The 72,089-nt window shown below is 37.2% G+C and overlaps 1 long non-coding RNA gene and 1 pseudogene across 2 annotated transcripts; one reads left to right on the top strand and one right to left on the bottom strand.

Moving 5' to 3' along the window:
• Nucleotides 1-8,882: 8,882 nt before the first annotated feature.
• On the bottom strand, nt 8,883-13,887 carry LOC113357682. 2 transcript variants are annotated; one of them, XR_003363824.1, is made up of 7 exons: nt 13,718-13,887; nt 13,474-13,544; nt 11,970-12,038; nt 11,166-11,211; nt 9,872-10,352; nt 9,734-9,788; nt 8,883-9,144 (listed from the first exon to the last, which is right to left on the bottom strand). It is a non-coding gene; the product is annotated as an uncharacterized LOC113357682 (long non-coding RNA). The 2 variants fall into 2 exon arrangements; XR_003363823.1 differs by having other exon boundaries at nt 9,734-10,352.
• A 4,485-nt stretch (nt 13,888-18,372) lies between these two features.
• On the top strand, nt 18,373-61,158 carry LOC113360114 (annotated as a pseudogene).
• Nucleotides 61,159-72,089: the final 10,931 nt, after the last annotated feature.

The raw sequence follows: 72,089 nt of genomic DNA, 5'->3' as shown, positions 1-72,089 counted from the left end.
ATGCAAGTTAGGACGAACTAATGATGCGTAGAGAATAAGGACAAAGTAGTGGTGATGCATAAAGATGGCATGTGTCCATTATTGAAGAAATCTTCATGAAAGCTAAAGCAACATGATGGCATCAGTTTGAAGGAGTATTCAACTAATTGTCAATTATAGTGTGCTTCGTTCTAAGCTTTGGCCAAGGCTTGGACAATGCATATGCAACAATGGCGGGCCTGTAATGACCCGTCCCTCCACCAATACTGTCCCCACTTAGCCACTGCGCATATCCCACAGTGTGGGGTTTTCAACGGGCATCACTGCGGTTATCCAGCTGAAACTTCCTGGATGGTCACCCATCCCTGGATTGCTACCGCCCGAGCACGCTTAACTGCAGAGTTTTCTGCCAACTCTGGAGCCAATTGTGCTGAAAAGGCCTCGGTGTTAGGAAATGACAAACCATTACTTTTATTCCATTCGGCTAACCACTGCCGAATATCGGAGCATTACAATACCACCACCTTAAATTGGAGTCGTCCTCGGATCCGGAATACATTCAAGCCCAGATCTCCGACGTTCCCTACCCCTCATGAGATATAAGTACCTGAACCAAACCATCCAGCGTACCTTCCCACCCTCGGGAGGTGAACCGTCATCGGCTCTGATACCATTTGTAATGACCCATCCCTCCACCGATATTGTCCCCACTTAGCCACTGCGCATATCCGGAAGTATGGGGTTTTCAACGGGCATCGCTGCGGTTATCCAGCAGAAACTTCCTGGATGGTAACCCATCCATGGATTGCTCCCGCCCGAGCACGCTTAACTGCAGAGTTTTCTGCCAACTCTGGAGCCAATTATGCTGAAAAGGCCTCGGTGTTAGGAAAGGACAAACCATTACTTATATTTCATTCGGCCAACTACTGCCGAATATTGGAGCATTACAGGGCCAAACACGCCATTGGTATCAATTGCTCAGGCAAAAGGAATGCAAGTGATGCATATGAAGTATGAAGTTGAACTAAGTAAGTCAAGACTCAATTGGCAGGGTATTTGGATGTTGGCATCCAAATAAGCCAAGTGCAAGTTGAGTAAAGCGCAACCATTGCCGAACGTTGGAAGGGCCAAGTTGCGAAGTGCAATGATTGTCGAATTTGAGTGCAAGCTGTCAGTTTCGAGTGTGTGTGCATCACACGCATGCCAAAGTGAAAGAGCAAGTTGGAGACGATTATAAAGGAGCTTTGTAACCGAGTTTGGCATGTCCTAACCGTCCAAGACAAGTGTGGCGCAATTTCTGCAAGCCAGCACTAAAGTTGGAAGTTAAAAAATAAGCTTGGCGGTTAGGGGAACTGCCTATGGACAAATGGTTGTTCATAGGCGTGCAACTGTGTTGCATACGGATTGGCCGTAGTTCTTGGCATTATAAATAGCCAGAGGACCCTTGTAAATGAGTGTTGTTCAATTGAGAGAAGAACCACTAATGTAGAAAGTGTTTTAGGCATTCACCAAGAGGGTGAATGGCCTGTTTTGTTCCATGTGATGGACGAGTTTTGTAATCTTCCTTTAGTGCAATAAAATGGGTTTGTTGCAGTAATATTTGTGTTCATTGTGTTGCTGCTTTATGTGAGAATTAGTTAAGTACATGGAAGAACCTCTTATGCTTATGGGGGCACGAAGAGTTAGAGAGAAAGAAGAAAAGACTTCTGTTATGCAAAGCCTTTAAAGTGAAGGCAGATGTGTAATTTGATGCGAGTATGCAAGGATGAGTGATTGTGGGTAAAGTTGATTCACTGAACCACAATCATTGCCGGTCATGTCCCATGAAAATTTTAGGTGATTAAATGGGCATGTCACACCGCCCCACATGGCTGGCCAGTTCGCCCTAGCAGGCACCACCTGTAGCCGGATGGCTACGCTCCATGTTGCTCTTGCCAGCCCCCCTTTCTCGTCGACCAATCAGGTCACTTTAAATGCGCTACATGCATTTCGAATGAGGCCGGCCCCATGCTGCTTGTCGTCCCCCTTTTCCATTGACCAATCAGGTCGCTCTAAATGCGTCACACGCACTTAGAATGAGGCCGGCCCATGCTGCTTGTCGGACCCCTTTCCATCGACCAATCAGGTCGCGCTAAATACGCCACATGCATTTAGAATGAGGTCGGCCCCATGCTGCATGTCGGCTCCCTTTCCATCGACCAATCAGGTCGCCTTAAATGCGCGACATGCATTTAGTATGAGGTCGGCCCCATGCTGCTTGCCGACCCCCTTTTCCATCGACCAATCAGGTCGCTCTAAATGCGCCACATGCATTTAGAATGAGGCCAACCCCATGCTGCTTTCCGTACCTCTTTCCATCGGCCAATCAGATCGCTCTGAATGCGCTACACACACTTAGAATGAGGCTTTCCCCATGCCGCTTGTCGGCCCCCTTTCCATCGACCAATCAGGTCGCACTAAACCCGCCACGCACTTTAAATAAAGACAAACCGCGCCAACACCTAGTGGTCCTCGCGTCAACATAGCCGCACACACTAATTAGGGCTTTTACATACCAAACCCTAATTTGGTTAAGACCGTTATGTCGTCCCATGCCAAATAATGCCACGTAAGGCATTAAGTTTGGTACATCAACTAGAGCCAATGTTGTTGGGTCATATTTGGATCTAACACCAACATGCCAAGATATAGTGGCCGCACCATTACGTTATTATGCCACTGGCAGGCGCTAACGAGATTAAATCTCGGCCGTCCAACTTCGCTAGCCGAATTTATGAAACTAGATTAAATCTCAGGCGACCAACCAAAACTAACTTAATAGCGTCACACGCAATTTTTGCAGCAAGTCTCATGACTTAGCTCGCCACACATGATCACCCGTCGCCTAGTTTGTGCGCGATTGGTCAGAATAACTAGGTCTTGCCCACAAGACCCACTCAGCAATCTGTTGCATATTTTCCACTAAAATATTCGAGACATCAAACATGTCACAAACTGGGGGATGCTCACTAGGGTATTGGTCTGGCGGTTTACAGCGTGCGACGTGCAACGCGCCCATTATGAGAAAGTGTTAGGAAAAGGCGGACGGTTAATGAGCAGTAAGTGAGTAGTGGGTGTAAGGCTGACAGTCTTCACTTCCTATGAGATCAGGTGTGCTCAATATGACTTGTATAAATAGGTTTTCGACCTATTTCGACAAGAGGGACAAGTGTTATCAACACAAGTATTCAGAAAAATACAAAAGAACTGATGGCTTACATTCTGAAAGCTATCTACAGCCACACCTACAAAATCCAATATTTTTTATCTCAACACCTTCTTTGCTTCCCTCCCTAAGATCAACCCTTCTCCTTCACTTTGTGACCAAAGCAAGTCTGGAACGTTCATTTCTTGGTTTAGGCCAGAATTGTACAGATTGATCCCTCGAATCTAAAGTACTCCCGTGCAGTGCATTTATTTAGGGTTTAGATTCGTTTCTCGGCGGCACACCCAAGTTTACCATTTCCAGCAGAATCAGTTTTTACCCAAAACAACTGGCGACCACAGTGGGAGATTAATCTCTCGGTTGCAAAATCAATTTTCAATTTTCTAAATTTCTCAAGATGGTTGATCTTAGGAATGGTTCAGAAACCCTCAATCCCAACTTTACTTCCCCTAGCACTGACAATACTTCACATGTTATTACTGAAACCGTTCTTCCATTTAAATCCCTTGTTGAGGCTATAAAGTCTCAATATTTAACAACTATTCACGATTTGATGAAAATCCTGAATGATATTGTCTGGGATCAAGCTATTATTATCAAGACGCAAGACGAAGTATTAAACTTTTGAAAGACCTCACGGATCAACTATCGAAGGGACCAACACGTATTCATTCTGGAGGAAACGCTATCAACAATTCATTTTGGACCAATACTGATGATCAAGAGATGTTTTCTCAAGCTCGGAAAGAAGACTCATGGGATTTGTCACGTTCCCATCAGAGTCCTCGCAATGAAAAGATGATTTCATTATGTGCGTCCTTGCTGGAAAGTATCAATTCCCATATTGCATTAAAAGCTGCTAAGAGATCCGCTGCTGCTTTACTCAGTCGATCCGGACCGTCCCAGAATGAGGAAGCTCGTAAAGATGTTTAGGAAAGCAGGCGTCCTTCCACTAAAATATCCAACCTCCAGTCAATCGCTAGTGAAAGAGGAAAGAGAAAATCTCTAGCAGCGGAACAACAACTCAAACGTGCGGCACCAGCGCAACAACAAGAAACTGGAGATGCTGCTCCAAACTTCTCGTTCCCGATCGAGGAAGTAATTGAACTCCTGGAAATATGGATTCAAGATGATTCCATCAAACTACCTCCTATCAGGCGCCCACCAACTGAGGAAGAAATGACAAATCCTAAATATTGTCATTATCACAGGTTCGTCAGTCATCCAACTAATGAATGCAACAAATTGAAGCGCATTTGCAAAGAAAAGGTAGATGCATGGGAAATTCAATTACGCCCTGAAGGACTTCGCAGAGACCCTCTTCCCGTCAGGAGTTGCATGATTTCTGGGGACTCCTTCCACAAAACCGTACAGTCTATGATGGAACATTTATGTGAAATTCTGTATTTATCCAAGGCGCATCGTCAAGACATATTTGCAGCCCTCAACCGTATTGTATCAGGCAAGCGTTTGTTTCCAGTCAGGGAAGTCGTTCCCAAACCCCAATCTTTCTTGGAAAGCGCGACCGATAGATGTAACCGGTGACTCCTAACCACCGCTCACGTGAAGGATGTCGAGTTTAACATCATATTGATTGACGCGACATCTGATTTCAATATTGTCACCATCAAGACGTTGAGATCTGCAAAGATTTCAAAACAGGAAGTTTTCCATCGCCCAACCATAATCAAAAACTCAGAAGGAGAACCCAGAGACGCTTACGGGTACATCAATATCGAATCAAGGTGGTAGATGCTCTAACACACACCAAATTTCATGTGGTTAAAGAGTACCCGAATTATGATATGATCCTGGGGCGCCCATGGATACACTATAACAAAGCAATGCTAGGACTATGCCCTTTTCCAGTGTCTATACCTGAAAGGGTCTCCAACAGACCGTTCAATCCTAAAGACTATTTGTTGCCGTATCAACAACTTGCGAATGTGACACAGCTGCCTGGAGAGAGCGCATCCGCATTTGTTCGCAGATTCCGGAAACAAGTAAGTCTTATTGAACAACCCTTTTTGCAACCAGTAACTCCTCCTTCTGCCAAGGCTTGGGGACTCGATCCGACTATCAACCCAGCCGTCATTAGGAGATGTGAATGAGATGTTGGTCCTTTCAAGTATTTTACCTAGAGTTTAGAAGTTGTCACAGTTAAAGATAAGGAATCTAGAAAAGTAATGGCGAAGCCTAAACCCATTCCAAATTGGAGATATAGTAGTTGTGGCTCAGCCTGCTCCTTCCGACTCCATAGGAAAGAAAGACGAGCCGTACCTAGTGGCACAAATTATTTTGGGAGGTTACTGCAGGCTCATCAATACTAACAAGCTAGAAGGCGTAGTAATACACGTCCGGTGGCTCAAACCCTTCAATACCTAAGATGTCACGCCGCCCTCTCCTCCAATATTCCTTTTAGTATTTCCTTTAGCAATTTCCCTTTTCATGCAATATTTTTAATTCCTCCAAAATGATTGCACTACTTGCATTCATAATTAGGGTTTCAATTTGTCAGTTAATCAAGTATCATTTCCATTTTATAAATCTCTTTACTCCTGAATCATCTCAAGGAAAATTCGAGTAAACCCAAACCCTCACAAAATCATTACCCACTAATTCGAAACCAGAAAAAATCGAACCATGCAAGAGATGTCTCATATATTTCAAAATACTGAAGAGGGGAATATGTAAAGGAAAAGAAAGCACAAGATCATCAAGCAGCGACACATTCTTTCTGGAGAAAGCATCTTCCGCATCCGAAGAGCAGCCTGCTTCAACCTTCGCCTGAAGAGATTCCTAGAAGAAGTTTTGTTGTCGGCAGTTTTCCGGATTTTGGGAATCCCCTTCACAGAACCAAGAAGCAATGAATTTGAAGTCAGCACACATAACACTCCCGGGTTGGAACTACTTCTTCATAAACGGCGCATCGAATCACATTACACGTGTCATTAATTGGAGATGAAGCCTCCTCACCTAACAAGCATGGATTTTAGATTTCTTAGTCCGTGGAAATGCATCAATGCTTCTAAACACCTAGCTTTTAGATTTCTTAATTTGTGACAATGCGTCCATGCTTCTACATGCCTAGCCGGCACGCCAAAAATATTCAAGAAGCATATAGTTTGCATCGGGGATTATCAAACATAAGAATGAGCAGAACTCGTTTTTCGAGATCAAGGGTTAATGGCGCCCTCACTGGAGTTCTATCCAGAATCCGCTTCAATGTTCTCTCTAGAAGCTGCTTCGATGTTCTCTCCAGAAGTGGCTTCAACGTTCTCTCCAAAAGCCGCTTCAACGTTCTCTCCAGAAATCGCTTCAACGTTCTCCCTAGAAGCTGCTTCAATATCCTGAACAGAACGCCTCTCAGCCTGTTTACTTCACTCAAAGACTCCGGAAGATTTTTCCCATATAAGCATTCCGAGCATTTCATCATCGCAATCATATGGGAAAGAATGAGCCGATGAGATAAAGAGTCAGGATGAAAGAAATTCCATTCCAGTCAATGCTCAAGAGTTTAAAAAACATTTTAGTTGTGACTCAGCAGTCCAGACTCCAAGTAACATAAAGTCAAGGCCTCTCGCAATCGAGCGCAATGAAGTTTAGCAAACTTTGAAATCTACCTGGAGGAAATTGACGTATGATAGGAGGACGATCACTGCGTGTTTTGATACTTCGTTAAACATATCTTGCTCAAAGACCTAGCCGGACTTTATCCTGGTAGCATCTGTCTACCTTGCCTCATAAGTTTTATCTTTATTTGTCACCAAATAGTGCTTACCCCGCAACAATGTCACTGTTACGTACTAAGCAGGGGACTTAATGTTGATGGTGGTTATTAGTTCAGGGATAAATTGTAAAACCCTGTATTTAATGCGTCGTCATTCTACAAAGAATATTGAGCCATTTAAAAGTGATGAGTGTCCAAGCCTCTTTACTTACATATGTATTGAGCAATTCAGCACATTTGAAATTTATTCAGAATGGTGCGTGTAGCAACAACCCCAAATATTTTGTAAATTTATGAGTATTTATTCTATGCCATGTTCCCCAGTTGAACTCTTAATACTGACATGACATGACGATTAATGCTCTCTCCCAGCTGAGTAGCACGAATCTCCCGAAGTGTCAGGATTAAGATGCGTATGGAAGTACTCAATCAGAGGCACCCAAAGTTATGCTTCCCTTTGATACTCAAAATTAGTGATTTTTTGTATAAGTATGCAAATTCACCCAAAATTGATTGATTTTGCGGCAACCCGCAAAATTCAGTTCTTTAACCTAATTTATCAATTCACAAAAAAATAGGTTTTTGCGCCCTGCGCAATATCTCGAACCCTATTGGTCGACACAAAACCTAGGTAAGCTAGAAAATTAATCCTCCATGGACTAGTAGGAGCAAAATCCTACCAAAAATCAGAAAACAACAAATAAAAGAGGATCTGCGACAAATAGGAGCAGCAACAAGAGGAGGCGTGGTTGCGCCACATGGATGGACGGTTCGCCCTAGCAGGCACCACCTGTAGCCGGATGGCCATGCTCCATGTTGCCCTTGTCGGGCCCCCTTTCCCGTCGACCAATCAGGTCGCTCTAAATGCGCCACATGCATTTAGAATGAGGTCGTCCCCATGCTGCTTGCCGTCCCCCTTTTCAATCGACCAATCAGGTCGCTCTAAATGCGCCACACGCACTTAGAATGAGGCCGGCCCCATGCTGCTTGCCGGCCCCCTTTCCATCGACCAATCAGGTCGCTGTAAATGCACCACATGCATTTAGAATGAGGCCGTCCCCATGCTGCTTGCCGGCCCCCTTTTCCATCAACCAATCAGGTCGCTCTAAGTGCGCCACACATTTAGAATGAGGTCGGCCTCATGCTTCTTTCCGGCCCTCTTTCCATCGACCAATCAGGTCGCTCTAGATGTGCCACACACACTTATAATGAGGCTGGCCCCATGTCGCTTGCCGACCCCCTTTCCATCGACCAATCAGGTCGCTCTAAATCCGCCACACGCATTAAATAATGCCAAACCGCGCCAAAACCTAGTGGTTGTCGCGTCAACATAGTCGCACACACTAATTAGGGCTTTTACATGTCAAGCCCTAATTTTGGTTAAGACCGCTATGCCGTCCCATGCCAAATAATGCCACGCAAGCCATTAAGTTTGATATGGCAACTAGAGCCAATACTGTTGGGTCATATTTGGATCTAACACCAACATGCCAAGGTATAGTAGCCCCGCCATTACGTCACTATGGCACTGGCAGGCGCTAACGAGATGTGGCCATAATCAACGACCACCCTCACTACAAAAATACTGAGTTTTAGCCACGCTGAAGAATCGTGGCAATTGCTCAAAAATCCGTGGCAAAAGATAACTTGCCACGCTTGAAGTGCCGTAACAAATAGTCCAGTGGATAATACTATTTGCCACGATGATAGCCACGATTTTCTTTGCGTGGCTAATAATGCAACAACACTTACCACGGGTACCAACGTGGCTAATAATTAGTCGGATGACACATGTGTGTGGCTATTAGCCACGCTGTCCATGCGTGGGTGCTGCTTTAGGATCATTTTCTGAAGCTAGATTTCACTCTAGTTGTTTACTGATACAGTTATTTTTTGCTGCCACTAAAATAACAAGACAACATTTACTTACAGTACAACAATTTCAAGAAGACAATCTAGTCATTGAAAGGAAAAAAAACACAAGTACTACATGGTTGTCTGATTGATTACATTCAATAAAAGCAAATAAAATTGTCTGATTGATTACATTCAACAAAAGCAAATAAAAACTTAATACTAAACCATTCAGAGTCGGATACAAGCAGAATTTAAAGTGAATATGCGAAAACAAAATACTTCAATTATGACAGATGGATTTCTTACTTCCGAAGTTAATTATCATACATCTTCCAACACTGCCTAGAACATAATATCTTTCAATGAAATTAACCTGCAAAATGTAGACATCAAATATGATATCAATGACAAATAACATAAGAAAATATACTTGTATGCAACATTCAAATAGGCCTAATTCCTTATTCCTTCAAATATAACATGTGGTCTAAACCATCAATTCAGCCAACTATATTTTCTCACGTACACCTATGGATTTAAACAAGTACAAACATCCATCAATACATTCAAGCGGATACATCTAGTTACCCATAAATTCAATCCATGGCAGAAAAAAACAAGAAATTCAGAATAGTCCGTAACAAGTACACCCATTTCAACAATTCGTTATAATTCAATATGAATATATATCATACACTGTTGTATGCAAACTTTAAGATGGTTGGCAAGCTATGTGGCCAACGATAACGCAAATGTGTGTCGTGACAGCTAAAGAAAGTATGTTCTGCAAATATCACTATAGTCCATGATGTTAATCCAGAGTCTAACTTATAATTATGCCATCGTGTTTCTAATATGTTGCAGCAAGGGGAACATGTTTAGTGGTATGAGCAATTGTAATCTTACGAATAGAGGTATTGAACCACGCACAACCATTTGTACTTATAAAGCAGAAAAATTACCTTGGATTCGTGTAGTAAGATCATATTTCTATGGCTCTGAATGTGGGAGGTCGCTCTACAAAACAAAATGCAATAAAGAAAGCTTATGATTCTAGATAATACACTGCAAAACCTATTTATGGATATGCTCATACATACCCGACCAGCAAATAGTAGCAATAGGGCATCTATTTTTCGGTTATTCCTCGTTAGCCTTTTTCATATGCTCTACAGTTTTCTCCATATGAAGACGTTCTTCTTTCATGTCGTTCAGCATATCAACCTGATCCTCCTTCAGTTTCTTAATTCCATCTCTTAATGCAGCATTTTCCTCGTCGTTTTGGCCAACATTTGAAGAAGATCCCCCCTAAGCTTGGTTCCTCTAATTGCTGAACCAACAGAACGAATCCGACCTGGATTCTCAGCTCCCGTGATCTTAGAATACTTGTCTCCTTTCAGCTGGTCATATGAAGTGACCTCCAAGATTGAAACATCATTATCTGGACCATTCTCTTCTAAATATAAGGCTTCCATTTGAGCCTGCAATTAATAATATGCAAATTTAAAGTAAGAAAGTTCAACTTAGCGTCGCCTGTATAGTTTCTTTTTTGCCGGAGGTTGTGGGTTGTCATCCATATTCCTGCAAGAACCACAAACAATAAGTAAGCACATGATAACAAAACGAAACGATAACACGACGTGTAGATAAAACACACATGATAAGAAATTAATGAAAAGTTCTTGACGGCATCGAATTTCGGATGAAGCTGTGGTTTAATTCGCATTTCTTTCAAGTCTTGCCTTGCTTTCAAACACCATCCTTGCACTTTTTGTCGAGCTCGAGAAGAGTACCACGTATATTTTCGCAGACATTTTCCTCAATATGCATGACAGCACAATGTGCTTCAGTAGATTATCTGCAACTTTCTAAAATTAATATTAACATCCCCCGTTCCATCCTGCATATTCTCCATGTTATCAACTTCACTAGGAAAAGCATTTCCCAACAAACCACCAAGATCGTCCCTAGTACGGATACCATCAGCATCAACATGAGTATCAACCTCAGCATCTTCATTTCCTAATTTCTGCTGCTGGTGTTGATACACTTCTTTCTTCATGATGAATCCAATTCGTATAACTTGGAAACATCTCATAGCAGACTACATCATCAACAATTCTACTTCGCTCTTGCCACTTAAAATTTTTACAATCAGTACAAGGACACTTCAATTTTCCTTCCCTGTTAAGCTTTCCATGGATGTAAGCGTAATCTAGGAATGCATTCAATCCTTACTCATACTCTGAAGAAGCAGGGTCCTTATCAACCCAGCTCTTATCCATGTTCTCTTAATTATGAAACAGCTACAATGATATGCTCAACTATTGTGATGACAATCTAATAAAAACACAGAATCAATAACATCTAATACTAAAAAAATAAAAACCAGACCTTGTAGAGAATGTTATAATTCAGAACCGAGAAACCAAAACTATCCCTGCATCATTGAAAAAACTAGAATTAGTACCAATCACTAGATTTCTTTGCAGAAATTTATAAAGATTTAATTTGATGAGAAGGAAAAGATATAAGTTGTCAGCGAGCATGTGCATTGATAAAATATGTCCATAGGAAACTCAAATAATTTCAAAATCCATCTTCATCCTTATTTCTCAATATTAACCACTGACCTGATCCTACCTAACAAAATAATCAAATAAGATTATAACATAGTAGCTGGTCAAAAATAAGATGCTTTTTTAGTAAATAAAGATTGATTCCATAACATTCGTACTAGTATAGAGCATAAAAGGTAAGTACTAGTCATGCATTCAAGCTACTAACCTTGCACAATGTTAATTGATAGAATTGACTAGTGCTGAGAAATGAAAGTCTGAAAAGTGAAAACCTTATTAGTTCTGTGTTTTGCAAGTACAGAGCATCAAGACCACATGTATTGATCAAGGAAGGCAGAGTAAAATGCAATTATGAGCTAAGGGTTGATTCGAAATTCTAAAACTGCCATATAATACTATTATATTCACTCTCTAACCTATGACCTAACAAATTAATAAAAAGATCATTAATTGTTTCACCCTCCATTCTGCCAAAAAAAAAAAACTGAAGAATTGTGAAAAACCAAAAGTTAACTTGTCAAAAACTTCTAAACTACCATTAAGCCGTCCTGCACTAGTTTTCGAGCTCATACAAAAAACCACAATCGCAAAACAAATTTTATTGTTGTGTAGCATTTACCTTGAATGTACAGCAACAAAGTAGCAGCAACCACAACCACTTAAAAGAATGAGTGGAATCCAAGAAGACCTGAAATTTGCAGCTGAAACTCAAAACCTTATATGGAGTAAATTTTGGAACAAATGCACAAATAAAAATTAATACTAATGAGATCATATAATCGAAGCACAATTGTCAGGTCACAACCACTTCTGTGAGCTTAAAAACCATAAGTATAAGATCAATCTTTTAAGATAAGAACAAAGAACCAGGCTCAGAAATTGCAAACCATGACAAAAAATAAACACCACAAGCCAAAAGTTAAGGATGACTCAACAAGCGACAAGGAGTATTAGGTCTCACTATCTTCCACCTTGAAACCCCGCAAATAGTGCACTTTTCCATGGTTTTTACTTCTTTCTAGAGGGAGAATACCAAACAGAAAAGCAATAATCATAACTCCTGATATTTAAGCCAACAATCTACCTTCAAACAACATGTTTCATAAGGATGGAGAACAACATTTTCTTGCAGATATAAAGAAATATGACATTGAATTCGTACGGATATTGGTGCTCACAAAAAAGTAAAAAGCTCTTATTGTGTTTTATCTAGTTGATGCTGAGATGACCAGTTAATATGTAACATGTCACATTCATTTCTAGACAAACTTGTTACTGCTGGGGTGTTACAGTAAAACCTAATGAAATGGGATAAGTTGAGGCTCTTGAGGGTGCGCCTCGAATGATAATACCAAATTGTAGGAACACAATACTACCTCAAACAATCTTTATTTACACAGTAAGACTCGGAAAACTCTCTGTCAGGATATAGAAAACAAGTCAATCATGTGAGAGACCCGGTCAAGTGCTGAACTTCATATAATGTGATAACCACAAAACATTTGGTGTAAATGTATTGTAATACCAGTTGGTGTTATCCCATATGAAATTATGAACTACTAATCACATAACTACAAATTTATAGGAGTAGTAAAACTATAAAAGTCTCCTATTTGACCCACTAATTCAAAAACCATTGCTTCATCAAACAGTACTTAGAAATTACTACACCATGTCTTTAATAGAATACTTCTGACGTGTGCTATTCAGAAATTTTGATTGTACCATCTACATTTGATTTGACAGTTTAATGGAGTCATGGAGATAAAGCTGATAGATGAAAGACATTATTCCAAAAAGGTAAACTTCATGCTGAGGTTAGAATAGAGGCTGCATACAACAAATTCGATGTTTAAACAAGCGTACAGAGTAAAAAATATAACAAAGAAGAGTAAGGATGCAACAACATTCTCAAGGAATAACCAAAAATAGTATTTGACAAACCTAGAAAGACATGCATACTGGGTTTTGAAATTACACTTGAAATAGAATTTCAATGCTAAACAAAAACCAAGAACAATAGCTGGAATTTCAAAACAAAAATTGAACTTTGACCTAAATGAAACTCAAAATGTATGACAATCGCAGCAGGAAATCAAGGAGAAAGAAATTAAATTTCTTACCAACTTGTGCAGATAAAATCGATGATGTCTTGCAGAGAACGAAGACATTGATGGATTTCCTTCTTCCAAATCTGACCCAATATCATAGATAGGTTCAAATTAAAGAAGATGCATTCTAAAGCAGTAAAAAGATTAAAGCCTGGATGAAATTAGGTTGATTAATACATAACTAATTAATACTTAAAAACCCCTATTTTCAGAAAAACAAAATCAGAAGATCTAATTTTAGCAAATCTCATCTTACTTGAAATATTGTCTTTTCTGTGTATACGGTTTCAAAGCATCGATTGTTGTTATAGCAACCGTAATCGAAGAAAGAGGAGAGTTAAGGGAGGTGGGAGGAACTGGATGAACTGGGGAGTTATCTCATCAGAGATAGGGATCGTGGTCTTCTGCTAGGTTTACAAGCCACGACTTGAGATTTTAAGAAAATTTTAGGAGAATTCCACGGCACAGTAGCCACGGCACCATTTATTGTCCCGAAGCAAGAGGCCCGGTATACCCACGGCCCACTCTGTCGTGGGTAGAAGACATCTGACGGACTAATACCTTACAAAGCTAGACGCGTGGCAAGTAGGCATCATGCCGTGGCAAGTGAGTAACCTATTTGCCACGGTTCTAGCGTGGCAAAATATCACAAATAGCCACGGATATTCCAATCCGTGGCAATTAGGAAAAGCTCAGTAATTTTGTAGTGCCTCTTCCATAAATTACAATCTCGGCCGTCCAACTTCGCCAGCCGAATTGTCGAACCTAGATTAAATCTCAGGAGACCAACTAAGACTAACTTAATAGCGTCACACTCTATTTTTTGCATCAAGTATCATGACTTAGCTCCCCACACATGATCACCCGCCGTCTAGTTTGCGCGCGATTGGTCAGAATAACTAGGTCTTGCACACAAGACCCACTCAACAATCTGTTGCATATTTTTCACGAAAATACTCGAGACATCAAACATGTAACAAACTGGGGAATGCTCACTGGGGTATTAGTCTGGCGATTTACAACGTGCGGTGTGCAACGCGCCCAATACGATAAAGTATCAGGAAAAGGCAGACGGTTAATGAGCAGTAAGTGAGTAGTGGGTGTAAGGCTGACCAGTCTTCCCTCGTGATGGAAACATGATGGTCACAACTTTTTACACGACTCCACTTCTCCACTTCTTAACTGTCTCCACTTCCTACAAGATCAGGTGTGCTCAATCATGACTTGTATAAATAGGTTTTCGACCTATTTCGACAACAGGGACAAGTTTTATCAACACAAGTATTCAGAAAAACACAAAAGAACTGATGGCTTACATTCCGCAAGCCAGTTCCAAATTATGATACAAGTCATAAAACATCCACACCTTCAAAATCCAATATTTTGATCTCAACACCTTCTTTGCTTCCCTCCCTAAGATCAACCCTTCTCCTTCACTTTGTGACTGAAGAAAGTCTGGAACGACCATTTCTTGGTTTAGGCCAGAATTGTACAGATTGATCTCTCGAATCTAAAGTACTCCCGTGCAGTGCATTTGTTTAGGGTTTAGATTCGTTTCTCGGCGGAACACCCAAATTTATCATTTCCAGCAGAATCAGTTTTTACCCCAAAACAACTATATGGGGTGGAACGCAACAGCAGACTCTATAGAAATGCAAAAAGAAATGCAAATCAGTTATTAGTTCCAGTCAAATGCACTTTGTTCAATTTGTCAGTGCATACAAAGCTATTTAGTGGTTACTCCTTAAAGCACTTTAATTTGTAACAGGTATGCAATTATGAGCGGCAATTAACTCTCTTTTGTTGTCTTTTCTTTGTATCTCTTAACCTATCATCTTTTCGATAAGAGTTTACTTTTTAATTGAATTTACTTTTTTTCTGTCAAAATAAATAAATAAAAACCTTCTAGATTAGTTAAAAGAAAATGATTAGTAAAACTTTGGAGTATAAATAAAAGAAAACAACAACGCTGCCAGGACTAGAACCCGAGCGAGGTATCTTGAGACTATCCTAACCACTTAGAGTACAAGCGAGTTGTGTTCCGCTAGGTGATATAGCTTAATTTGCCTCTATATTGTAGAAAATATAAAATAGCCCTAATATTAGAATATATGTGTTAGTTTGGTCCTGTTGACTCGGTCTAATTGCTATAAGGTCCTTTTTCAAAATATATTTTGAGTTTGGTTAGAAAAATTTATTGTTTGGTCGTAAAAATTTATTAGGATAAATGTTATCCACGTAGATGACGTCATAGTATTTTAAGAAAGTGGCATGAATACCCATTTTTTCCCTTCTCTTCATAAATATAAATAAAAAAGACTTAAAACTTAAAACTTAAATATTTTTTGAATGAAAAGTAATATTTTTTTTAATATATCTGGAAAGCCCTCGACGAGACCTTTCGAACGAGTGTAATTGTTGCTATATTTCGAAGCTTTTAATTTTTTACCTTATTCTTTAGCTGAAAAACAACTATAAAAAAACTACAATACCAGCTCATTTTACAAAATGAACTACTTGAATGAACTACCATACTAGCTATAGTTCACTCTACAAAATGAACAACGAGTTCATTTTACAAAATGAACAACGAGGATGAACTAACATACGAGTTCATTCTACAAAATGAACTGGTATAATGAACTACTATTACGAGTTCATTCTACCATACGAAAACCATTAGAGGTTCATTCTACAATATGAACACCTATCACGAGTTCATTCTACAATGTGAACACCAAAATGAACATCTATTACAAATTCATTCTACAAAATGAACTACCATAGTTAACTATCATTACTAGTTCATTTTACAAAATGAATTACCATTCTTACAATATGATTATATGAACTATCATTATGTGTTCATTCTATGATATGAACACCTATCATGAGGTCGTTTTACAATATGAACTACAATAATGAACTACTATTACGATGTCGTTTTGCTAAATAAACTACAATAACTATCATATACGAGTTCATTAACTGTTAGAGTTAGAATAAACTACGATGCTCTAAAATAATGTTCATTTTTGGATATGAACTACCATTATACTGAAAAAATATATTAAAGTTTCGATACGTAACATAATGAGTACTAGTTCCGTATATCTCGTTAAGACCCTTTCCGATTATATAAAATTTGTTAATTTTCGACTTATTCTTTGAAACATGTAGTTTTGTTTTAGTAGAGAGAAAATAAAGAAAAAAAAAATAGTAAAAATGTATATCACGTGAAGAAGAGAGAACATAAGAAAGAAAAAACATGATAAACTAAACTCTCCATTTATTGATAGACCAAACTGACTTGAAACCACCTAAAATAACACTGAACTGAAATCTCCCCAATTGGTTTCCATTCATGCTTCCCGGTTACGCCCATATATATAAGGCCCTTGGACCCTTTGCCTGTTTCCAGAGATAGGGGATTTTAGTTTTGTAGGAAATACCAATAGGTCCTAGGAATAATACATTAGAGAGAGTTTGGTCCAGTTGACCTAGTCAACTGCCCGTTTGGTCCATTTTTAAAATATATATTACTATTTGGTCCTAGAAATTATAATTTGGTCCTAGGATGACGTCATACATGATGTAATTATCATTTGGTAGGGACATAAATATCCCTTTGCGACCATATATATAGAAAATATCTTATTTTTCAGATTCACTTTCTCTCTCTTCTTAGTTTCAGATCTAGTTTCTCTCATTTTCTCTCTTTTTTCCATTTTTTTATTCTAGTGATGAAGAAGATGAAGATGATAATGAACGATTCTCTCTTCTCTCAATTTTTTTATCTGCTAGTGATGAAGAAGATGGAAGATGATGATGATGATGAATACGATGAAGTTTTGTGTTTTTGTTTTTTGATGTTTGGTGTTGTTTTGATGATGAAGACGGTGATGTTAGAGATTTTGCTGTTATTTATGATGATGATGAACCTTTATCATCTTCACATGCTTGGGTAAGTTTCGGATCTACAAAAGAACCTTGAAATCCTTTGATTTTTTTTCTTTTTCTTCATCATCACATTGGATCTTCTGTTCTTGATTTTTGGATCTGTTGCTGTTGTTGTTCGTGTTGTTGTTGAAGATGAAGAGGAATATGAACTATGTTTGTTTTTCTTGTTGTTGTTGAATATGAAGATAAACTCTATTGCTGCTAGTGTTGAAGATGCAGATGATGAAGATGAAGATGAACTCTGTTGCCGTTGAAGATGAAGAATGATGAAGACGACGAAGTTCATCAAACAGAATGAACTCGTGTTGAAGATGAACTCGTGTTTGATGAAGATGAACTTTGATTTTTATGGATTTTTTTTTGTGTGTTCATGTAAATAGTCAACTCTGTTTCTAGATCTTGAATTACTAGGTGTTCATGTAAAGAATGAACTCATGTTGAAGATGAACTCTGTTTTTTTGCATGTTCATGTAAAGAATGAAATCTGTTCTTTTTTTTTTTGTGTGTGTTTATGTAAAGAATGAACTCATTTCTAGGTTTGAAATAGTTAATTTTTGATAGGTGTTCATTTTATCGAATGAACTCTGCTTTCTTATAGGTTTTATCAGGTGTTCATTTGAAGAATGGAAAAGGAATGAACTCCGGAGTTCATCAGACAAAATAAACTGCTACAAAAAAAAGTAAGTAGGAAATTTAGTTTGGTTTTATTAGGTGTTCATTTGAAGGAATGAACTTCCGAAGTTCATCAGACAAAATGAACTACCACAAAAAATAAGTAGGAATTAACACGGAAGGGTATTTTGGTCCATTTAATATTTTTAAATAATTATGGATCAAATGGAAAAGGTGATTTCTGAAAGGACCAAACAGACTTGGGACCACCTAAAAAAGACCAAACGATATTTTCTGGTTTAGTTTTCTCCATCTAAAAATATTTTGAACATAGAATCGATGATACTAGACAATCATCGTCACCATCCTCTTTCTATACTTCTCCACCAAACAGATGTTTGTGCCATCGCAAACCGGTACGTAGCACAATTACAGTTCTGTTGTACCCAGAATCCCATATCTCATTCTCTTGCCCAATCAGTTCATGCGAACATAATCACATCTGGTTTCAAGCCACGGGGCCATATTCTCAATCGTCTGATCGATATCTATTGCAAATCAAATAACATTGTGTATGCGCGTTATTTGTTCGATAAAATTCCTAAACCAGATATTGTCTCAAGAACAACTCTAATATCGGCCTACTCTGAGTTAGGAAATGTAAACTTTGCTAAGTATATATTTTATGAAGCCCCTTTAAGTATTCGTGATACGGTTTCTTATAATACAATGATTACTGGGGTTTGACATAATAATGACGGTTATAATGCAGTCAAAATTTTTAATGAGATGAGAAAATATGGGTTTAAACCGGATAATTTAACGTTTGGGAAAATTAGGCCAAGGCCCAACCCATGGATAACCCATAATATGAGGCCCCTAGTTAAAAGAGTTTTATTACTAGGCCCTGAATTAAAAATAAATTTTAATTCGGTTGAAATGACCAGAATAACCTTCACTATATAAGTATCTAACCTAGGTTTTCTATCAAACCGATAAATTCATTTCATTTCAAGAGAGAGAAACTGAATCTCACCTGAGAAAACTTCCGGTCGAAAACCTTCAAAGAAGTGCAGAGAAATTTGTTTCAGAGAATTTTTTTTGCAGATCGAAGAAACGAAAAACTAAAACAGGTAGATTTCGCTCAAATCTTCTTCTTCGTGTTTAATATTTTCTTCTTCTTCGTGTTTAATATGTTTTTCGATCTGTTTTTGTAACTGTTTTTCGATCTGTTTTTGTAACTGTAATTAAATCTGTTTTTCGATCTGTTTAATCTCATTAAATTTGATCTGTTTTCGAACTGTATTTGATGTGTTAAATCTCAGTGTATTCGTTGTTTTTTGAAGACGAAGAAAGAAGAAGAAGAAGACGAACTGAGGTTTTGAATCTGTTTTCAAAACCCTAGAAACAATAAGTTGAACTGAGGTTTTGAATCTGATTTAATTACTACATCAACTGTAGGTTGATTGATGTTTTGATTTCATTTATCTCTTGATTTTGTGATTAGTTTTGAAAATTAGTGTTTCGCAATTTAGGTTTCATGATTTGAAATCAAATTGATTTGTATTCTTACAATTTGCACTGTAGACTCATATTCAGGAGATTGTATCATCTCAATCTCATGTTAAGGAGTTTAGTACTACTGGAGATTGATGTTTTCTTACTTTTTAAACTGCAGGTTCAGATTCAATTTACATTTTGTGAAGTAAAATGGCGCGAGGAAGAAGCAATACCGCTGAAACAGATACTGCAATAAAAGGTATAAGAGTTGAAATTATTTGATGATATGTGTTGTTATGATATCATGCTAGTAAAAACTATACATGCGATTTTGGTTGTGATGATCTAATGTAAATGCTTTTGAATGTATAACTATGCAAACAAGGGCATGTGTAACTATAAGTTACACATTCAAAATCTCACCACCAACTGTGTTGTGGTTTGTATACTGAGTGTGTAACTTGTAGTTACACATACAATTGAGCCTTTTTATACTGAATGTGTAACTGTAAGTTACACATTCAAGATGTCACCAATAACTTGCAAAGTGGCTGTGTAACTATAAGTTACACATTTAGAATCTCATGTTTATAATGTCTGTGCATGTGTAACTATAAGTTACACATTGAAAATCTAACCACTAACTTGCCAAGTGACTGTGTAACTAGAATTACACATGCATAATAACATCACTGATTTGGCAATTGCCTATGTAACTAGAAAGTTACACATGCAAAATATAACCTACGCCTGTATTGTGTTTGTAAATAATAGTTACACATCAAAAAATGACGCATGTAAACCTTCATATGCATGTGTAAGTTAAGGTTACACAATGATTCAGTTTGTGTACTTGGCAAATACACATAGTGTGTAACATGATTTTCATTTTGCAGTTAAAAATGAGTGTATTTGATAAGTACACAACATACTGACTCATGTTATTTTTGTGTGTGATGTGTACAGGAAACCTAAGGCAGTCGTTAAATGCAGTAAAGGATTTAGTAAAGGTGATAAAACCTATAGGACTGACTGATAGGGCTCAGAGATATCTTAGGAGAGCTGCTTACGGTGAACTCGTAATGATGTATTACGATGACTATGATACAGCTGTACCGAGTACAACAAGACATATAAGTACCAACAAACACGGCGTATTGAAGCTTTTGAACTACTTTGACATGGATTGTGAGACACCGTGTTCATTCAAGTTTGGTGATGATAAGATTATAGAGTCTACACCGGCAAAGCTGGCTGGTATATTTTGCATGCAGAGGATTGGAAGCAGAAAGGGTCAGAATCTGTTAAAGTACTATTGTCCTAGTGATTTGACTGACAATGTTTTTACAACAAATTCTTGACTGATATCAAATCTACAAAGCATCAGACGACAGTGACTAAGACAAACATTTTAGAAAAGATAAAACAACTTATGACAAAAAGGAGCAAAAGTGGGAAAAGAAAGAAAGTTGATGAGAAGGATCTAGTTTGTTTGATATGTCTTTATCTTTGCTGTGTATTGTTTTTTGGCGACAAAAATGCTAATGGAGTGAACACGAAATATCTTAGTATCGTTGAAACATATGATACGGTGCTCAAGGTGTCGTGGCCTGATTTAATACACGAGCACTTGTTTGAAGAAATTCATACTAATCTTGGTTGTTTGTCAAATGTGAAGGCTTGTGTGCAATACCTACTGGTAAAAAGCTTGTGTGTAGTTTCTTATTCCAGCAGTTTTAGTGTTACGTGATGGATATTTTTGTTCAATCGACTAATTAAAATTTATATGTTGCAGTTATTGTTTGTTGAATACATGCCAGCAGGATTAATCCCAAAAGTTGAGAACCATGAAGAAGATATCCCGAGGATTGGGAGGTGGGATATATACCATATTTCTGATTACATTTGGAGAACAGACATGACACGGTTTTCGGTAAGAGTTATATGTCAGTTGGTTTAGGTTTTGTAAATTTATGGTAATGTAATTTAGATAAAACTTTGATGTAATCAAAATTGTCATGTGTAGCTATAAGTTACACATGCAAAGATAACACCAGTGAATGCATTTTATATGTGTAACTATAGGTTATATATTTTATATGTGTAACTATAAAATGTGCTTATGTAACTATAGGTTACACATATAAAATGTGCTTATGTAACTTTAAGTTACACATACAACTGAAATTTTGTATATTTAGAATGTTCAACTGTTTTTGCTATCTCTTTTTAACCTCTCCATCTGTTAATTGCAGCCAACTCTTAGCTTTGTGGCTGAGTTTTCACAGCTTGAGAAGCAGCTAGGTATATCAACAGTTGTACCCAGCAAGGACGACCTGCAAAGTTGGCTGAAAGCGCAAACCATTGAGAATGGCCATCTGAAAGAGCAACTGCAAGCAAAGCAAGCAAAGCAAGCAAAGCAAGCAATGTTTAAAGCAGTGTATGCAATTGCCAGAGAAGGGATATCAGAAGGGGACCTTTCAGGAACAGCAGAATTCAAGATTCACAATTTTAGTTGCCAAATTATGCAAGCAATGGGTATTGATCCTTACAAAGTGACCCAGGAAGAGTTTATGCAACATGAAGATGCTGGACATGGAGGTACTGAGCATGAAGAAGAAGAGTTACAGTTAGTTGAGACTGAGCAACAAGGAGATGGAAGTACTGAGCATGAAGAAGAAGAGACCGAGAAAGAGACTGAGCAAGAGAAAGAGAAAGATGATGCAGAAACTTCCTTCCATGAAGAATGTAAGTAGTTGTTCATTTTTAATATGCTTCTTTAACTTGATTAGACTTAATAAATGTTGAGTAAACTAATCATATGTATGTGTAATCCCTAGTTACACATGCTATATGCATGTGTAACTTCTGGTTACACTAGTTAGATGCATGTGTAAATCCATGTTACACTAGGTATCCATGCCATATTCATGTGTAACTTGAAGTTACACATGTTAGTTATCCAAGCAGTCGATTACACATGATATAATTCTTCTTGAAATTTTATTAAAAAATTTTAACATCATCATCATCATCCTAATTCTCATTTCAATCCTTGTGTAGTTCCACGTATGAGCCTTGCAGCTGGAAATACGCCAAGAATTCAGCAAGCTCAAACTGCTGCAGAGGGGCACAAAAGAACACTGAGGACATATAGTTCAAGTTTGAAGAGTGTGACAACTTGCAAGACTCCACCAAAGAAAAGTCCCGTTTCAAAGGGAAAGCCCACTCCTACAAATAATGTTGATGAGGAGCAGAAGAAAGATGTTGAAGAGACACCTGTTACGGATGAAGCGCAGAAGAAAGCTGCAGACGGTGGAGTTGTGGATGGGGCAGGTGATGATGTAGCTGCAAAAGCCGCAGGTGATGATGTAACTGCAAAAGTCAATGATGAAACACCTGCAAATGTTGGTGACGGTTTGGTTATGACTGCTCCAACTCAGCCAACTCCTAGAACTTTTGGGGACAGTTCTGCTTCAACACAGTTTGAGGACTCCATGGTGATAAGTGCTACAACACCGCAACTAGGAGCTAACCCTGATGATATGTCGAATGTTGAAGTGAGTGAAATGATAGATGAGATCGTCAGTGACATTAACAAAACTGAACATGGACCTGCAGTGACGGAGAATGCAGAACCTACCTCAACTGGTATGAATCTCTTCCGTTCTATGTTTTGTTTGTAATGGAAGTGTAACTTCAAGTTACACATTGTAAAAGGCATGTGTAGCTTGAAGTTACATACAATATGTTTTGTTTGTAATGGATGTGTAACTTCAAGTTACACATTGTAAAAGGCATGTGTAGCTTGAAGTTACATACAGTACATTTTGTTTGTAATAGAAGTGTAACTTCACGTTACACATTGTAAAAGGCATGTGTAGCTTGAAGTTACATACAGTACATTATTATTTTGGCATGTGTAACTTTAAGTTACATACATGTGCTAATTTTACTGAGATTCTACCTATATTTGTTTGCGCAGCTACAACACAGGATAACTTTTTTAGCCTTGGAATAGATAAAACTCCAAGACCTGTAGGAGAGTTACTGAAGGAAGCTGCGAAGACAATAAGAGAAAACCAACCATCATTCATGCAAGAACGTGTGCTGAGGAATAGAAAAATTCCAACACAAGATCTGAAACAATATCAAAGAAATTCAAAGAGGGTTAAGAAGACATCTAATGAAGAAGAAATGGCCGCAGTTCCAGAAGTGGAAAAAGAAAGAATAGACGCAGTTCCAGAAGTAGAAGAAAAAAGAATGGCTGAGGTTGCTGAAGAAGTGATGGAACAATGAGAAAGGATGTGAAAAGTTCAGAAGTTATCGAAAGGCTGGAAGGCGAGAAAAAGAAGATAGTGCTTGAATATTTCAATACTCATCCGAAAACGTAAGTAGCTTGACTCCAAGTAGGATTGATTCTTTTATTGATTGTTGTATTTTACTACTTGATTGTGTTATCTTGATTAATAATAGTTTACTTCTTTGTAATGCAGAGACATTGCTTGGATGGAATGCGACGAAGATGGTAACCAGATGTTTGATATATCTGGAGAAATAATGCTACAGCTTACCAAGAAAGAATCCTACTTGGAGTCAGAATTCATCGACTTCTACATTAGCAGATTGAAGACAAAGATGAACTCTAACAGCAAGTATGACACAACGTTATTCCTGTCGCCAAAAGCATAAGTAAGTACTTCCATATATTTAAAATCTTATTGCATTTATAATGTGTAGTGTATGTGGTAAGATTATGATAACATACTCGAGATTTTTTAATGTCGGAAACCGTTTATAATGTGTAATTTGAAGTTACACAACCATTTATAATGTGTAGTCTGAAGTTACACATCCTTATTTTTCCAGTGTAAAACCCAAGGCCCTATGTGTAACTTCTGTTTACATAATCACTTGTTCATTTGTAACTTTTGATTAAAAATGTGAGTTTGACATTCCAAATGGTTTTTGCAGGCCTCTTACTTGAACGATTACGGAGAATTCAAGAGATTTTGGATTCCAAAGCTTGCGAAGGAGTATGTCAAGTACAAGAACGATGCAGTCAGACTTTTCGCCCCAATGTGCAACAACAACACACACTTCACACTGCTGGAGTATGACTTGAGGAGCTCTAATGCTTGGTCCTACATGAACTCGTCAAACGTTAAGGAACTCAAGTGTGAACACCTTGTTCAAGCCAAGAAATATGTATTTGCAATTACTACAGAACTGAGACTCTTGTATCCTTATGCTCTTGGGATGAATGAAAATGCCAAGAATCTCCCTTCGCCACCACAAGGTTCATTTCCTGACTGTCTTCCATATGTATGCACTTACATGAAGATAAGGATGAATAATAAACCACTTGACAAAAAATTAAGCTCAAGTATGATGCTATGGTGGACTGACAAGTTGAACCGCATGAGAGGAAGCATGCTTTACAAGATTCTTTCGGATCCATCCAGAGATGTGTAAAGCAGTCATTAGGATTAGAAAAAACTTTATACTCGTAAATATGTTGTTAGCCACAAGCAGATGTTAGACTTGGAAAATATGTTGTTAGAAACTTTTAAATTTCATCAGTTAGTAGATTTTAGCAGTTCTTGGTTTTGAAAATATTTTTGGATTGAAATTCTTTGAATTAAAAACTTTTATCTTGTTAGAAATTCTACTGTTGTGTGTACAGGTTTCAGAAAGTATGCAACATCTTAAGTAACTACACATCTTAACTTGATGCAGAAGGTGTAACCAGAGTTTACATATGCATTTATCATGTGTAAGCTAATGTTACACATGCATTCACAGCAGTGTAACTTCTGGTTACACATCCATATATTTGAGTGTAAACTGAAGTTACACAAGCCATTGATCGGACTTACCCAATAAATCAAAATAAAATAAAGTTACACCAGCATTTATCATGTGTAAGCTAATGTTACACATGCATTCACAGCAGTGTAACTTCTGATTACACATCCATATATTTGAGTGTAAACTGAAGTTACACAAGCCATTGATCGGACTTACCCAATAAATCAAAATAAAATAAAGTTACACCAGCATTTATCATGTGTAAGCTAATGTTACACATGCATTCACAGCAGTGTAACTTCTGGTTACACATCCATATTTGAGTGTAAACTAAAGTTACACAAGCATTTTGACCACTGATCAGACGTACATAAATAAATCAAAAACAGAGTAAAATGCATTTCAACTGTGAACTGACAAAATATAAAATCTGAATAAAAGATCCTTGCACATAATCAACGTTGCAGAAAAATAAAAACGTTTGGTCCGTGAGAACCGAAATGAAGAAAACTAAAAAACATACAATCCAAGACAAATAAGAATCCACACATCAAATCATTGCTTGCAGAAATGAACTTTGGTAGGCTAAAGCTAGTGGGGTGTGAACTTCCGAGGATTCCTGCAACCTGCCTTGTTGTGACCTGTTTCCTTGCAATTGCTGCAACAAACTTTCCTCTTCAGCTTCTTCTCACCTTTACTTATAATCCTTTTCCCTGGTGGTCTACCTGGTTGCTTCTTCACGGTAGGCGGGTTGACATTGTCGTCTGGATGATATTCAACAGGCATGTTATAGTTGGGAATCGGCTGGATGGCATGCATATAAGTCTTCCTAAAATAGTCGCTTGTAAAATACGCTGAAATGAAATCAATAGCCTCACGTTTAATCTTGCGTATGGCTGAAAGAGCATGAGCACAAGAAAAACCATATACGCGCCACCTGGAAGAAAACAAAAATAATCAAAAAATCAGTTTGTTGCACATACAAATCATAAAACACTCAAAATTAGCTAGTTACAGGTGCATATACAGGATGTGTATCTTTAAGTTACACTTGCAAAATAGATGTGTAACTACTATTTAGACATGCATATATCTAATGTAACTGGAAGATACACATTCTAAAAAAAATGAACATACAGAGAGAAGAAAAAGCATAAGAAACCAAACCTTTGACAGGTGCAAGTCTGGTGTTCGAGGTCCACCATGTGAGACCTTTCGCTAAAAACTTCAAACACGGTAGGACTAGCAACCAATACTTCCCAAGTCAAACCTTCATCTTGAAGAGCCACAAGCTTTTCTTCATACTCAGGGGTTAATTGAGTCATCATATTAGCACCAATTTCACGACGCTCCGCCATCAAACACATTATTTTTCTCCTAATCTGAAAAGCAGAAAAAAACTCATGAATACATAAAGTGACAAACACATGAAATAAAAAGACAAGAAAACAACAAAACACACACACACACACTCAATTAACCTGATCAAGAAGAGCAGATGCAAGCATCTTCTTGTGAACCAGAACCCAACTATTGACTGATTCTGCTAGAGTACTAGATGTTCATCCATACCAACAACCTTTGAAACATTCGCATATGCTTCAGGTGGGATTGTCTCGATGTAATCAGCCACCCAATCACAGTTCAAGTCTCTAATCTTCTGTATGGCTTTCGCATGGTTTTCAGGTGAGAGTGCGTATGTCGCCTCTCGGAAATGGTCCATCACAAGCGAGTACCTAGGATCTGTAGCAGTGATGGGTATATTTTTCGTCAAATGATAGTAGCAGAAGCTGTGTAACCCATCTGGATAAACAAGTGGAACACCCTGCAAGAGTCCTTCATGGTGATCCGAAAGGAATGTGATTGGCCTCCCATCACCAACAACTTCAGTCAAATTCCTTAAAAACCACTCCCAGTTGTTGATCGTCTCAGAATCAAATAATGCAAAATCAAGGGGGGAAAATCCTACAAAAAAAATTGTGCAGAATCGAAAGAATAATAAGTTTCACACAAACAGAAAACAATGTGTAAATACAAGTTACACATGCTAAAACAAATATGTAACTTAAGGTTACAGATCCTATTTTCTTAGTTACACACTGAGTAAAGTAATGTGTAACTGAGAGTTACACATGTGTAACTCTCAGTTATTTGTCAACTGAAGTTGTTCAAAAAAAAAACATAAAAAAACATACCTTTACCACCATTGATCCCAGTAGATGCCATCAAGCAACCTTTGAATGTACCAGTAAGGAAAGTAGTATCCAAGTATACCATTGGACGACAAAACCGGTACCCTTTGATGCATGCAGCAAATGCGATGAAAATCCGTTGAAACTGTTTATTTTCACGTTCAAACTTTATCACACTACCAGGGTTGGTTTCCCTTATAGCATCACTATACCATACCAAGTGTGAGTAGGACTTGACATCGTTGCCATAAATCGTCTCATAAACCTTTTCCCTAGCATTATATGCCTGATAGTACTCCATGTTAATCCCATAGTTGGTCTGGAAATCAGCAGCAATTTGCTTGGGATTCTTGTGAGGATTTTTGCGAACTTCTTCCTCAATCAAACTAGACGAGAAGCTGGTGGAGTAAGTTTGGTTCAAGTTGCGCCCACCAGCACCACAAATGTGCTCAGGATTATAAGACCTGACCTGAAGAGGTTCATACAAAATATAAACAATTCAACCAAAACATAATATGGTGCAAAAACCATCATGTGTAAACCAAAGTTACACATACTGTAACAAAACATAACATATACTAAGCATTAGATGACAGAACACGGAAAACCTACCTGAAACATTTTTTTCCTTTCATCGATAGAAGTTGCATTGAATTTCCAGCAGCATTTTTCATCTGCACACTTAGTCGTGAACCTAGAACGCTCATTGTGAGTTACAATCATTTGGAAACCAGTGCGAAGACGATACTTGGTGAAAGAAACCCTGACTTGCGTAACTCCTTCAACAAACACATGACCAATTTCACCAAGAACCTTGGGCCAACCATCCGATAACAAAGGTTTCGCAGGCTTGCTTTTATCTTCCAAATACATTGCAACAGTAAGATTGTTTCTGGACGAAGACGTACTACTAGACCCATTAGAAATAGAAGAATCTGCCTTAGAGCTGGAGGAAGAGGCCACACGAGGAACATTTTACAAGAAAATATCAACACTGGTCTTCTGTTTACTATTTGTGCTGGATATAAGAGCTTGCAACGAAAAATCACAGTCAAGCGGAAAATATTTCCCACTTTCTCGGAAGAAGAAAGTAATACCAAGTAGAGTAAACTGCTTCCATTCCCTGCAAACTTGTTCCTTAAACTCTTCAAGTTTGATATCAGTATTAACACGCAGGGTAATAAAATCTGAAGAGTAGCGAACAACAACAATGCAACTAATATCAGCGTAACTAGCAGGATCCATGAAAACCTGAAAAATATAAAACACACAATAACAATATCAAAATTTTAAAACGAACGCAATTCACTCGGGGGCGTTGCCCCCTCGTGAGAAGTATATTCTATGCAGCAAGCTAAATATGAGTAAAAGATACAAATGATACAACTATTTACACATAAACCTGTTACAGGACATATAGATGTAACTTCAACTTACACATGCTTAAAATACAACAGGATATATATGTGTAAACTAAAATTACACATACTACAACTAAAAAACATCTGCTTCTTCCTCACACAAGCTTAAAATACAAACATGATATATATGTGTAAACTAAAATTACACATGATGCAACTAAAAAACATCTGCACCTTCCTTACACATGCTTAAAAATACAACATGATATATATGTGTAACCTAAAGTTACACATACTGTAACAAAAAAACAGCATGTCTAACAAATCAAATTGAAGTTGTTCTACTGAAACAAAATTGTTTCTTCATACTCCTCTCAGTATCAACAAAAATTAACAGATCGGACATGCAAGAAGAACAAATAATTCAATTTTTTTTTTGAAAACAGATCTGAAATCAAAAACAAAATAAAATTCTAGATTGATTGTTTTCTTACTTCTGAAACAATGTTCTTACTATTCCTCTTCTCGGTATCAACCAAACCTGTGTAAGCATCAACAAAAACATACTCAGTATCAAAACCAAATAAAAAACGTGAAAAAACTAGATCGCAATTGTAACAATCAAAATCAATTGAATTGAAAACTAGATCGAAATCACAATTCGTACCTACGTTGATTTCTCTATTCCAAACTGTCTTCTTCTTCTTCTCAGACTCAATAAAATCGAAACAAAACAAAAATCCAAAAATCAGTAGAAGATAGAAATCAAACAATCAATCAGAAAAGTAATGAATCAAACCTATTCGATACAAACAGAAGATAAAATTGATACAAACCTATTTTTTGTTCTTCAATGCATCGCCTCAAACTCATCAGATCTGAAATCCACTGAATAACATCAATAAATTGAGAAAAAACAACAATGAATCCTTGTTCTTCGTCTCCTCTTCAACACGGCAACAAACTAACAAACTCTTGTTTTTCAATGCAACAATTTCGTGTGAAGAAAAAACCTAATTCTGTTTCTCAAGAAAAAATCAACGAGAGCAGAGAGAATAGAGAGCTAAAAACTAATTTGATTTGATTTTCTGTTTCTGTTACCATATAAAACAACTTTAAATACTAGAGGGTAATTATGGTATTTTCAATTTTATTAAAAATCCTGATGACGTCAGCAATCCGGGAAAATTCAAAACTTGGCCCAAAAAAAAAAGATCTGGACCTAGAAATATCAAAAATGGAAAGTGTGGAGTTGATAGTGGAGGATCCATTTAGTGGGGCTTGTATATGTTGAACCCATATAGTAGGGGGTTCTAGTATTTTTCCCTTAACGTTTGCTAGTCTTCTAAGTGCGGCAGCGCTTGTAGCTCCTGATGAAAAAGAGTGTAAACAGCTACATTGTAATGTAGTCAAAGCGGGATCAGATTTATTCGTTTCAGTTTTAAATGCATTAATTTCTCTTTATGTGAAATGTGGATTTTCGTTGTTATCTCCAATGAGTGATGCTAGGAAATTATTTGATCAAATGGAGAAGAGAGATGAACTGTCGTGGATGAATATGATCACTGGTTATGTTAGGAATGGAGAGATTGAATCTGCAAGGGAGATTTTTGATGGGATGAATGAAAAATTACAGGTTGCATATAATGCGATGATTTCAGGTTATGTTCAACATGGTTTCATGTTAAAGGCTTTAGAGATGTTTAAAAGCATGCATTTGGAGGGTATCGAGCTCGATGAGTTTACTTATACAAGTGAAATAAGTGGTTGTGCAAATTCTGGACTCTTTCTTATTAGCAAGCAAGTCCATGGTTCTATTCTGCGGACAGGATGGAGGCAAGCATCTAAACTTGCACCACCTGTGAACAATGCTTTGGTTACATTATACTGTAAATGTGGGAAAGTCGACCAGGCTCGTCAAATTTTTGGTAGTATGTTGGAGAAGGGCCATGTCTCGTGGAATGCAATTTTATCGGGTGATGTTAGCGTTGGACGAATTGATGGTGGTAAAAATGTGTTCAATGCTATTCCAGAAAAGGATCTCCTAACATGGATGGTGATGATTTCGGGATTTGCACAGAATGGGTATGGAGAAGATGCGCTGAAGCTGTTTGACCGCATGAGAACCGAGGGCCTTACTCCATGTGATTACTCGTTCGCAGGTGTGCATACATTTGTGTGTTTGGGGGCTTAAAACTTTTCACTAGAATACATAGAGGAACAACGACAGGCTTTTAAAAATATGAACCAAGACCATATAAGAACTAGTAAAGGTTATAGCTGAGCCCATCCCTTTGTGATTAAGATAAAATGCAATATCATTGAATCTGGAGCTATAGAATTGAACCCAAAGGACATATAGATGTAAGAGATAAATTTATACACTCATCATATAGTCCTTATGTATACGTATCCTTTTCGTTTGAAGGTGTAATAACCACATGTGCATCTCTTGGAGCATTGGAACATGGGCGGCAGCTCCATGCTCAGCTTATTCAGTTAGGGTTCAATTCAAGCCTCTTAGTAGGAAATGCATTGATAACAATGTATGCAAGATGTGGGGTTTGAAAAGACGAGGGTACCCAAATATACCTCAATCTAAAACTTTTTCACCTATAAGTCCTTTCTTCGAAAGTGATTGTCTATGGACTCAGTCGAAACAATACGACTAATAGGTTCACACTTCGTGTGATCGTCTATGGATACAAGATCGAGACAATACGACAACAAGAAAACTTTTGTGATTGACGATGGATACAAGATCGAGACAATAGAACAACGAAGTATGTTTACTTGATAAAAGGTTCGGACTTAACCAAACACAATATGATTTCTATCAAGTAAATAGGATAACGTTTATGTATTTTACTTCTAACTATAATAAAACAATTATAATTGCGGAAATAGAAAAGTAAAAGACACAACAAGATTTTGTTAACGAGGAAAACGCAAATGCAGAAAAACCACAGGACCTTGTCCAGAATTGAATACTCTCAGGATTAAGTCGCTATAAAAAATCTAAACCAACTTCATATAGTTGAGACCATGCAACTAAACCTATAGTTCACCTAGTTCCGTCTGTATCCCTGCGCCTCCAACTTGCAATAAGTCACGCACTTGGAACAACTCCTTTGGTTCGTATTCCAAACAGTAAAGGAACAACAAATCTTTTCGGTAACAACTCTTTCCAAACAACGTGATATGAGTTTGACAAAAGGCTCTTTCGTTTATCCCAATAAACTCCTTTGTCAGGTCCTTAGATTTATCTTTTCAACAACTACCAAAGTAATTGTTAAGATTATGCAATCAACACTTTGAATCACAAAGAATTGTATTGATGTTGATCTACTCAACTAATCAATCAAATCTATCATAAAGATAAACCGATTATAGTTAGATCATTTTCCAGCCGAAACAAGTTTTGTGCACACCAAAGATTATGAACCCAAATATCTTCTTTGTCTTCAAATCTTCTTTGATCTTCAATAAACACCTGCACACAAACAACTTGAATCTCTTGTGATCAATCACACACAGAACAGAGTCTGTTAACAATGGATTATCACAAGACGTCTTTAGATCTACAAACAGTCTAAAGATCCCCGTCGAAACTTCGATCTAGTTTGAGTGAATCTTATATCAGAAGAGAAGATTCTCAAGCATAAACAAACTAGGTGCAACCAAAGTTCAAAAGCCGTTAGTCAATCAAATCAGTCGAAAACTAATAATAAACTGCAATTATCTAGTTTCCCACCAACGGTACTAATAGAGCTTCTCAATCTGTTAGAGCATAGCTCGGTTTAACCCACCAAGCGTTGGTATGTCAAGTTTGGTTTTTATATTTTAGTGAATCAAAACTCATTTTAAGAGTCGATTGATTATGTACTAGAGTCAACTTCGTATAGGTTAGCTTGAAAGTATTAGGATATAAGACATTACAAGTATTGCGAAGACTTGAAGAAGTGAAGAAGTAAGAAGCTACAACGACAACATCATCCTTCCACTTGAGGTTAGTGATATTTGACTTGAATTGTTTCATTCCCTAACGTATCTTTCAAGTCGTGCATATTGAAAACAAAAACTACGAAACATGAACATTCTAGATAGACATAGTATTAAGGAATACAATACGAGGTTTATTGCTTCACCATTAAACTTTGTAGATAAGACATCGACATAATCATTTAAATGCTATTGTGATTATGTATGGGTATGAGGTGAGGATTTCATCCTAGGAAACAATGTTTTACATGTGTTTTAAGGAAGTAAGTTCATAAACTTGTTTATGAATCGAAAAAGAAATCGTCATGCGTTATTGGTATTGTTATTCATTGCATATCTTGTGAACAACCAATATGTGTGATTTAGTATAACTGCTCATGACTTGTTTGTGTTTTTTGTAAACTATTCACAAAGGCCTGACTTATGTATTGGTACGAATTTTATTAATGAAACCCATCTTAAGTAATCACCTGAGATGGTATGATCGAGTTTGTGATTTGTGTATGACCGAATCTGGGTAAAGGGGAACCGATCCTAGTAAGAGGTGCAACACATCACAAAGAGGAATCTATCCTTGTATGAGGTGCAGTAAGTTTGTAGCAGAAAGGGGAACCGATCCTATGGACATGTGCAACACGTTTTTAGGAAAAGGGGAACCGATCTTATGGACATGTGCAACACATATAAGTTAGATACCATATATATGCGGGGAATCGATTCTAGTACCTAGTCAACCGAATTTTGGAAAGCTAGTGTGACTATGCACAATACTCACATGGAGGTAGAACCAAAACTTATTTGGGTAGAACCATTAAACCTATGATGTGTGATTGAGTGTTCTTGATCAATCACATAGTTCTTGAAAGTCAGATGAACCAATTCTAAACTTGTTTGGAAGTGTGGCAAATCGGTTTCAAGATTGTAAGTATGAAAGAGGACTTACAAAGTAAGGATGTCGACACACTTTGAACACATGCAGTAATGTTTATCTTTAATTGTTCAAAGTTATTCCTTAATAACTAAAGAAAGAAAATCTCAGGATCAAAACATAAATAAGTTAAGAATCTTTTAATTAAGGTCTTAATTTTATTTTAGGAAAATAAGAATTAGTAATGCGCATATACTAGTTAAAGATTTTCCAAAGAGATTTTCGGTCAATATTTTGGACAGAGCATTTTCAGGAATTATGGAAACCGAATTTGTGCTTTAATGAATATCTTGAGAATATTTTCGGTTTTGGAAATTCCTTGGTGTCCAAACTTCCTTGTCTATAAATACTTGAAGTTTGCATTTCTAGCAAGCTAATCCTCCGTGACAACAAACTTCCTCGGTTGTGTTGTTACTGGTGAAGCCGCCTATTCGGAGAGGAGAGTAACCTAATTAGGCGAAATCTCTTACGGCCACTCAGTTTAAAGTCTTCTTTGGGATTGAGAAGCTTTATTAGTACCGTTGGTGGGAAACTAGATAATTGCGGTTTATCTTGTGTTTTCGATTGATTTGATTGACTAACAGTGGTTGAACTTTGATTGCACCTAGTTTGTTTATGTTTGAGAATCTTATCTTCTGATATAAGATTCACTCATACTAGATCTAAGTTTCGACATGGATCTTTAGACTGTTGTTAGTGCTAAAGACGATCTTGTGATAATCCATTGTTAACAGACTGAGTTCTGTGCATGATTGATCACAAGAGATTCAAGTTGTTGTGTGCAGGTGTTTATTGAAGATCTAAGAAGATTTGAAGACAAAGAAGATATTGAAGATTTCTGATTTGGGGTTCATAATCTTTGGTGTGCACAATACTTGTTTCGGTATAAGAGGATCCAACTATAATCGGTTTATCCTTGTGGTAGATTGGATATATTAGTTGTGTAGATCAGCATTAATACAATTCTTTGTGATTAAAAGTATTGATTTCAAAATCTTAACAATTACCTTTGGTAGTTGAACATAAGATAGATCTAAGAACCTGAAGAAGGAGTTTATTTGAGATAAACAGAAGAGCCTTTGTCTAACTCACATCACTTGGTTGAAGAGAGTTGATACCAAACATATTTGTTGTTCCTTTAATGTTTGGAATACGAACCAAAAGAATTGTTCCATTTACGTGACTTATTCATAGGTCGGAGGCGTGGGAATACAGACGGAACTAGGTGAACTATAGGTTTAGTTGCTTGGTCTCAACTATACGAAGTTGGTTTAATTTTGTGTAGCGGCTTAATCCTGAGAGTATTCAATTCTGGACAAGGTCCCGGGTTTTTCTGCATTTGCGGTTTCCTCATTAACAAAATCTTGCTGTGTCATTTACTTTTATTTTCCGCATTATAATTGTTTTATTATAATTAAAGTAAATCACACAAACGTTAATTCCTATTTACTTGATAAGCAATCATATTGTGTTTTGTTAAGTCCGAACTTTTTTATCAAGTAAACATACTTCGTTGTTGTATTGTCTCGAACTCGAATCCATAGACGATCACACGAAGTGTGAACCGATTAGTTGCATTGTTTCGACTCAGTCCATAGACAATCACTTTCGGATAAAGGACTTATAGGTAGGAAAAGTTTTTATATTGAGGTATATTTGGGTACCCTCGCCTTTTCACAATCCCAAAGAAGTCTTTAAACCGAGCGGTCATAAGAGATTTCACCTAATTAGGGTACTTTCCTGTCTGAATAGGCGGCTTCACCAGTAACAACACAACTAGGTAGTTTTGCTGGCTCTGAGGATTAGTTTGCTAGAAATGCAAACTTTAGTATTTATAGACAAGGAAGTTTGGACACAAAGGAATTTCCAAAAACGAATATTCTCAAAGATATGCAATAAATCCAAAATCGGTTTTCATAATTCCTGGAAATGCTCTGTCCAATTAATGACCGAAATCTCAGTAGAAAATCTCCAACTAGTAAATGCACATTACTAATTTTTATTTTCTAAAGATATGCATTTTAATTGCTGGAAATTAAAAGCATATAAAAACTAAAAACCTTAATTAAAATATTCTCAATTTATTTCGATCCGGGATTCTCCTTTAGCTATTAAGGAATATCTTTGAACCATAAAAGATAAGGGTTATTGCACATGTTCAAAGTATGTCGACATCTTTACTTTGTAAATCTTTTTTCATATTTACAATCTTGGAACCGATTTTCCACACTTCCAAACAAGTTTAGAATTAGTTTATCTGACTTCCAAGAGCTATGTGACTGATTATCCTATCAAATCACCATTAATGGGTTTCACGGTTCTACCTCAACATAAAGTTTCGGTTCTACTTCCAAGTGGGTACTAGGATCAGTTACACTAGTTACCATAAAATGGCTAACTAAGTACTAGGATAGGTTACCACTTCTTATGGTAAAACTTGTTATCGGTCGACCAAGTTATAGGATCGGTTACACCAACTTAGTAAAACTTGTTAAACCTCTTACAAGGATCGATTACACTCTCTCTTGTGATCGGTCACACCTCTTACTAGGATCGGTTACCCAATGGCTAGTATTTAGTCACACCAAATTCAAGATATCGATCTTACCATCTTAGGTGATTACTTAAGATCGGTTTAACTAATAAAAGTCATACCAATACAAAAGTCAGGCCCTGTGAATAGTTTTACCAAGATACATAAACAAGTTATGAGCGGTTATACTAAACACGCATATTGGTAATTCAAAATATTTGCAATGAAAAACAATACCAATAAGCCTAGCGATTTCCCTTTCGATTCACAAAACAAGTTTATGAATTTGCTACCTTTAAACGAATGTAAAACATTGTTTCCTAGGACGAAATCTTCACCCATACCCATACACAATCACAACAGCATCCATACGATTATGTCGATATCTTATATACGAAGTTCAAAAGATAAGTTTTATACTTCGTATTGTATTTCTTAATACTACGTCTAACTAGAGTATAATCATTCACATCTTCGAAGTTATGTTTTCAATATGCACGACTTGAAAGATACGTTAGGGAATGAAACAGTTCAATTCAAATATTACTAACCTCAAGTGGAAGGATGATGTCGTCGTTGTAGCTCCTTACTTCTTCAAGTCTTCACGTAATACTTGTAATGTCTCATATCCTAATACTTTCAATCTAACCTATACGAAGTTGACTTTAGTAAATAATCAAGTGACTCCTTAAATGAGTTTTGGTTCACTAAAATATGACAACCAATCTTGACATACCAACGCTTAATGGGTTCAACCGAGCTATGCTCTAATAGGGTTGTTGAAGCAGCTCATGTAGTGTTTCATATGATGCCTTACATTGACTTTGTTTCTTGGAATGCCATGATAACAGCTCTTAGACAACATGGTCACGGACTTCAGGAACTAAAAGTATTCGATCTGATGTAACAAGAGAATATTAAACCTGACCGTATTACTTTCTTAATCATTCTCACTGCTTGTAGCCATTCAGGTCTGGTCAAAGAAGGATGCAAGTATTTTGAATCAATGGATAATGTCTAGGGAATAACCCCTGATGAAGATCATTATGCCTGTTTCATTGATTTACTTTGTCGAGCTGGGAAAATCTCAGAAGCTAATGATTTGATTCAAAACTTTCCTTTCAAACCAGGGGCACCTATATGGGAGGCACTTCTTAATGGTTGTCGGATTCATGGTGAAAAAGTGGGGGTCTAACAACCTTACCCAATATTTCGCTTAGCAATCTGTATGGACTAACTCCAATATACTTTCAATAGAATCAACTAGACAGTCAGACTCAGTCTTAAGAAAAGTATATCAAGGAGTTATATCTCAATTTCTCGATTCAATACTTACTCAAGCAAATAGCAATCTGCAAGTCTAATTGAATACAAGAGAAATTAACTTGAACGGTACCAAAGACCAATGTTCAAGGATCAATCAATTTCAATCAACAACCAAAGGTTGGATTTACCAATTGATCGATTCAACGCACAACCTATGATATTTAAATTATATAACAAAATATAATGCGGAAAAGAAATAACACAGATACCAGATGTTTTGTTAACGATGAAACCGCAAATGCAGAAAAACCCCAGGACCTAGTCCAGATTGAACACACACTGTATTAAGACGCTACAGACACTAGCCTACTACAAGCTAACTTCGGTGTGGACTGTAGTTGAACCCCAATCAATCTCACACTGATCCAAGGTACAGTTGCGCTCCTTGCGTCTCTGATACCATCAGGATACTACGCACTTGATTCCCTTAGTTGATATCACCCACAACTAAGAGTTGCTACGACCCAAAGTCGAAGACTTTAATAAACAAATTTGTCTCACAAAGAAAAGTCTACATGAATAGATAAATCTGTCTCCCACAGAAATACCTATGAGTTTTCTTCCGTCTTTTGATAAATCAAGGTGAATAGGAACCCATTGATATACCGGACTTATATTCCTGAAGAACAACCTAGAAATATCAATCACCTCACAATAATCTTAATCGACTAGCAAAAAAAGATATTGTGGAATCACAAACGATGAGACGAAGATGTTTGTAACTACTTTTCTATCTTGCCTATCGGAGAAACTAATCTCAAGCCAATCTTATGATTTCACTCAATCACGATAGAAACAACAAGATCAGATCACGACAACTACAGAAAAATAGTTGGGTCTGGCTTCACAATCCTAATGAAGTCTTCAAGTCGTTAACCTACAGGGTCTCGGTAGAAACCTAAGGTTAAAGTAGAATTGACTCTAGCTTATACAACTAGTATCATACAGGAGGTGTGGGGATTAGGTTTCCCAGTTTCTAGAGTTATCCTTTATATAGTCTTCAAATCAGGGTTTGCAATCAATGCTACCTTGGTAACAAAGCATTCAATATTCACGTTAGATGAAAACATGATTAGATTCAAGCTAATATCTTTCAACCGTTAGATTGAACTTAGCTTGTTATACACAAATGAAATGCACGTTCATTTAGGTTTGTGTAACCGTACCTAAACGTGTACACCTAGTTGGTTCAACAGTAGTTAACCAATGGTTAGCCATATGAGCACTTTCATATCAACCTTATTCATCTTCACCATAACTAGTTCAAATGACTCATAAGAACTAGTTAGAGAGTTTTTCAATTGCTTAGATCTCATAGAAGTATATAAGACACAATAGAAACAAAAACGATTTTGATTCAATCGAATCGATTCATGAACATTATAGCCACAGTTTGCAAATATGCATTCCTTAGTTTATATATGTCTTAGTTCACGAATAAACCGTTTTTAGAAAATAACCCACTCAAGTATGCATACTGGTACGCATACTTTAAGTACCCGGATTGAGTTTGTTTTCAGTTCACAAACTCCAGCAGAAATTCACGGGATGTGAACTTCCGGCAGTACGCGTACGGGTACATAGACTTAGCTTCCGGACATCCTGAACCAATAAAGTACGCATACTTTAGTTCAAAGATTTTGGACTTACATAAGTATGAGTTCACATACAATGTTTATATCCATTCAAGGTTATATATTCTAAACTCTCATTTCAATCATTGAAACATTCATAGAGGATGTTAAATAGAGGTTATTCACACACTATTTTTCATCAAAGCGATTATCAAGATATTGAAATAATCAACATGACTTTCGTCACTTGTAAAGATGAACTTGGCCAAAGCGAAAGCTTACCAACACATATTTCGATAAATAGATAAGCGAGATAAACTCGGCTCGAAATAGCAAATGTGTATAATCGAAGTCTATATAACAATACGACTTTTGTCTCAAGATAGGAGATAGAGTAGATAGACTTTTGAGTGATAGATAAGCTCAAGTCTCCACATACCTTTTAGTCGATGAAGTTCCACCAGTTCCTAGAGCTCAACTACACTTTCTATCCTAGTCCGAGACTTAGCTATAAGTAGACTAGAATTCAAGACTTATAGTTTTGGCAACTAAACTTGACAAACAAGCTTGAGATAGCAACGCTTGCGAGTTCAACCAAGCATTGCTCTAACAATCTCCCCTTTTGTCAATTTTAGTGACAAAACTATCAATACATATGGAATACAAAATAAATAAACTTTGTAGCTTCTCTTCCACATGCATGATCTCCTTGGTTCTTCAACATTACTCGAAATCTTCGTCACTTCCAAGTACTCCAATGATTCCAAAGATATTCAAATCAGCGTCATTGTTGTCGAAGATCCATAGCCATAACAATGAGAAAACAAAAGCTCTCAATCATTGTTACACAATGTCATAGTATTATTACACATCATCAAAGTTCAATTGTATCACATCCTTGAAAACAATACTATGGTGATATGTATCACTCCCCCTTAGTCAATACTTCATCTCACATGAAAACCACTCCCCCTTACATAATGATCCGAAAACCTTTGGTATTTGTAGTGTGAACTACACATTAATTCTCCCCCTTTTTGTCAATAAAATTGGCAAAGGTACGAAATCTAGTGGGATCCTAATGAAATTTCCATAGAGACACTTCATGACCAAAAGAAAGCACATATCAACTTTTTAGATGCAATCATATAGCCGAAACTAAATGCATTCATCAAGGAGTTTACAAATATACAAGATAACCCCTATGATATTCCACAGCCGCACTCCCCACAAAGATTTGGCAATTAAGCACAAGTTCAATTAAGAACTCTCCCTCATAAAATGTCATTCCTGAAAGAACAACAAGAGCGACCTTACTTTCACAAGAAAATAAGGATTTCTTTGGAAATTACAAATCACATGAAATATGAATTTGCATCTAAGAATACTCAATTAAATTAACCACAAGAGAACCCATGATTAATTTAATCGGAAATGCTCAACATAAGAGAACTTACGGAGCCGCACAATATATACATAAGAAATATGGATCAGGGAAGATCAATACTGCGGAATAAACAAAGATTCATTTTATCTTTCATCACTATTTGCACAATGACATATAATAGACTTAATCTTTGTAAACAAAAGCTCATCCTATCTTCCATCAATATTTGCATAATGACATAAAAGGCTTAACTTTTGTTTGTCAAAAGTTCATTCAATCTTTTATCAATACTTGCATATCAACATACGACAAACTTAACTTTTGACCATGTATGGGATAGTCATAGTTCACGGACAAAAACACACATATCCCATAACAAATTGCAACATATAAAACCATAATGACAAATACTGCAAAAATCATCTTCCAAACAAACTTTAGAATTTAAACAAATAAATCTAAAAACATCGAAGATGAAAATCGTTGGACATAGCTATGTGTAATCACAATAATGGTTATTCCAAACTCAAAACACAAGAATAAAATTCTCATAAGAAGATTTCCTAGACAAAATCAAAACAACTCTTAGAGAACATGATTCGAAAAAAAACATTAAACATAGCCAGCAACCAGAGATTGAACATGGACGAGCTCATCAGTTGCTTTCTTCAGTTCGTTTTTCAGAAATTCAAGATTCCTTGTTGCAATTCCAAGTTGTTCACGTACGATCTCAAAATATCGGAGAAGATTTTCTACCGGTTGTGATGACATCTGAACTGGTAGTTTGTTTTCATGATCAACAACATGATAGCAGGTTATGAAAACAGGGTTCTCGTGAAACTTGATAGTCTTGCCCTTCTCAACATTTTCTTCCTTGTTGCGTACATCCATTGTGCACACAGAAATCAGGTGAACCTTTTGACATTACGGAACGTTTATGTACCAAAACAGAGCATGATATATATATGAGTGTTTTATAGGTAACCCTAGGGATACTCGTATACGTTCCGCGTGGGTCAGGTGTTCGTGCACTTATGGTTACAACCTTGGTACGAGACCAAAAGAATAATGGAGCTAAATTTAGAAGAAGTCTTGAAAAACTCAAGAATCGTTCTAAACAAAGGATGACATTTTTAGTTCAAAGGAACATAAGAGAATTGTTGAGAATCAACTCAATCAACAAGGAATTATTTTCAAGAGTGAGCGATTAAAAACATTACATCATGTAAAGTACTGGAGCAAGGCTCAATAGTTTTATGATCATCGTTTCGTAAAGGACAAGTAAAATATAACAACAACTACTTTCTCAAGATACAAATGCTTCTTGAGAATTATGAGCATCCTTCCACATTACAAGAAGGATGCTATATTGAGCAGTCATGTTGTATTTTGATGATCTTTTTGCTCATCAAGAATATTGACTTCTTTTCTCTTTCCTTCTTGAAGATTTTCACTAGGATTAGTTGAAAGAGATGTAACCGGAGGGGAAAAGGAATACTTGAACCTGCCGCTTTCCTTGCCTTTTTGATGCTCCGTTTGAGTCTGTTTATGCTGATCTTGAGCTGCGAGACTCGATTATTCATATGAATGAAATCTGGAGCAGACACCTCGGGTTCACGGTCTTTTTCAGAAGGAGATAAGTAACTTCGATTTTCTTTCTTTCTCCTATTCCTTTTTTCTTCTTCTCAGAGTAATTTAACGAGTCAGTTGTCCACCTGACATTCTTCCTTCTACAATTGTAGGCATTTTTTTTATCTCAAAATCATAATCTAGAAATGACTCATCACAACATTTCTCTTAATTGCAGACACTGCCTTTTACTCCAGCAATATGAGAGACAGGTTTAATTACTTCTTTAGACATCCATGCAAGAATGTTGTGAAGTTTCTCATTCCTCAGTCGAAAACGACATCTTCGTTCAAGATGTCCTTTATTTCCGCAACAATAGCAGTTAAAGGATTTGTTCTTGACTGTTCTCATGCGAGTTAAATTTGAAGGAGTCCAGTCCTTGTTCCTAATTAAGACCGTCGGCTGCTGGAAAAGTTTTTTCACATGAAGAGTTGTCATTAACATGAACAAAATTGATCTTTCCAGTACTTGGAGTGTCTATTCCCTTATAGCCTAGACCACGTGTACCACGATGTTCTTCACATGCTCCAAGCATAGAAGATAATTTTGTAGAGCTAGAATTGAATCTTTTCAAATTCTCTTCCAGTGATTCTACCTTATTAAGGGCAGCAGCGAGATCGGTCTCCAAAGATTTTTCTCTGGCGAGGAGACTGAGTTCTCTGTCATTAAAATATTTTTGTTTAGAGTCATATCTTGCTTCAGATTCTGCAAGTCTTTCTTTCAACACAAAGAGATTTCGAATGATATTATCACATTCAGAACTTTTTGAGCGTAAGTCTTCTTCTCGATCTTTAACGGTAAATTGTAAAAGTTTATATCCACAATCATAACCTTTAAATAGTTTTATCGTCTTTCTGTTTTCTTGACAGAGAGGAGCCAAATATTTTCTCAAGCAAGTTGTTGACTTCTTTTCTTTTACAGCATGGTCAAAGAGCTTGATATATTGAGAGACTTCCTCATCAATAATTTGTTCTTCTTCTGAATCACTCTCATATGAAAGATCATCCAACTGTTCATCAAGACACTTTTCCCAGTTGAAGGAAGACTCAGACACAGAGGCAGGTACATGAGGCTTCTTAAATGTCTCAGGATTTTGAAACATCTCAGGGAAACTCTGATATGGTGTTGCGTTATCAGAGAGATTACTGCCGTCCATAGAGTCAGATCGCTACAAACACAGACTTATTAGGTCTTTAACCGTGTTTCCCCGCTCTGATACCAATTGAAAAAGTGGGGTCTAACAACCTCACAAATATTTCTCTTAGCAATCTGTATGGACTAACTCCAATATACTTTCAAGAGAATCAACTAGACCATCAGACTCAATCTTAAGAAAAGTATATCAAGGAGTTACATCTCAATTTCTCGATTCAATACTTACTCAAGCAAATAGCAATCTGCATGTCTAATTGAATACAAGAGAAATTAACTTGAACGGTACCAAATACCAATGTTCAAGGATCAATCAATTTCAATCAACAACCAAAGGTTGGATTTACCAATTGATCGATTCAACGCACAACCTGTGATATTTAATGCGGAAAAGAAATAACACAGACACCAGAAATTTTGTTAACTAGGAAACCGCAAATGCAAAAAAAAACCCGGGACCTAGTCCAGATTGAACATACACTGTATTAAGCCGCTACAGACATTATCATACTACAACCTAACTTCGGTCTGGACTATAGTTGAACCCCAATCAATCTCACACTGATCCAAGGTACAGTTGCGCTCCTTACGTCTCTGATCTCAGCAGGATACTACACACTTGATTTCCTTAGTTGATCTCACCCACAACTAAGAGTCGCTACGACCCAAAGTCGAAGACTTTAATAAAAAAATCTGTCTCACACATAAAAGTCTACAGGAAAATCTGTCTCCCAGAGAAATACCTACGAGTTTTGTTCCTTCTATTGATAAATCAAGGGGAACAAGAACCAATTGATATACCAGACTTATTGAAAAAGCGAGGGTACCCAAATATACCTCAAGCTAAAACTTTTCCTACCTATAAGTCCTTTCTCCGAAAGTGATTGTCTATGGGCTGAGTCGAGACAATACAACTAATCGGTTCACACTTCGTGTGATCGTCTATGGATGCGAGATCGATACAATACAACAACGAAGTATGTTACTTGATAAAAAGGTTCGGACTTAACCAAACACAATAGGATTCAATTATCAAGTAAATAGGAATTAACGTTTGTGTAATTTACTTTAATTATAATAAAATGATTATAATGCGGAAATATAAAGTAAATGACACAATGATCGAATTTTGATAGTGGTAAATAGGTTGTCGTTCATTCGGATTTTGTTGGAATTGATTATAGGCTTAAATATAAAAAATACTAAAAATAATAAAATATATACAAAATATGTCACAAGATGAAGAATTTACTGGGACTCGGGATTTCACTGTTTTTCATGTTCAAGTGGTTCAGAAATTAATCATAGGCAATTATAGCTCAAAACAAAACAAATATTAACTCTATTCTTTGCAAAAATAGATTTCGTAAAACATCAATTGTAAATATAAGCATAGTGTATCTAAAGCACCTAAGACTAAGCATACACTATCTAACAAGATAACAATTGATTAATAGAAATCATAAATCATTTAAAATCGGTGCAAAAAGTAAATAAGGAATTAATTAAATTACCCCAAGGATGAAATACAACTTTCTCCGTTGTCCCAGTGATGGGGTCTAGCTCAGCATGGTGAAAACACACTCAAAGGAATTTTTCATTGCTCAAAAAGTGTTTACAATGGTGAAACTGAGGAAAAATAATTAAAACTGGGTTTGTAACAAGTATTTCTGATACAAACTTAGTTGTTACAGAAAATGATATAAAGAATGCGTCGTTGTTAATGTATCTTAACGACTGCCTCAGCCGTCACTTTCACTGTAGTTTAAACGACTGTTCAGTGTGGGTCTTATGTTCTTCGTCTTCTAAGGTTTCTGTAGAAGTATAAACTAGTCTGCAACTCGATCAAACTCCTCTATTTTTACCCCTAACTCTCCATCCCCTCTCATAACCCTCAGCACCCTTTATATACTCTCCAGAATCAAAAATACTCGCCAATAACTCCGAATAATCTTCATTACTCGATAATATTTTTCACTGCCAGTCACGGGATTTCTTCCCTTTTTACAGCTTCTCATGCATCTGTATCCATCCAACATACTCTTAACAGACTCATACACGTCATAGAATAGGATATACATGCTCTGACCTCGTGCAATTTTTCCAAGAATAAAGAAAATCCCGAGAATAACTCATGGGGATATATGATGCTCTGTTTTCTTCCAATCGGTGATACAACCATACTTTGACAAATCTAAGAGGATTACCAGCCCTGTTTGCGGTTAACAGGCCCAAACCAATCTAAAACTTTGATTGAATTTCACCAAAAACTTTCCAAACCAAATCCATAATATTTTTCTCGTGAACACGCAACTCTGTTTCCTTATCGCCGATTATCTGGTCCAACTGGATTGATTTTGAATATCACACCACATTTTTTAAGCCCATATGAATAAATCCAATCAAATTCAGCCGTTTAGTCTCACTGAAACGAGCTCAAATAGCAACCCTAATTTCGGCAGCTGAAGGTTGGTTTTTCCTGCCGGTTTTAATAATTCAAATGAAGAAGAAAGGGTATTCCCCTAACCAAACTGGGGGTGCGACTAGCAGGTGATGCTCTGGGGTGTAAATAGTGAAGAGGGTGCCCCTTAGTAATTAAGGTACCCTTTAACCAACAGTACGAGTCTGAATAACATGTGTCCTCCGGGTGCTTTAGACAACTTTTTGAGCCAATTTTTCCACCAAAGTTTATTTTCCAAAAATACCTACAAACACATAAAACACCATAATAAGTACGAAATTGAGTACCAATAATACAGAAAATTGAGGACAACTTAGACACAAAAATGTGTTTATCAGATACCCCCAAACTTATTATTTGCTAGTCCTCGAGCAAATCTAATCTAGAAAAATAAAATTCCTAACTCACTAGGTGTCCCTAGTGACCGATTTATAGTCTCGGGAGGGTTTACCAGAGGTGTACCCACAAAACCTTTACCCCAAACCCTAGCTATCTATGCAGAACCTTGGAAGGCACTAAAGAATCTTCTTGGTTGGCATACAATCATTGACTATAGGAGGAAGTACCCTAATGCGAAATTCCAATTGTTGTACACGAGTTTGCACTCAAGCATACTAAAATTCATATAAAGTGACAAGGCTCTACTAAGATAGTTTCTAGACATCATAAACCAGAGTCACACAATCACATGGATAGATAAGAAGATGGATGTAGAGAAAAACGTGGATGATGTTGACTAAGGTGAACCTATCCTAATGGACTGAGATACTGGTCTGGACTAGTATCAACACACTGGCATATACAAGGGAACCAGTGGTCGATAATCCTAACTCTAGGTCAGCTCAGCTGGCATATACAAGGGTACCAGTGGTCGACTTTATTGTATTTATTCCGGTTGGTTTGGTGATCTGGTCTTAATTATTATTTTTTTTGTATCTCAGTCACTCTATTTCACCCTAGCATTGGTAAAAAGAAAAAAAAGAAGTGATCAGAATTCTTTCGACGTTTCCATCACGAGGATATGGAGAAACTACCATGTTTTCTTTTTCTAACACCTGAGATCTGTGCTTTTATGAATAGACTCTTCTAGATGTTTCCATCTAATCAGATTGGTTCCTCAACTCCTACAACCAAGATGTTCCCATCCACTTAGATTGGTTAGTGCCGACCTTAATAAGCATAAATTTCTAGTCTCTGGAGTTTATTTTTTTTGTACTGCAACTAAAAAGTTTTTCCCATATCCCCAAACTTAAATCTAACATTGTCCTCAATGTACTAAAGATAAAACTAAAAACATGAACAAGGAGAAACTGTTACCACTTGAAGCAAAAGAGTTAAGGAAAGATATTACCGTGTTGCATGAGCATGGGTTACCTCCCAAGAAGTGCTAAGTTTAAAGTCTTCAGCCAGACATTGGAAGAATTAGTCACCTCATAGAATCATATAGCAGTAGCCGGAATAATTGTGGGTCATCTGGATCAAAAAGTATTACCCACAAGAAGAGGAAATTGCAGCATACCAAGAAGATACCCAACATATCCTTGCTTAAGACAACTATATCTAGTTGTGGTTCAGGTTCAGGCTCTATAAAAGGGTCTAAATAAAAAGATTTCATTGGTTGGATTTCCTCAAAGGCATTCTGAATATCAGGCTGAAGAGTCTGGAAATACTCAAGTAAGAACTTAGAAGCGCATAAAAAAAGCCTGAATAACTAGGGATCCTCTAAGTCAATTAGATTTGACTCACACAGCTGACCACAATAAAAGAGGTGGTCTTCCTTAAGAAAATGTGTCTACCCTATTCTCCTAAAGTACTTAGGTTCAGTCTCAAAACTTAATAACCGACACATCTGAAAATCATAAGTTCCCACAATTGGAAGAAAAGTTTTTGGTGGGAAAACAAAGTCAATCTTGGTATCATAGCCTGGGTTAACCACATTAACCATAGGATGGGTTTCTAACAACTGAGCTCTCTTATGGACACAACTAGGTTCAAGAAAAAGTGTATGAAGATAATCTTGTAAGATGGTTGAGGCACAAATGTCAAGTCCTACACGAGGGAACTTTCTAAGAGTTAAAGGTAAGGCCCCAGGAAAGTGATAATCACCCCCAAACTTAGAGTTTTTATTGTCTCTATATAGACTAGTCACAATCTCCCTAATTTCTAAATCATCAGATTCCTGAAAATGGTCAATTGATTCTTCTAAGTCTGGTTCATTTTCACTCATCTCTACGAGTTTATGGTCTTCTAAGATTAGTGTTTCTAAATCGCTAGACTCTAAAACATTATTCTCAGGGTAAAATCTTTCCTCTAAACCATCATCATAATCATATAAAGGATTATCAGTTTCTAGTAAAGACTCATTAACTAAGGTGTTAATCATAGTTACCTCCTCCGATTCGCTGATAGGCACATCAAATAACGGATTATCCAACATACTGCGGGCTAAATGATCATGAACTACATCGTCTAAAACGTTGGTATCTCTAGTCAAATCCTCATCCTTTTGAATAGGTGAATAATTATTAAAATTATTTGGATTTGTACTAGAAACAACACTATCATTATAAAGCTCAATCGGAGTAGCAAATTCCTGATCACTATGCCTACATATTTCATGTTCTTCATCAATACTATCCTCATCATAATTATCTTTATAATAACATGAAAAAGATCGAACCTCGTCAAAACAAGTAGTTTTACCAATTCTAACCTCGTCATCTTGATTATGCGAATAAAAATTATCCTTATTTTCAAGGGTGGTATTGGGAACACTATACTGGAAATTAAGACTATCCTGAGCAAGTTTTTCCACAATCTTATTTGTACTCTCAGTAAATTGCTTGAGGGACTCTTCTAGAGATATCTTAGTTGACCTCTCTTCGGACTCTTCTGGGAGAAGAATATTATAAGTCTCTTTCATAAATAACTTCCGTGTTGACTCATTGAAAATCTTGAGAGACTCTTCTAGAGAAATAGAAGGATTGTTTTGCTCGTATGACCCGTGGGTATATGGATAGTAATTGGGCTCACAATGGTATGGACCATAACCTTCAAAAATTTTGCGTTCCCAATCACTATTCACACTATGGTCATAAAAAGGATAATGTCCAAGCTGCTCAGTCGGATACTATGAGTATTGGCTATTATAATACCAGTTCGACATCCTAACTGTAAGGGAATTCTAAACAAGCACAAAGAAGGCTGACTCGACCACAACAAGCCTATTTTATCTAGCAAACAAAAATCATGAGGGCTCCACTTAGATTGTTTCTAGACCAGCTTCTAATCCTTCGAAAGGGAATTCGTAACAATTTAAGCAAACCCCTCTGGAATAAATCCGAGTCAAAGTAAGTTGAATAAAGGCGATGGAAGCTGCATGGAGCTTTGATACCCAAGGCCTCACTGCATTACAAGGCGGCGCAGTCACGCATTCAACTCACAGAAACCATCATGAACTTCGAAGTATGCTTAAAAGAGTAACCAATATTTTTCGAATGACTTTCCTATTAAGCTCGTTACCTTATCGGTCTCGTTTTAGTCCAAATTTTAAGGCTTAGGTTCGCGTAGGTTACGTGTTCCTAAGGCGGGAAAGAAGGAAACGGTGATGAAATCCGAGTCCTTATCTTGATTTGGCCAGGCCTTGCCCTTTACTAGAAAATTAAATCCGATTTCAGGTCCTCAACATATATGCATACAAAATCATCCAGTAAACCCGCTGACAGGGGATTCGCGGGTGTTTAGAATTCTTACTTCCCGTTCCAGACGGGGGATGAACCGTTGAAGTCGACTCGGGCCACCAAATCCAATGTCAGTGTACGAACCCGAGGGGCAGAGGCGATATCGTAATCACCGTCCTTCTCTGCAAACAGTTTATTTAAAACTACCCTTTCTTAGGGTTTTAAAAAAAATAAAATAAAATAAATAAATAATAAAGTCCCAAATTCAATGTCCGAAAGAAAAGACAAAAAAGTCCAAAAATAATATATTACAAAAAAAAAAACCTTAATTACAGTTTCTAAAAAAAAATAAAAAAATAATATAGAAAATCTTCTTCTTCACTCCTTTTGGATTTCTCTTTTCTTTCCTTTTTGGACTTTGCCTTTCTATTCAGTACTTTCTCTTTTTCTTAAACTTAGCTCCAAATCTGAAAGCAAACAAAAATGCCAAAACGCGTAAAAAAGAACAAATAAAATAAAACCTAAAAACAAATCTATAAACAAATCCGCATCGGCGGCGCCAAAAATTGATCAAATTTTTATATTGGTAAATAGGTTGTCGTTCACTCGGATTTTGTTGGAATTGATTCTAGGCTTAAATATAAAAACTACTAAAAATAATAAAATATATACAAAATATGTCACTAGATGAAGAATTTACTGGGACTCGGGATTTCACTGTTTTCCATGGTCAAGTGGTTCAGAAATTAATCCTAGGAAATTATAGCTCAAAACAAAAGAAAAATTAACTCTATTCTTTGCCAACATAGATTTCGTAATACATCAATTGTAAATTACAAGCATAGTGTATCTAAAGCACCTAAGACTAAGCATACACTATCTAACAAGATAACAATTGATTAATATAAATCATAAATCATTTAAAATCGGTGCAAAAAAAGTAAATAAGGAATTAATTAAATTACCCCAAGGATTAAATACAGCTTCTTCCGTTGTCCCAGTGATGGGGTCTAACTCAGCATGGTGAAAACACACTCAAAGGAATTTTTCATTGCTCAAAAAGTGTTTCCAATGGTGAAACTGAGGAAAAATAATTAAAACCGGGTTTGTAACAAGTATTTCTGATACAAACTTAATTGTTACAGAAAATGATATAAAGAATGCGTCGTTGTTACTGTATCTTAACGACTGCCTCAGCCGTCACTTTCACTGTAGTTTAAATGACTGTTCAGTGTGGGTCTTATGTTCTTCGTCTTCTAAGGTTTCTGTAGCAGCAGAAACTAGTCTGCAACTCGATCAAACTCCTCTCTTTTACCCCTAACTCTCCATCCCCTCTCATAACCCTCGGCACCCTTTATATACTCTCCAGAATCAAAAATACTCGTCAATAACTCCGAATAATCTTCATTACTCGATAATATTCTTCACTGCCAGTCACGGTATTTCTTCCCTTTTTACAGCTTCTCACGCGTCTGTATCCATCCAACAGACTCTTAACAGACTCATACACGTCATAGAATAGGATATACATGCTCTGACCTCGTGCAATTTTTCCAAGAATAAAGAAAATCCCGAGAATAACTCATGGGGATATATGATGCTCTGTTTTCTTCCAATCGGTGATACAACCATACTTTGACAAATCTAAGAGGATTACCAGCCCTGTTTGCGGTTAACAGGCCCAAACCAAGCTAAAACCTCGATTGAATTTCACCAAAAACTTTCCAAACCAAATCCAGAATATTTTCCCGTGAACACGCAACTTTTTTTCCTTCTCGCCGATTATCTGGTCCAACTGGATTGATTTTGAATATCACACCACGTTTGTTAAGCCCATATGAACAAATCCAATCAAATTCAGCCGTTTAGTCTCACTAAAACGAGCTCAAATATCAACCCTAATTTTGGCAGCTGAATGTTGGTTTTTCCCGCCCGTTTTAATAATTCAAATGAAGAAGAAAGGGTATCCCCCTAACCAAACTGGGGGTGCGACTAGCAGGTGATGCTCTGGGGTGTAAATAGTGAAGAAGGTGCCCCTTAGTAATTAAGGTGCCCTTTAACCAACAGTACGAGTCTGAATAACATGTGTGCTCCGGGTGCTTTAGAAAACTTTTTGAGCCGATTTTTCCACCAAAGTTTATTTTCCAAAAATACCTACAAACACATAAAACACCATAATAAGTACGAAATTGAGTACCAATAATACAAAAAATTGAGGACAACTTAGACACAAAAATGTGTTTATCACACAGCAAGATTTTGTTAACGAGGAAACCGCAAATGCAGAAAAACCCCGGGACCCTGTCCAGAATTGAATACTCTCAGGATTAAGCCGCTACACAAAATTACACCTAACTTCGTATAGTTGAGACCAAGCAACTAAACCTATATTTCACCTAGTTCCGTCTGTATTCCTACGCCTCCGACCTTAGTCAAGTACTTGGAACAATTCCTTTGGTTCGTATTCCAAACAGTAAAGGAACAACAAATATGTTTGGTATCAACTCTCTTCAACCAAGTGATATGAGTTGGACAAAGGCTCTTCTGTTTATCTTAACATAAACTCCTTCGTCAGGTCCTTAGATCTATCTTATATTCAATTACTGAAGTAATCGTTTAAGATTAAGCCAACAACACTATTAATCCAAAGTATTGTGTTGATGCCGATCTACTCAATTAATCAATCCAATCTATCACAAGGATAAACTGATTATTAATTGGATCCTCTTTAACCGAAACAAGTATTGTGCACACCAAAGATTATGAACCCAAAAATCAGAATCTTCAATATCTTTTTCGTCTTCAAATCTTCTTAGATCTTCAATAATAACTTTCACACAATCACTTGCATTTCTTGTGATCAATCACGCACAGAACGGAGTCTGTTAACAAAGGATTATCACAAGATCGTCTTTAGAACTAACAACAGTCTAAAGATCCCTGTCGAAACTCTGAACTAGTTTGAGTGAATCTTATATCAGAAGAGAAGATTCCCAAGCAAATACAAACTAGGTGCAATCAAAGTTCAACCGTCATTAGTCAATCAAATCAATGAAAACAAAAGATAAAATACAATTATCTAGTTCCCACCAACGGTACACGCTAGAGCTTCTTAATCCCAGAGAAGACTTTAAACTGAGCGTCCCTAAGAGATTTCTCCTAATTAGGTTACTCTCCTCTCCGAACAGGAGGCTACACAAGTAACAACACAACAAAGAGGAAGCTTGTTGTTACGAAGGATTAGTTTGCTAGAAAGGAAAACCTCAAGTATTTATAGACAAGGAAGTTTGGACACCAAGGAATTTCCAAAACCGAAAATATTCTCAAGATATTCATTAAAGTATAAATTCGGTTTTCATAATTCCTGGAAATGCTCTGTCCAAAAATAATGATCGAAATCTCTCGGAAAATCTCTAATTAGTAAATGCACATTACTAATTCTTATTTCCCTACAAAATAAAGTTAAATACCTTAATTAAAAGATTCTTAACTTAGTTATGTTTCGATCCTGGGATTCTCTTCCCTTAGCTATTAAGGAATAACTTTGACCAATTAAATAATAAACATTGATAGCACGTGTTCAAAGTATGTCGACATACTTACTTTGTAAGTTCTCTTTCACACTTACAACCTTGAAAACGATTTTCCACACTTCCAAACAAGTTTAGAATTGGTTCATCTAACTTTCAAGAACTATATGATTGATCAAATACCATTCAATCACAATCATGGGTTTATCGGTTCTACCAAAACAAGTTTCGGTTCTACCTTCCATGTGAGTATTGTGAATAGTCACACTAGCTTTCCAAAATTCGGTTGACTAGGTACTAGGATCGGTTTCCCACATATATATAGTATCTAACTTATATGTGTTGCACATGTCCATAGGATCGGTTCCCCTTTGCCTAAAAACGTGTTGCACATGTGCATATGATCGTATTAGAGCATAGCTCGGCCAACCTCGCATGTGTTGCTATCTCAAGCATGTTTGTCAATGTTATTGATAAAAAATATGAGTCTTGATTTCTAGTCTACATAGATAAGTCTTGGACTAGGATAAAAAAAGTATAGCTGAGCTCAAGGACTTCATGGAGATTCATCATACAACGACGAAGATCTACTCAAGGAACCATGGAACTTCATCAACAAAAAGGTATGTGGAGACTTGAATTTATCTATCACTCAAAAGTCTATCTCTTCTATATACTACTTCTTATGAGACAAAAGTCATATGCTATATAGACTGGATCATACACATTTGATATTTCGAGCCGAGTATATCTCGCTATCTATATCTCGAAATCATGTGTTGGTAAAGCGTTTCGCTTTGATCGGGTTTATCTTCACCTAATGACGAAAGTCATAATGTTTCAATCACTTTGAAAATCGCTTTGACGAGAAATAGTGTAACAACTACATAACGTCCTCTAAGAATGTTTCAATGGTTGGAATGAGAGTTTAGGTCTATATAACCAATGATGGATATAAGCACTGTGTGGAAACACATATGTGCATAAGTCTTATTCATTAATCCGAAGTTTGCGAACTTTGTTGATTAAGAGAAATCGGAGGAATTGGCTTTTCCAAGTCCACGAACTCAGTTTGCGAACTCAGTCCATGAACTCAGTTTGCGAACTTAGTCTGCAAACTGACGGAAGTTCTCTTGCCGAGAATTTCTGCTGGGATTTTCCAAAAACTCGTTTGCGTGTTTAGTCCGCGAACTGGCGGAAGTCTCCTTGCCGAGATTTTCTGCTGAGTTTGGAAAAATCTGCCGGTTGTCTTAAGTCCGCGAACTTGTTTGCGTACTTGAGTGGGTTATGATCTAAAGATGTGCTCTGAACATGAAACTTAAATTACTAAGGAATGCAGTATGCAAACCGTGGCTATAAAGTTCATGAGCCGATTCAATCGAATCGAATCATCTTTGTTTTAATTGTGTTTAGTGTAGTTACATAAGATCTCATAGCAATTGAACAACTCTCTAACTAGTTCATTTGAGTCAATTGAACTAGTTATGGTGAATAAGAACAAGGTTAATATGAAATGCTCATATGGTTGACCTTTTAGGTTACTATGTTGAACCAACATACACGTACACGTTTGGGCACGGTTTTCACAAACCCAGTAAACGTATATCTCAAGTGTGTGTGACAAGCTAATTTTCAATCTAACGGTTGAGAAATATTAGCTCTAATCTAAATCAGGTTTTCATCTAACGGTGAATATTGATTGCTTTGTAACTAAGGCAAAACCCTGATTTGAAGACTATATATAGGAGACATCTAGCATTGGGAAAAACTAATCCCCACACGTCTGTGTCATACTAGTGCGCTCGCTAGAGTCGATTCTCCTCTAACCTTTGGTTTTCTTCTCTAAAACCAGGTTAACGACTTAAAGACTTCATTGGGATTGTGAAGCCAGACCGATACTACTTTTATCGTAGTTGTGTGATCTGATCTTGCATCTTCTATCGTACGAGTACAATCTTTGATTGGCTTGAGATCGTGAGAGTTCTCTGATAGGCAAGATAAAGAAGTCACAAACATCTTCGTCTCATTATTTGTGATTCCTCGACGTCATCTTGTGTATTCAAGTAAGACTGTTGAGAGGTGATTGATTAATCTAATATGTTCTTCGGGAATATAAGACCGGATTATCAGTTGGTTCATGTTCACCTTGATTTCATATCTTAAGACGGAACAAAAACCTAGGGTTTTTCTGTGGGAAACAGATTTATCCTTTGATAGACTTTTCTGTGTGAGACAAATTTGTTTATTATCAAGTCTGCGATTTTGGGTTGCAGCAACTCTTGGTTGTGGGTGAGATCAGCTAAGGGAATCAAGTGCGCAGTATCCTGCTGGGATCAGAGGCGTAGGAGTAAAACTGTACCTTGAATTAGTGGGAGACTGATTGGGGTTCAACTATAGTCCAGTCCGAAGTTAGCTTGGAGTAGGCTAGTGTCTGTAGCGGCTTAATACAATGTGTATTCAATCTGGACTAGGTCCCGGGGTTTTTATGCATTTGCGGTTCCCTCGTTAACAAAATTTCGGGTGTCTGTGTTATTTCATTTTCCGCATTATATTGTTTATCTTTATAATTGAAATAATACAGGTTGTGCGTTAAAGGTTAATTGGTTGGAGATCCGACCTTGTGGTTGTGGATTTCATTGATTAACACTTGGACATTGGTCTTTGGTACCGTCCAAGTTATTCCTTGTATTTTATAAAGACTCGCTATTGTTTTTAACTTGAGTAAAAATCAAATCAAGAGAGAGATATTAACTCCTTGAGATACTTTATCTAGATTGATTCTAACTATCTAGTTGATTCTCTAGCAAAGTATTTCGGAGTTAGTCCATACAGATTACTAATCGAAATATTGGGTGGTGTTGTTAGACCCCCGCTTTTTCAATTGGTATCGGAGCAGGAAAACACACTAAGACCTCATCAGTTTGTGTTTGTAGCGATCTGACTCTATGGACAGAGGTGTTATCTCTACTAACGTACCACCAGTCTTCGATGGCTCTAATTACTTATGGTGGAAAATTATTATGCGAGCCTTCATCCAGTCGCGTGATTTTCAATCATGGGTATATCTTGTCAATGACTACGATGCGCCTGTTGTTGCAGCCGGAGACGTAAACATTCCCAAGAATATTGGTGAATATAATGCTGCCGAGATTCTTGCTGCAAAGAAGAATTCTGAAGGGTTAAATGCTATCATACATGCCATTTCCCCAAGTCTTCAACACCATGTGTCTAATTGCACTAGGTATAAAGATGCTTGGGATATCTTAGAAAGCGTATTTGAAGGTAACTCCAGTGAAAAGGAAGCTAGGATTCAAACCCTTAATTCCGATTGGGAAAACCTTCATATGGCATATGAAGAATCATTTGATGAGTTTAATCACAAAGTGTCTGAAATTGTTAATGCATCTTTTGCATTGGGTAAGACTATTCCTGAAAACGATATTGTGATGAAAATTCTCAGATCGCTGCCATCTAGATACGATTCTAAGAAGCATGCCATCGTTGAGGGTAATAACCTCGATAATCTTTCCAGAAACACCTTGGTTGGAAAGCTAAATATCTTTGACCATGAGCATACATCCAAAGTCGGTAAGGATGTTGCCTTTAAAGCACATAAGAACACCAAATTACTTGTCAAAGGTAAAAGTGTTCATGTCTATGAGGATGATCAGTCTGAGGATGATTTTTCGGATGAAGATCTTGAAAAATCAGTCTCCTTGATCACAAGACAGTTTAGGGATCTTCTGTTGAAGAGAAGTATATGGTTTTCAAGAGACAAACCTAAGTCATCAGACAAACCTCGCGGTCGCGTACCTCCTAAAAACAGGGATGCTGACGAGGCTGATAACGAGGACATGCCTCAGTGCTTTAAGTGTAAGGGTTTTGGCCATTTTGCTAAAAAAATGCCCAAATCGTAGAAAATACACTGGGAACAAAGGTCTAGTTGTAACACTTGATGAAATGTCTGAAACCTATGATTCTGATGAAGATAGAAAATCAAGTGTAGGGCTTCTTTGTGAAAACATCGATTTTGATACTTGTAACATTACATATATCAACCTCAATGGGTTCGGAGAAGAAGGAAACCCAATCAAGCTGGAAGATTCACTGAATCCGGTAATTGGAAACCCTATCAGTGATGTTTCAGGATCAACAGTATGTCTTGCTGCTTGCACATCTCAGATGTCTGAATACTATCCAAGATTGACGTGCTCGTTTTGTTAGATGAAGGGACATGAACTATCAAGGTGTTACAAATACAAGCACCAAATAAGGCACGCAAGCAAACTTCAACGAAGAGCAGATCGATTAGAAAGAAAGCTGAAACTTTCTCAGAAGACCATCGAGGTATGTAGGATCTTATCTTCGTCTAAGAAGTTGGTTTCCAGAGATAGAATAAGACCATTTGAAAAGAAAATATGGTCAAATCAGTTTGATAGACAGAGATCAGAGGATTCCTCTCATGAGGAAAAAGATGGACAAATCGTTGTTCATCGCAACACAACTTGATTGTGTTGTCAGGAAAATCTTATCTCATGTGCCTGATCGAAAAGAGACAAGATTGAGTGCTGATCCAGGCTTCAGAAAAGTTTTTCCTTATTTTCTTAGATTTGTTATTTTTGTCTATCAAATAAAATAAAGGGTTATTATCGACAATTCTACTCTTTATAGGGTTTTAGAGTTGGGCGTATGCGAACCTGTCAATAGGTTTCGAACCCTACACTCCTTTTTCCCTTTGACATCCTTTATAAGACTGCTTGTTGAGTTAAGTGATTCCATCACATAAATCCAGTTGTTCATAACTGTTCTCAAAGCACTATGTCCTCAGATGGAAAGGATTTCAACATGATTGTTAAGCCATCAATCAAGGAAAAAGATAAATCTCCTGTTTCTAAGTCCCTGAAAAGAAAAAGAAGGAATACAAGAAAACCCATGGTTGTTCCTTCTAACTCTCAGAAGTTTTCTGATGTTCTTGATGAGTTAAAAGAAATAAGAAGGAAGATTTGTGAAATAAAGACTTTCGTGTCTAAATCCTTGGAAATTCAGAGGACCCTAATTCGACCTATACAGCCAAGACATTTCGTGGGTATTGACACTTATCTTCGTGAACCTTATGTCCCGATGGCTGTCGATAACAAGGAGTTCGGGAATGATAAAGAATTTCTCAAAGGAATTGTTGCCTAGTATATCTTCTTTTTGGAGTAGTTGGAAGAATAACTAGCATTTTCAATAGCGAAGATTGTGACTACACATAGCTATTTTGTTTTCATCTTCTTATGTTTATTTTTTAGGTTTATTGGTTTTAAATTCTAAAAATATTTGGAGGATGATGTTATTGCAGTATTAATCTTTATGATTTTGTGATATTGCAATATTTTTATGGGATATGTATTGTTTGCGTCCGTGAACTTGAAGGTCCCATATGTTGCCAAAAGTAAAGTCGTTCATGAATTGGTTTTCGTAGTGATGAAAGGACGAATGGACTTTTGACAAATACAAAAGTTATGCCTATGCAGTCATTTATTTGATGGAAAATAGGATAAAATCTTTTGTGTGACAAGGATAAAGTCTATTATGTCATTATGCATATAGTGATGGAAAGATAGAATAGATCCTTGTATGTATTCCACGGTATTGATCTTCATTGATCCATTCTTTTTGTATTACCGTGAAGGCTCCATTGTGTGTCTTATGTTGAGCACAATACAACTAAGTCGATTATTCTTATTGGCTTTGTTGGTTGTTCCATAAGATGCTATATGTTGAGCATTATGAATAAATTAATCATCTTGGTCGGTTATTTAGTTATTTTCTCCGAAAGTCTTCTTTTGTCGAGCAAAACTTTTGACAATTAAATTGATTACCTTCGTGATTAGTTTGGTTGTTTGTATCCCAATTAGATTAATTATGGGTTCTCTTGTAATTAGTCTAGTTGAGTTTTCATATATTCCAAAAGTTCTTGTGTTGAGTATATTCCGTAAGGTTTTCCTTATGTTGAGTATGTGAACGATTAAGTTAGTCATCTCCGTATGATTACCTTAGTCGTAGCTCCGTAAGTTTACTTATCTTGAGCACAATCAATTAAATTGATCACTTTTGTGGTTTGATTTAGTTGCGTATTCCAATTAAATTAATCATGGGTTTATTTGTGATTAATTTGATTGAGTTTTGGATATAGAAAATCATTTTCCTATGGTTTTTGGTGTCCAATTAAAAATCCTTCTTTTCTTTCGAAATTAAGGTCGCTCTTGTCGTTCTCTCGGGAATGACATCAAATGGGAGAGAGTTATTTTGAACTTGTGCTTAATGGTAATATCTTGCGGGGTGTGCGGCTGTGGAATTTTATAGGGGTTATATTGTATCTTAAGACTCCTTGATGAATGCATTTAGCTTCGGCTTTATGATTGCATCTAAATTAAGTTGGTATGTATTTCTTCTTTTAGTCTATGAAACGTCTCTTCTCGGAAATTTCATTAGGAACCCGTTCTTGTACCTTTGCTAATTTTATTGACAAAAAGGGGGAGAATTAATGTGTAGTTCTACTACATATACATATGGTTTTCGGATCATTGTGTAAGGGGGAGTGGTTTCCATGTGAGATGGAGTATTGACTAAGGGGGAGTGATACATATCACCGTAGTATTATTGTTAAAGTCGTGATGCAATTGGACTTTGATGTTACATAATAATACTATGTCACTGTATAATAATGATCGAGAATCTCGATTTCTCTCATTATTATAGCTGCGGATCTTCAACAACGGTGATGCTAAACTTACAACCTTTGGGATCATTGGAGTACTTGAAAGGACGAAGATTTCAGGGAACGTTGAAGATTAGACTATGGAATAAGAGCCACTAAAGTTTATCATTTTGTATTCCATATGTATTAATAGTTTTGTCACTAAAATTGACAAAGGGGGAGATTGTTAGAGCATAGATCGGTCGACCTCGCATGCGCTGCTATCTCAAGCATGTTTGACAATGTTAGTGATCAAAACTATGAGTCTTGGATTTCTAGTCTACATAGCTAAGCGATTTTCAAGATATTGAAATAATCAACATGACTTTCGTCACTTGTAAAGATGAACTTGGCCAAAGCGAATGCTTACCAACACATATTTCGAGAAATAGATAAGCGAGATAAACTCGGCTCGAAATAGCAAATGTGTATAATGGAATTCTATATAGCAATACGACTTTTGTCTCAAGATAAGAGATAGAGTAGATAGACTTTTGAGTCATAGATAAGTTCAAGTCTCCACATACCTTTTAGTCGATGAAGTTCCACCAGTTCCTTGAGTAGTTCTTCGTCTTTGTATGATGAACGCCGTGGAGTCTAGAGCTCAACTACACTTTTTATCCTAGCCCGAGACTTAGCTATAAGTAGATTAGAAATCAAGACTTATAGTTTTGACAACTAAACTTGATAAACAAGCTTGAGATAGAACGCTTGCGAGTTCGACCGAGCAGTGCTCTAACACATGGTAACATGGAGGTGGATATTCAAGCTGCAGATCAGCTCTTTCAGTTGACAGCTCAGCATGATGGGACATACATTCTGCTGGCTAATATGTATGCTGACGCGGGACGGAGGGAAGATATGGCAAAAGTAAGGATGATGATGAGGAAACAAGGGGTCAAGAAGGAACCTGGATGTAGTTGGTTGGAGGTGGCAAACAAAGTTCATGTCTTCTTGGTAGATGACACAAGCCACCCACAGGTGCACGAAGTCTATACTTATCATAGAGAACTGGGAGTTAAAATGAGGAAATTGGGTTATGTCCCTGATACCAAGTATGTGTTACACAATATGGATTCTGAGCAGAAGGAATATGCTTTGTCTACTCATAGTGAGAGACTTGCAGTAGGGTTTGGGCTTCTAAAGTTGCCTCGTGGAGCTACTGTCCGAGTTCTGAAGAACTTGAGGATATGTGGGGATTGTCACACTGCCTTCAAGTTCATATCAAAGTTGGTTGAGAGAGAAATTGTTGTAAGATATTGTAGGCGGTTTCACCACTTCAAGAACAGTGAATTTTCTTGTGGTAACTACTGGTGAAGAATATTATCAAGAATAAAATTTGGTGTTTAGCAACTTGGACACTGGAGGACTTCGTGTATATTACCTTGAATTCTTTATTTCTATTTCTGCTTAGATCTCTTAAGGCATCAAACTGTAGACGAATAGTCTCAAAAAAATATCACGGGGTTGCAATGATTCTTAAGGACTTCTAGTGATTATCCTACCAGCTTTTCTTTTAATTTTGGTGGGGATAAAATTGCAGACATGGTTCAAGTTTCCTAATGTCCCATTCTACTTGCTTTTTTTGGTAAAGTCCAAATCTTCTTCTCCCTTAAAAGCCTTGACAAAATAAGCTCTCGCGTCGAACGGTGATGAAACCCTCGTTTCCTATTGGTCAAAATAGGCCTTTTCTAACATCAAAGCTATGGTGAGGACACTTGGCATAACTCTATTGGTCGAAATATTAAAAACTGGGTTGCACTTTGTTTACATCAAGTATTTAACCGTTCGTTAGTAACGGTGTCAACAAAGAAGTAGGTGGACAACACTTCCATCAGAAATTTAATCTAATTAATTTTGTTACATCATGCTTACACCAAATACTCAACAGTACATTAGTAACACCATCTAAGGTGGAGAATACTTCCGTTAAATATTACTAAATTTAATTCAGTAAATGAATTAAACAACTAAACGTATTTGGAATGAAATATATATTAGGAATCAAACAACTAAATTTCGTATAAACATAATTTAATTTGGAAATCCAGGACCTACCATATTTGGACCCAATTCGGAATTTTATGGAAGTCCAAATTCAATTCGAAAGTCGAGGATCTACTATATTGGTACTCTTTTTTCCAATTAATACATGAAGGAAAAAAAAAATATGTCACTTATATTTTCTGCGAAATAAAAATAAAAAATAAATAATATCCGTACATATTTCTTATCCTTTCTTCATTTATTTAATGTACTCGCATGCGTCACACCAAATTAAAAATATATCGCCAAGGGGCGCGGCGAAGTCCCACGCACACTGAATTAAAAATACATCGCTGCGGGAGGGGGAGCCTCAAGCGTATTAAATGATAAAAAGAAAAAAAATAGTGGTGCGTAGTACAGGCACATATCCAGTTGTATTAAAAGATACAACCTAATTACAAAAATAGAATGCAAGAAAATAGGACACAGCAGTCCCAAAAACATGCAGACTATTTGAATATGAAATAAGAAATTATTTGTTATGGATGTAAGTTATCTTTGTCAAAAAAAGTATATATTTACAGGATCTCCAGATTTGTATAAAAACAGGCCTGCCTAAATAAGTAACTACTGCATGCATAGAGCATCCCCTCTTTTTACCAAATTATTGTAGAAATTACTGTTTAGTCCACTTTTCATGACCCAGTTAATGGCTTGTCCACCAGTGGAAAAGATTTACTCCCTAGTCCAAAAACATGTTTTTGGACTAGATTATTCACTCTCTAGTACAAAAACTTCGTGGAGATTATAAAGTGTATTTTCTAAATGCCTAAAACACCCTTCCAGGTCTAATTAGTATCAACACATATAAATGTTACTAGTAGTATGTTACTACATACTAGTAGTATCAATACAGTGATACTACATATTAATATGTACTGTACTAGTAGTAACAAAAATATCTTATTGTTACTAGTAAATTAGGTAACTACTTTACTATACTAGTATAATATATACTAGTAGTAACTAGTAGTATACTAGTATACTAGTAGTAACTAGTACTAGTAGTAACATATGTAGTATCAATACATAACAATTTTTTGATATGTAGTATCAATACATAATATCAATATGTAGTATCAATATATAACATACCACATATCAAACATACTACATATCAATATATAACATACTACATATCAATATGTAGTATCAATGCCTAACATACTACATATCAAACATACTACATACTACATATCAATATGTAGTATCAATATATAACATACTACATATTGATATGTAGTAGTATCAATACATAACATATTACATATCAAACATACTACATATCAATATATAACATACTACATATCAATATGTAGTATCAATATATAACATACTACATATTGATATGTAGTAGTATCAATACATAACATATTACTACTAGTACTAGTTACTACTAGTATACTACATATGTTATTACTACATACTACATACTAGTTACTACTAGTATACTACATACTACATATGTTATTATTATATACTACATACTAGTTACTACTAGTATACTACATATGTAATATGTAGTAACATATGTATTAATATACACGTAATGTTATATGTTAGGGTTAGTAGAGTAATTTTACTCTTTTCAAAACTTTTTTGGACTAGGAAGTAAATATGTTTTGCCGTTGGACTAGCCAGTAACCCGGGTCGGGTTTACTGGACTAAACATGAAATTTTCTCAAATTATTAGCAGTGAAATTGGTCTTCATGTGTACGCATGCTCATACCCGACAATATCCTACTTTGCACAAGCAGCTAACGATCATTGTCTTATGAACCAAGGCACATTATTACAAGCACAAGCTTGCATTGCACTGCGAGAGTTAAAGTGTATCAATATACCCTTGAACACCCAAATGCTCAGCCCATTAAGGCCAACAACGATTGCGAGAAGCTCTGCCAAATAATTAGTCATTTCCTCCAAGCCAAGGCTAACAACACCAAGGCATTCACAGTTTGCATTCCTTACAATACCAAAAGTACATGGATTGTCAATAGCTACACCGATAATCGATGCCTTTTTTCCAGGAACAAGTCCCAGATAGGCTAGAGATTTTATCTCATGGAGATTTTATCTCTTAGGAATGTGGCAAAGTTTTTACGCCGGCTTTCCTACCTAGACACAACCTGCACAAAGGCAGAAGAAAATCCTTGACACATTTCGTGTCGCGTTCATTTTGGTACAGTGGGTGAAGTAGTCACCACTTCAATGGGTTACGCATTCGCAACAATTATATTGGTATCTCTAATTAATACTTGCCCCGACTTCAGGGCTACGAGGGAGTCCCGCCTTCACAATCCTACACACACCTCTTTCACATGGATCGCTGCTCTTCATGCAATTCTATCGAGCATCAGGTTTTATGTTAAGTTCCGCAGGCTCAGGTCCCCTTCGACCAGTTCATCCCAGGTCAGTTTCGGTCGGCCTCTACGCTTCATCCTTCCGCCCGTCTGATGCGTCCTACGCGAACCGGAGCATATAGTGGTCTTCGCTGGAGATGCCCAGACCAATGCAACCGATGTTGGGTGAGCATCTCCTCGATTGATTCTACCACAAGCTTGTTACCTACACAGTCATTCCTTATTCAGTCGTGTCTCGAGTGTCCGCAAGCCCACCTCAGCATCCGCATCTCTGTCGCATGCATTTCTTTGATGTGCTGGTTTTTAGTCGCCAACATTCCGCTCCATATAGCATCGCAGGTCGGATCGTTGTTTTGTAGAACTTTCCTTTTAGCTTTTCTAGGACTTTTCGGTCATACATGACACCCGTTTCCAATCTCTATTTTCCCCATCCTTCTTAGGTTCTATGTCAAATGTCCTCTCCAAGATCACCATCACTTTGGATCATCAATCGCAAATATCAGAAGGAGTCTTTCCTCTGCAAGAGCTTCCCGTCTAACATAACATCCCCGACATCAGGCCTGGTGTTGTCGAAATCGCACCTCAGATATTCAGTCTTGGTCCCACCGAGTTTGAAGCTCTTCGATTCTAGAGTTTGACGTCACCACTCTAGTTTATCCTCTACCTCTTTCTTTGATTCTCCGATTAGCGCCACATCATCTGCGAAGAGCATACACCAAGGGACTCCCCCTGTATGTCCCTCGTAACTTAGTCAATTACTAGAGAAAATATATAAGGACTCAAGGATGATCCATGGTGTACACTTATTTTGATCGGGTAATCGTTCGAAACTCCTTCACACGTTTGGATACCGCTGACTGCTCCCTCGTACATATCCTTGATTAAGGTTATGTATTTTGGAGATACATTTTCTGTTCGAGTTCCCACCACATCAACTCATGCAAGACTATGTCGTAATCTTTGCCGAGGCAAATAAATACCATGTGTAGGTTTTGCTTTTGATCCCGGTAATGTTCCATTAGTTTCCTAACCGGAAAAATCTCTTTCGTGGCCGATCTTCCAGGCATAGAACCAAATTGATTCTTCGTCACACAAGTTTCTCTTCGTAAACGGCGATCGATGACGTATTCCCATAGCTTCATCGTGTGTCTCATGATTCAGTTTGATGCCCCTGTAATTTGTGCAACTCTAGATATCCCATTTATTTTAAAAAATCGGTACGATTACGCTTCTTCGCCATTCATTCAACATCCTGTTTGACCGGAAAATACTATTGAATAGCTTGGTCAGCCAGGTTATCACTTCATCTCCCAGGAAATTTGATACCTTGATGGGTATGGTATCAAGTCCCAACGCCTTCCCTTTTTTAGTTCCTCTTAAGGCCTCTTTTACCTCGCTCTCATGGATGTTACTGACAGCGTCCTCGGGAGAGTCCACGAGTTCTACAGAGCCCACAAGATTGTCTTGAGGAGTGTCACCCCCTGCATTGAAAAGTTTGTTAAAATATTCCTTCCATCGTGCCTTAATCTCCGCGTCTTCCACCAGGACTTGACCGTCTGCGACCTTAATACTTTGACTTGGATTAAATCGTACGTCATCATCTCAGACATCCGAGTAATCGCGTGTCAATAGCTGCACCATCACACATAAAAGGATTTCATCAATATCAGGTGGATTCCAGAAGCACCATACTGGATTCTAGAAGCAACTTGGAAATAATTTGGAATCCTTAGATCCTCACAAGAGTTATGCATATAACTCTTAATTCTTTCGAGTTACTATGGATCTGTTGATTCACCCTTGATTCGAACTTGTACAATTGAGCAGTAGCACCATCATAAATCACTTTGTTCCGCAAGTTTTATAAGCCAGACCTGATTGCCATGATAGCAACAATCCAAAGGTATTTAACCATGCGACTCCTTCCCTTAACGGCTTTATAACAATCAATCAAGTCGCATTTAAGCTGCAGACTAAAAATCCCAGCAATCTAGCTCAAAGAATGTTGAGCAAAAGTGTAGCCCCATGAAATATGATTTAATGAGTCCTCTGTTGATTTACAGACTGCACATCTATTTGCCAATGACACTTTGTATCTGCCCTGCGCTTTGTCAAATGTTGCACGACAATCTTCACGCAAAAGCTTCCAATTTTAAGCAGCAAGAGAAGTGTGAATAAACTTTTTTCAAATTAGATCAGCTCCTTCCATCTTCCCATAGCTGTCTCGAATAAACTCCTTTCCCTAGTTGCATCGCCACCAACTGGTTTAGGAAGCACACATATATTGATACTTGCATTGTCCATAATCAATTTGATGTTGTCAGGAATAACACATGAATCGTTGAAGGTAACATCACAGACTCGCGAAGGAAAATGATTCCTGGCAGAACTAGGAATCCCAGTTATTTCCGCAATGCTTCTATCTGCACACCAATTATCAAAAAAGTAAATAAGTAGATCTCCCATCACCAATAAGGCATTTGATATTCTGAGAATCCCAGTCGTAATAGATTATTATGGGGTATTTTGAACAAATTCCCGTAAAATTATGGGGTATTTTTAGGGATGGCCATGGGGAGGGTATGGCAATCCCAGTTACTGCCTCGTTCGTTAAAAAAAGTACCCTTACCCGTCCCGTTACCCACATGAATTTGGGAGGGGCGCGTATACGGATTACCCATATGGGGCGGATTTTCCATGAGTTACCCGAAACACCAAGTCAAATTTGTTTATAATCAAAACTTAAATATGAAAATAAGAACATAAGAATAATGCATTCTAAAATTTTAAATTCAGAAATTCATCTTAAAGTGAACAAAAGAATCTTTATGTTAGAGCACTGCTCGGTCAAACTCGCATGCGTTGCTATCTCAAGCATGTTTGTCAATGTTAGTGATCAAAACTATAAGTCATGATTTCTAGTCTCTTATAGATAAGTCTCGGACTAGGGTAGTAAGTGTAGTTGAGCTCAAGGAATTCATGGCGATTCATCATACAAGAAGAAGGTCTACTCAAGAAACCGGTGGAACTTCTCGACAAAAAGGTATGTGGAGACTTGAACTTATCTGTCACTCAAAAGTCTTTCTATTCTATCTCCTACTCTTTGAGACAAAAGTCGTATGCTATACATATAGACTAGATCATACACATTTGGTATTTCGAGCCGAGTATACCTCGCCTATCTATATCTCGAAATATGTGTTGGTAAGCTTTTCGTTTCGACCAAGTTTATCTTTACCTAGTGACGAAAGTCATGAATGTTTCAATCACTTTGAAAATTGCTTTGACGAGAAATAGTGTAACAACTATATAACGTCCTCTAAGAATGTTTCAATGATTGAAATAAGAGTTTAGATTACATAACCAATGGATTCCTTGAACCGAAGTTTTCGAACTTTGTTGATCAAGAGAACCGGAAGTATGGCAAGTGCCAAGTCTGCGAACTCAGTCCGGAACTGCCGAAGTTCTCAAACCCGAGAATTTCTGCTGGAGTTTACAAACTACTTGCGTGAGCCAAGTCCGCGAACCCAGTCCGCGAACCGGCGTAGTTCTCTAACCCGAGAATTTCTGCTAGAGTTTGTAAAATATATCCGGTGTCTTAAGTCCGCGAACCTAGTCTGTGAACTTGAGAAGGTTATATATCTAAAGATGATCTCTGAACTTAATCTTAAAAGACTAAGGAATGCGTTTGCTAACCGTGGCTATTAAAGTTCATGAACCGATTCTTGTGAATCAAATCATCTTTGCTTCAATTGTGTCTTGTGTAGTTACATAAGATTTCCTTGCAATTGAACAACTCTCTTAACTAGTTCATTTAAGTCAATTGAACTAGTTATGGTGAAGAAGAACATGGTTGGTATGAAACGCTCATATGGTTAACCTCTTTGGGTAGACTATTGCTGAACCAACAATGTACACGTTTGGGTGCGGTTAACAAACTTAGAAGCATACAGTCATTTGTGTATGACAGTTAAGTTTTCGATCTAACGGTTGAGAAATATTATCTTGAATCTAAATCAGGTTTTCATCTAACGGTGAATATTGATTGCTTTGCAACTAAGGCAAAACCCTGATTTGAAGACTATATAAAGGATAGACTTAGCATTGAGAAAACTAAACCCCACACGTCCGTGTGATACTAGTTTCTATGATAGAGTCGTTTCTCCTTTAACCTTTGGTTTTCTTCTTCTAAAACCAGGTTAACGACTTAAAGACTTCATTGGGATTGTGAAGCCAGACCGATACTACTTTTATCGTAGTTGTGCGATCTGATCTTGCATCTTCTATCGTAAGAGTGCAATCATATTGATTGGCTTGAGATCGTGAGAGTTCTCCGATAGGAAAGATATAAAAAGTAATCACAAACACCTTCGTCTCATCGTTTGTGATTCCACGACATCTTGTTTCGCTACCATACGATTAAGATTGTTGTGAGGTGATTGATCAATCTAGGCTGTTCTTCGGGAATATAAGACCGGATTATCAATTGGTTCCTGTTCACCTTGGTTATTATCAAAAGACGGAACAAAAACTTTTAGGGTTTTTCTGTGGGAGACAGATTGATCCTTTGATAGACTTGTCTGTGTGAGACAGATTTGTTTATTGTTAAAGCCTGCGATTTTCGGTCGTAGCAACTCTTAGTTGTGGGTGAGATCAACTAAGGGAATCAAGTGTGCAGTATCCTGCTGGGATCAGAGGCGTAGGGAGTACAACTGTACCTTGGATCAGGGGGAGACTGATTGGGGTTTAACTATAGTTCAGTCTGAAGTTAGCTTGGAGTAGCCTAGTGTCTGTATAGGCTTAATACAATGTGTATTCAATCTGGACTAGGTCCCGGGGTTTTTCTGCATTTGCGGTTTCCTCGTTAACAAAACTTTGGTGTCTGTGTTATTTCTATTTTCGCATTATATTTGTTTACATAATTGAAATAATACAGGTTGTGCGTTTGTATCAATCAATTGGAAATCCGGCCTTTGGTTGTTGATTGATAATGATTGATCCTTGGACATTGGTTTTTGGTACCGTCCAAGTTATTCCTTGTGTTTGATTATAGACTCGCTGATTTCTATTAGCTTGAGTGAATCAAAACAAGAGAGAGATATTAACTCCTTGAGATACTTTTATGTAGATTGAGTCTGATTGTCTAGTTGATTCTCTAGTAAGTGTTTCGGAGTTAGTCCATACAGATTGCTAATCGAAATATTGGGTGGTGTTGTTAGACCCCCGTTTTTTCAATTGGTATCAGAGCAGGAAAACACGTTGTAGATGGTGGATTTTCGACAAATGCTAAAATCGTAAACCCATAATTATACGAACTCCTGATCCAGCAATCAGATGTGAGTATTGAGACACGGGTCTCTCATCGAATCCTCTGACTGAGAATACTTTCTCTCAGAGTACATGCAGATATGTAGTCTCTAAGCTGGATAACGACATATCTTATAAATACTGAACACTTCAGTAATTATTTCTATATAGAATCACGAGATTGACGGCTCCTAGACAGCTTGCTCTGCTAGTATAGAACGATAACGTCTTCAGGATACAAACAACGAGTTTCCCTGACTATATAAAGGATATAAAGCTCCAGCAAGCTCATGTCAGAATAATTAATGCTCCTAGACAGCTTGCTCTGCTAGTATAGAGCCATAAGTTAATTATTCCTAAATTCTTGGATTCATCCACTGAATTTCCGAAAATATTCAAATATTTTCGCAGTATTTCGTTACTTCAATCTATGGTTCTTCCCAGCAGAATTCCATGGTTTAGTAATAAATATTCAATGCACGTGCATCTGAGCTACCTCTGAGTAAGCCCCGGCTCAAAAGGTACAAGGGTACTCAACGATGATACACTAACAATCACCGCGCGAACGAGTATTTCAAAATACGACAAAAACGATGAACCTATGCAAAATATGAAAGAAAATAATAAATAATTAAAATATTAACCAAGGCGCCAGGGGATTGGGCTCATCGACAGGCCGGCCGTGTTTTGGCCAATCCCACGCCAGTTTTATATTTTATCATATTTTTTGTTATTTTCCTTGATCTTATGAAAATCCTTTCATTTGAACAAATATCCTTCATTTTGAGGAAACTCCTCAGTTTCATGGTGCTTCATTCGCACGAAGGAAATAATATAAAATTGGAAAAAATATTGTGGGGCCGTGATTGTTGGCCAACCGGCCATGCCTTGATCCCGGCCGGCCCCACACCTCATGGTTCCTTATTATTTTATTATTATTTCCCTAATATCATGAAAACTCCTTCATCGCATGGTATTTTCACAAATCCATGAAAAATAATATAAAATTAGATAAACTCATGGGACCGGGCCCCAGATGGCCGACCATGCCCTAGCCGGTCCTACAAGCCCTATTATTTTATTATTATTATTTTAAGGTTTCCTTTAACCCATGAAATTCCTTGATTTCATGGTATTTCTCTCAAATTATGAAAATTCCTTCAAATCATGGAAAAATACACATAAAATACATAAAATTAAGGAAACTCGTGGGACCGGGCCCAAGCCGGCCAAGCCATGCCCTAGACGGTCCCATACGCCCTTATTTTTATTATTTTAATATTATTTGCTTCCTTGATCCCATGGAAACTCCTTCACTTTAAGGAAACTCCTCAATTTCAACAAAATTCCTTGATTTCATGATATTTTCATAAAATCATGAAAAATATTATAAAATTAGGAAAAGGCACCATGGGACCGTGGTCACTAGCCGGCCGGCCATGCCTTGGCTTCAGCAGTCCCACGCCTCATTATTCCTTCATTTTATAATTATTTTCCTTCATCTCATGAAGTTTCCTCGGTTTCAGCAAAATCCTGATTTTGTCATATTTTCTCAAATGGTTGCTCAAACGCACGCCAGAAAATATCAAAATTCTCAGGAATGAGACACGGACACCCTGGTGACGTGAGAATGTTACCTTGACCGACCAGGGTTGGCTCCTTGCCTCGCAATGAGCCGGTCCCATGTATTTTCTTGATTTGACCTAATTTGCGCAATTGCACGCATTAGGTCCAAAACTCTTCCAAATAATTTTGGATTTTCATGGAATGATCGTCAGTCGATCCCGTGACTGTAAAGGACATATCTTTCAACAAAATACTGGGGATTGACGGTCCACTGGTCAAGACGATCGATTTCACAATCCAAAACCAACCAAGAATCAAGACCAGAATAAAACCTCACATCTCTCAGAAGTCCAAGGTTCAAGATATCATGGAAAGAAAACTAAAGAAAGTCAGCAAAATAAGATTTCTGCTTTTCTGCATCCTCCAAGACTTGCAAAGCAGCTTTCTCCGCCTCCAGCTTCTTGGTCATCTCAACAACTTCATCCATCTTCTTCAACACGACATCACTGGTGGTGAAAGGAGTGCCACCTTCCAATGCTTTCATGATAGCATCAATCTTTTGACGAAGCCATTTCAGATTGAAGCCAAGTTCTTCAGCTTTCTTCAAGTTGTACTCCCAATCAAAGAGTACATCCCAGGTGACAGTATTTCCAGCTGTGATGTGGATATCATTTATAACACGCAAGATGGATTCTACTTGCCTCGTCAAGAAATAACTATGCTCCGGATCCTTTGTAACGACGATGTACCCATACGTCTTCCACGGTTTCTTGTACGTAGCAGCATATCTAATGGGAACGCTAAATCCACCAACAAACCTGCGATATGGGAGTATCTCACCAAATGGAGGAGTAAAATCAGTCCCTGCGTTGGGATACTCATGCACTATTATCCGGTTCTCAGTCGCTGGAGCAGCGTCAGCAATCATAGGAACAACTTCGGTTGAAGCAGCTTCTTCCATTCTC

This window comes from Papaver somniferum, chromosome 3 (assembly GCF_003573695.1).
Source record: "Papaver somniferum cultivar HN1 chromosome 3, ASM357369v1, whole genome shotgun sequence".
NCBI classification, from domain to species: Eukaryota; Viridiplantae; Streptophyta; class Magnoliopsida; order Ranunculales; family Papaveraceae; genus Papaver; species Papaver somniferum.
The sequence above is the reverse complement of the archived record's forward strand: the minus strand, read 5'-3'. Positions and strand labels throughout refer to the sequence as shown.